The sequence below is a fragment of the Anguilla anguilla genome, chromosome 1 (assembly GCF_013347855.1).
Source record: "Anguilla anguilla isolate fAngAng1 chromosome 1, fAngAng1.pri, whole genome shotgun sequence".
Lineage (NCBI taxonomy): Eukaryota > Metazoa > Chordata > Actinopteri > Anguilliformes > Anguillidae > Anguilla > Anguilla anguilla.
In genome coordinates, this window is record NC_049201.1 from 51,255,364 (window position 1) to 51,326,759 (window position 71,396).

Below are 71,396 nucleotides of genomic sequence, written 5' to 3' on the forward strand. Positions count from 1 at the left end.
TTAGGACCAGGTCAACGACATCACAGTATTAGCGTCTGCAGGAGGCTTTGAGGGCCATCATCCCCGCTGTGGATCATAAAAGGGGAAAGTCGACCCGTGGAGCTTTTGCCGGTGTTTGGAACTAAGCGATAACGATCAAAACGATCCCTCCTGGAATTCGGCACTGGAAATAATGTAAGGCCTCAAGGAGTGGGAGAGATAACGGCACATCGGAATGATGATCTCTATCGATCGGCAACCTTGGTGCCGCTGAGCCCCGGCATTCGTCACAGCACTCCTAAAACCCAATACCTGATCTTCAGCTGGCTCTGATAAACTTCCAAGAACAAGCTCGATTCCTTAAATTGATGATGCGTTCCTTCGGAGGCCATGCTATATTGTGCACGTTCATTGATTTTCCAAAACGGCCCTTTTCTTCTGAGCCAACAGCACACAATAAAAACAAGCTTTATTCTACTTCACACACATAGGTGTTTGATTAGCACCCCCGACCATTGTACTGTAAATCCTATCCCCATATCTAATAAATGTCCACTCTCCCCTGTGTTCAGATATGAGGAAGTTTCCAATGTGGACCTAAGGGCACTCTAGATGGAGGCTTGATAGGAAATATCATGCTACACTAGATACAGCCTCATAAACACCCATCACATTTCGTACACCAGGGTTGAATTCCAGAGGAAAACACAGGGCAACATTCTGAGACTGAGCCGGTAAGATTTCAAGTCCATATGTGGAGGCAGTGTAGCTCTTACACGCTTATCCTGGACTTCATTTCCCATCAGCACACCACAGTGAGGTGATGCTCCCACCTCTTGACTACTGCTCTGATCCAGGCCTGCCACTGCCAGGAATTTCAGTTGTTCTGGAACGTTCTCTCTGGAATTCAAAAAGAAGGTCCTCAGTGGACACTGGATAGCCCTCAGCTACTGCTTCAGCGAGCACACAAATCAAGAGGGATGGGTTTCAGGCCTTCCGTACATACTGTCTGTCCCATATCTGAATGGACGTACAAATCTCAAATGCTCCACATAGGGCTGTCATTGTAATACTGAAAGATCGGTTCGGTCCCCAACCGGGTATCAGCTTGCACCCCCCCAATCCCAACAGTCCTCGCATCACAGACGACCAATTATAAGTACCTCTCCTTTGCTTCCAACACAGTCCCTGACAATTTGTCCCATTAAAGTTCAAAGGTATTTTCTTTCTGGAACAAGAGCATTTCCAATATAATGCACTGCTTTTCCTTTGTAAATAATGAGGCCTTTTAAAAGTCATTTGACAAAGAGCACAGCGTCAAACACTCACTGAATATGCACTGTGACATTTCAAATAATAAATGAATCAATGATTTTCTTCAAAACACATTGTAACCTGAGGACACAATTGCAAATGAAAACAAATATCGATCTGTTATTATGAAATTAAAAGTACTGCACAAACATTTTAATAAATATAACATAGGCCTAAATGGCCATATTGCTGCGATCAATCACCTGGTCCTTTTTATTGCTTCATAAAATTAATTTGGAACTATGAAGGTGAGAGAATTTTGTGCAGGTCATCCATGCAGATTTTTTGTGCCCTTAAGAGCCATAAATGAGAATCTAATGAGAATTATTAATATATCACATAAGCAGACTGACCTGGGTCCTGTAGCAGATATCACCCTTACAAGAAATCACATGTGGAGCAAGCGCAGATTAATTAGGCTTACTTAATTTGTCATCAACGAGGTTGGGTCGTGAAAAAAAAAAACACACTGATGCGATTTCTTCGTAATACCTGAAATACTCAGTCAGCTTGGACACAGGTAGCTAACTACTAAAGTCAGAGGTGGACAGCTGGCTAGCATGCTGCTGATCCTGGAACTACAGTGAAACTGGGACAGCACTCAAGTGCATGTGCCAATCAAGCACAGCACTGCTCAGGCAGGGTGTGGTGGGGTTCTAGCGTCAGCTTGCTTTAGGTATCGGTCCAGAAGTAAACAAATAGCAAGTGAGGTTCAGTATTAAAAAGCATGGACATCTTTTATGTTCACACTTGCACCTGGATTTAATTGACATATGGTCTTAATATTGACTGCAAATGGTCAGATTTTTCTTTCACAGACACACATTGTTAAGTTAAGCAATCATGGTTTAACTAGCCAAACCATGTTTTTAGTAAATACTTGCATTTCCTGTGTCAAAGTTGAGGGCAGAAGCTGACTGAATACAAGCATCGATCTCCTGTAAGACACCTGAGCAGCAGTAGACTATTACTAGTCTTTTTTTGTCATTTCATACGTTGCTATGTATGGTAAGATTGGTCGCTTGTTTTGGTCTAGTAGCAATTCATATTCATTCATATTTGACAATAGTTTTAAGTGTACCAGCGCAACACAAAAGACACTGAAGGCTTAAAAGGTTAATTTAAAAGTTTTACTTCATTGTGGTACTTCAAAGCACTGGTATTTTTGTGTCCTGGTTGATGCAGGCCTCATTATTGGTCAGAAATCTTAAAACACTAGGTCAAACAATCAATCTGTTCCCAAAAAAAACCTTAGTCAGGTCGCTTACTTTTATTATATACAAATGAATTTAGGGTTAATAAATGTAGCACAGTAGACGTGGTTTAATACTGTACATTATCTTTATCAGTTGGTGGAGACATTTCTAGAAGTAAGTCAGCTTATTTCAAGCACTAATAGTTAAGCCCATTGGCTAGCAGTTTGTTCTCAATGACTACATTCAGGTATATTGTGTTGGCTCTGGGCCATTTAAAATGGGGGTTTGCGTTTTTGTTCAATTTCCACAGGTACTTGATACCTAACCTCAGATCCATTCCAGCTGTGTCAGAGGTCAACTACCCCAGTTTCCACCCCACAGGCCAACTGTTAATACCCTCATAGTATTAGATGACAGTAATGATTTGTAGTAAATATATTTGTTTTTTATTCTGTGTGTGCATGCTAATTATAGTTTTCAGTTTTCTAACTGACAAAACATGAAAACCTGCATGAGACAAAATGATTATGATTATACTACCATTCATTCATATAATTTTACATATGCTTTGGTGAGATGTTTTGTGTTTGTTGAATGTTGTTCCCAAATTTGAGTTAATTCTAGTTAAGTTGGCAGCAGTGAAATGGCATGTACACCAATTAGCACTTCAGTGTGATTCTGTAATACTGAGATTATTTGTAATGTATTTGCATCTCCTTTTTTAGGTAATCAAGGGTTTAATGTTTGGTAATTAGCCACATCAACAATTTAATGGATGACATTTCCTTGACAGTGTGGGAATGCACACCGCAACAGTTTGACATTAAGTACTACTGTGCGGTGCAAATCCACAGAGTAGCTGCTAACAAAGGTCCCTCTGTCTTCCTGAGTGAAGAGAGTTCAGGATACTTGAACTCATTCTCATTCCATTATGAATATAAATACAACCATGAATATGAATATAAACATGAATAAAAAATACACTGCTAGTGATGAAACACAGTTAAGCGGTCAGAAGACAAAGAACCGGTGACTTTGTTCTGCTTGGTGGTTGAAGCTTCCCACAGCGGGTTTGAGTATTATTATTAATTGATGCGCGCAATAATGGTGAGGTACTATGGTGAGCACTGCAGTGGGGGAAACATGCCGATGGCGGCTTAGTACCTTGAGATCCATGAAAATTAGCTTGACTTGGCCCGCTTCTGACAACAAAGTGCGTCATATTGGAAAACGAGCCGAGAGAGACTGATCCCAGCCTCGGTATACTTGAAGACAGTGTAAACCAATAAAAGCATGCCCGTACTCTGGCAGGTGTAAATGTTGCAGAATATTTAAAAAGACTCTCAAATAAAAAGTCGGAAATAGATGGAAATGTTTTACTTCATAATTAAGGCTGCATTATGTTCTGCATATTTGCCACAGATTAGGGCCTGGATTCAATCCACATTTGCCAACTGAAATGTTCTTTTCTTTGCAAACACAATAGATTAATTTTGTTGATGGAACAGTAACTTGGAAAGTCATGCTTGTCAAGAAATAAAAGTAAAAACATTTTAATTGTAAGTTACAATTAACAGTAAATGGTAATTGATCAGACTTAAACACTATTATTTATCTGTGTTTGTATTCATACAGTATGCTGCCATATACACCATCTATATGCCTTAAGTTTCCTTGAAGGAGGGTGCCTACTAAATAACCTAGTAATTATATTGCACTGACACTACAATTCAGGCATTACGGGGTTAATCAGTCAGAGGGGAAATTCTGCCAGTGGTGCGGCATTCTTAGCGTTGGGGTGGGGCTTGTTTAATGAAGCGTTTAATTCCAACTTCCACAAAGCAGAAATTAGAAGGAAACAAAAGCACACAGGTATGTTTGAAACGTAATTGTGGGGGATCTTCCCCCAGCAGAAATGACAGATGGGGGAGTTAAAAGGATTAAGAGATTAGGTTCACCCTTTAACTCGCTGCCTTCTAGCTGTACACACAAGGTGTGTTACACCTCATTTAGACATCACAATAATGGCACTGTGGTTCCAGCATCCTATTCTTGTGTAAACCGGCGCTGGCAGCGGGAAGTGTTAAAAAAGCGCACGTGAAAAGCCTTTCACATGTCGCACTCAGACCCGCGCCCAGCCACAGCACAGGATAAACTCGGGTGACCAGTGCTTCCAAATGACATTGCATGCTTAATTAATTTCCCACATGTGTAAATTTTACCACTCACCCCCCCCCCCCCCCCCCCCCAAAACCACCACCCTGACCTGGTTACCAAAGATTGCTCATTGAGAGGTTTGTGTAACATCAGAATGCAACCTGGGCTGCAGTGTCTCTTCAAGTGAAACATGGGTATCTACCTGGGAGGGACACCAGACACTGAGGGAACATATGATACTGCAGCATTTTGAAGCACGCTCCTGTACTGTAGCCACAGGCGATGCGAGTGGAAAACATGCCTAGATTCCACAGGCAAAAGCTGCAAGGCCTGCAAAATAGCTATCACTCTTCTGACTGCTCATTTATGCAGACCACCTGCACAGATCAAGGATGAACAACTCTGATGATACAGTCAAATGTTCAGTTTTTTTAGAGCCCAATGACCTCTGAACTAAGTGAACATCTCAAGTGTCATGCATTGTCACAGATTTTAGGAAGTAGGCTATTTACTTTACGTTTATGTTATTACACAGTGAATCGACACTAAGCTTCATTATATCCACAGTTTCTCCACAACTGCTGTATTTACCCCCAGGATTCCTAATTTAGTTGTATGTGCACTTCAAAAGTCTCCTCAGAGGTAGCCTAAATTGTTAGGAACCTGTGATGTCATACTCCTCTGAAGACTCTACCTAGCCACACTGCTGTACAGGCTGAAAGAAAGAGAAACCAGGGGGATTAATGTGCCCCCACATCAGTACAAAGCAAAAGATTACCATCTGCCATCAAAGCATATCGTGCGATTCGTTGAGGAAGGGAACAAAGGAAACCTGGATGGCTGGGTAGGGTCTTGGATTATGCTGAGAAAGTTCTGAGGAGCACAACAAATCCAGGGGGAGGGGGGAGGGGATTTGGGGGATTCACATCCGGGTTTCCCTGTGGATTCCCCAGACCTCCCCAAACACAGTTTGGAACCATCCAACTCAGGCTGTTAAGGTAGTAAGTGTGCGACTTCGTTTTTGGAGCAAAAAAGGGAAATAGGTATTAAAACTTTGAAACAGAAGGCCTGGTAAAACAAAGAATAACTAGCAAGAGCGTGTGAGTATTCTTTGAGATTGCTTACAATTTCTTTGGAAATGTTACCGTTTCCAATATTGTTTTACTCATTCTGAGCCACAGAGGGATAAATGCACCCTCTATCTGAGAGTACCTGTGCAATCCCTGTATCAGTGGAGGAAAATATAAACTGATGCACTGCACAATCCAATCAGAACCAAACATGATACATACGTGTTGTTAAAAGCAACCATCAAAACAAGCCATATGTCCACCAGCATAGCCACCTTTTACAAAATACAGTAAGTTGACCATCAGATTTTCCTCTCCTGAAAAGAGTCTGTACTGAGATTGTGTAGCCTACTTCTTAGATGAACCATTATAATATCACTGGCAAACTAATAATTTAACTTGACTCAACAGCATATAATTAGCATGCATACAGACATGCTAAGTCTACACTCATGATATAGGCTATTATGCCGTTAATGTGTGCCTATCATAGGTCTACACAATTAACTTGGCTCTTGCTCAGTTTAGTCAATTGGGTCACAATAAGGATAATTTACAAAAAAAGGACAAATTTTAAAACTACGCAAACCATTAAACTTGAACAGAATCCCAGACATAAAAATCCTTGACGGGGGGGGGGGGGGCATTCCCTTCCTGTTCACTTCTTCCACATATTCACTGTGAAAGCAGCTTAGATGTGAAACCACCGATGATGGAGATCTGCCATCCAAAAAACAACAGGAATAAGAAAAAAAAGAAAGGGGAAGGGAAAAAAAAGTTTTCGATTTAAAGCACCTATCTTAGATCCAAGAGCCCTGAAAATAGGATTGGATTACTGTCTGGGTAGATTTACTCTTGTAGTTCTTCAACACTGCATCATCTGACGGCCCTGATTCTCGATCAATGGGGATATTTACAGTGCTGCTTCTAGAAACCCTTCAGAGCATGGAGAACATTAAATAAACACCAGACGGATGGTCCTAATGCTGCCTTTTGCCTGTCTACCTGCTCTTTTTTGTGAGTTTTTTTTTTTTTTTTTTTTTTTGGGGGGGGGGGGGGGGTGGTTGGGGTTATCATACGGCGTCCAAAAGTCACCCAACAAGCTAAAAAGGATGGATAAGTAAATATCACATTTTTGATATTCCATGACAATTTGGAATACTACCACGCTAATTTCAGAAGGTTCATGAAATTTAACAAATCTAATATTGGGAGGTGTTAATACACAGTAAAAACTGCATCCAATCAAGGCCTAAACCTTTGCAGCAAATATTTAGGACGACAAAATAACTCTTAGCTAGAGTCCCTGCTGAAGTCATATTGTCGCAAACAACCCATCGTGTCTTACTGGAAAAGCCAAAGTGCTAACCATTATTCTAAACGCTGGAAAAGTATGATGAATAGTTTATTATCCTATTCAGGTAGTACACTGAGAACATTCCTCGTCTAATACAATAACAAGCTACTAGTGAGTCAGGACATTGGATGTGAAGTTCTGATCACCCACAGCAAGGTGGCGCAGCACCAGAAGATGCACTCCCTTGACAAAACAGGCTATTTTTCAAAAGACACTGTAGCACTTCCACAGAGTACCATTCCAAAGTAGCACAAAGATAGGCATGGTATTGGTGAAATGTGTTTTGCAAAATGTAGGGGAAATTTATCCTTAATCCAATACAGTCAAATATAAAGTGATGCAGGCTAAAATCCACAATGACTCAATTTTCACAATTGCTACCACAGTTAAGAAACAACTGTATCCAGTTCTAAACAGGCTCCTCAATGTATTATGGTAATTAGGGAACTGGACTTGTAACCACCAGCTTGCAGATTTCAGAGACCACTGCAAAGCATCAGTCAAGAATCAAAGTGCATGCTTATAAACTAAATAAATAACAACACAAAATGCCTTACACATCTGTGTGAATGAATATCATCTAAAACCGGAAGTTAAGATGGCCTGCTGTAGGACGTTCTGCCTTATGGATGAAACATTAAACAAAGTTCCTGACTTAATAACTGGGAATGGTCTCAGGGCTTATCCAAACTGGGGTTGCCCTAGTGGCATGGACATCTAATCACCATTATAATCTAATAACCATTTCCAATCCATTGTAAAATGGATTCTGTGCAGCAGACTGATGAGAAGTAGAGGCACTACGCCACGCCCCATACACAGGATGCAGGGCCTTGGGTAAAAGTGCGGCATAGATTTATGTTAGTGAAAGTGAACTACAGAGCTGCATCATTGCATCCCAGACAGGACACAGATGCCAGCTAGGTACTTCAAATGGAATTGTTTCAGTAAATATAGACATGATATAAAATTATAGTAACCCCAAAGGACATAAATGTCATTATTGACAAATATGTATGCGTTTGTTATTACTGTTGTTAATAATAATCACTGGCATAATCATTGTCATAATACAAAAAGTGTTCGGCAGAATTATTAGCCAAGTACTCTTATTAATAGCATGGGTCGTTCGAACGACCTTCCACATCGCTACACCCGCGAAATCAGTGACGCTAATTGTGTACATGAGGTTTATTTTATTTGTTTTAAAGATAAAGGTGGCTTTACCACGAACGTTCAAGATAAAAGTTGAGTAGGCTACGCGAAATGAGTGTCTTTCACAGCATCAACTCACAAGTAAATTCCGAGTAATGACGTTTCGTGTCATATTAGTAACGTCACTCTTTTCTGATTTATGCGACTGAGATGTTAGTAATGATGCTCGTATTGAAATGTCATTAGGCTCCTCTGAATTTACATGTTCGTCGGTGGAGTAAAACAAGAGACGCTGATTTCGCGTACTCAATTTTTATCTTGAACGTTGGTGATGTCATCTTTAACTTAAAAAAATAAAAGAAAAAACCTCATGTACACAATTAGCGCCACTTGATGAAATTAAATATTGAGCAGATGGTTTCTCCATGTCGACTCAGCTAAATATAGCCTAATAATATGAGATTACTTTCAAAGTAAAACAATAGTGGATTTGTATTATTCAAATAAATTATAGTAAAAACAGTTAGTCTGCTACTTTAAGGCCAATGTTTGATGATTCGCTCAATTTAAACCGGTAGCCTATATGAGCCAAATCATCATAAAGGTCCAATCATAAACTGAAACAATACGCAATAACGCATTTCTTTGAGTCACGCATGTAGCCTTATAATAGATCATTGTGCGATTAATGTGCACGACACGAGATACATTCAACGTGACAGTAAATTATGCGTTTGTAATTCGACGACGATACAGATGGTCTATGGTCAGATGGCAAAACACGTTACAAACATTTTAGGACACGACTGAGCAGCGCAACGGAGCCAAGCTAAAACTATTGAGAGAAAGCAAAACGGTCATGTAGCTTTAGCTGTTGCAACTGTGGAGCCCTGAATCGGAGTGCATTTGTAGGAACACTGCACATTTTGATGACATGTTTTAACACTGCTGAAGCAAACTAAAACTTGCCTGCAGTCTCGTATAGCCTAGTCAATTTTGGATACATCACGGCCATCAAACGTTAGTTGCTTCACAAATAGGCTAAGGTTTCTTAAGAAATCAAGTGTTCCGTGTTCGATAGCAGCAACAGTGTGCTGCTTAAGAGACGGGTGGGTAAGTTATACTCAGTACCTTGCTTGTCTACTGGCGTTGAACGGCATTTGGCGTCTCTTTCTGGAGTTCATCTGTACAGGTGTTGCAGGGCAACATCAGCCATTTTGGCTGGCCAATGCAAATTAGACGTCACTGCAAGGGCCTCTGGGTGACGCGTATTGTGAGCTAAGTAGCTGAGCCGACAGACCTCGAGTTTTAAAACAGTGGGTCTTTTGGATAAAGGAATAGCGTAGGTATATCTTTTAAAAATATAAAAAATATTTTTGTGGCAAAAAATGCCTTCTGCAACATAGCTTGCGAGAATAGCACCGTATGTGCTGTCAGTGTATAAATACATTTCGAGCAGTAGCTAGCCTACTGGTGATGAATTACAATAGCCTCCTGTCATTAAAAGTACGTACAGTGAGCTCCATAATGTTTGGGTCAAAGACATGCTCCACAATTTTAGATTTGTAATCAAACAAATCACGTGGTTAAGTTCAGATTCTCAGCTTTATAGAATTTTCCATACATTGTGGATCCACTATGTAGAAGTGCTTTTTATGCATATCCCCCCTCATTTTAGGGCACCATAATGTTGGGGACAAATGACTTCACAGGTGTTTCTGCTTATAAGTTTATGTTTCTGTTGTGCAGGTATGCGGCACGGTGGTGCAGTGGGTAGCACTGTCACCTCACAACTAGATTCAGATCTGGCCTGGGCCTTTCTGTGTGGAGTCTGCATATTCTTCCTGTGTTTGCTCCAGCTGATTGGAAACTCTAAATTGCCTCTATGAGTGTGTGAGTGAATGGTGAGTGAGTGGTGTGTGTGCCCTGCGATAGATTGGTGGCCTGTCCGGGGTGTGTTCCTGCCTCTCGCCCGGTGCACGCTGGGATAGGCTCCGGCATCCCCTGCGACCCTGCCCTGGATAAGTGGGTATAGATGGATGATGCTGTGCCAGTGTAAGTCAAGCAAGCCATAATCGGGCTGAGAAATAAGAAAAAAAAACAGACACATAGAACAAACCTTAGGCTTCCCAAAATCAACCATCTGGAACTTCATTAAGAAGAAAGAGAGCACTGGTAAGCTCAGTAATCGCAAAGGGTCTGGTAGGCCAAAAAAGACCTCTGCTTTTGATGACCAAAAAATTTGAAGCAAAACCGGGTAGAACGGCAGTGCGGTGGGTCACACTGTGCCTCACAGTAAGAAGGTCCTGGGCTCGAATCACAGCCTGGGCCTTTCTGTGTGGAGTTTGTGTGTTCTCTCCGTGTCCGCATGGGTTTCCTGTGGGCACTCCGCTGTCCTCCCACTGTCCAAACTGACATGCTACTCCCCTTTTCCTCCCACAGTCCAAAGCCAGACTGGTAGCCTAATTGGAGACTCTAAATTGCTCATAGGTATGAGTGTGTGAGTGAATCGTTAGTAAATGGTGCGTATGCCCTGCGATATATTGCTGCCCTTTCCAGAGTGTATTCCTGCCTCTCGCCCACGCTGGGATAGGCTCCAGCCACCCGTCACGACCCTGACCAGGATTAGCGAGTATAGATAAAGGATGAATAAACACCCCCAAACACATATCCAACAGATGAGAAGGCAGGCATTGATGTGTCAGTGACTACTGTTTGCAGAAACTTCACAAACAGAACTACAAAGGCTATACTGCAAGATGCCAACCACTAGTTAAAGGAAAAAATGGGATTACCAGGTCACAGTTTGCTAAGATGTATCTAGAAGAGCCTGTAAAGTTCTGGTCTGGGAAAAGGTCTTGTGGACAGAGGAGATCAAGATTCACTTGTATGAGAGTGATGGCAAGAGCGAAGTGTATATGTGTGTGTGTCTGTGTCCAATTTTTATACTTTCTATATTTCAATATGTCGAGTGGAGGTGAAAGTAGAATTATAGGATTTGTGACACACACACACAAACAAATAGCTACATGGGTAAGAATTAAATATTGAAACCCTGGTAAAAATTCAATTTTAAGCCTAAACTGGTCAAGCTGGTTTAGGCTGTGTTTTCGACACTTTTAGTTGGTCAACAATTGTTCACCAGCTGACCAACCTATATAGTAAGCTAGTCCACCAGCTGACCACCAGTTTACTCTACCAGGTTAACCAGCTTTGTCCAGCCACAGACCAGCTTTGACCAGCTAGAAGTGTTGAAAACGCAGCTTAAACCGTCTGAAAGTAAGGAAGTCTTGAAGTAGCCTACATAACGTGCACATGTTCATCCAGACATTAGTAACGTAGGCCTGTCTATTCCAAATAATGATTACCCATATATGTGGTGAAATAATATGCCAAATTCATATATAGAATGTTCATATAAATTTAAAGTTGCCATAATGAAACATAAGTAGGCTAATGTTACACTTATCATCTGTATGCATCAGCAAATATGCCAGATACAATTCTGCAAATTAACCATTTTATGTGTGTGTGTGTGTGTGTGTGCGTGTGTGTGTGAGTGAGTGAGTGAATCCCCAGTTAACCTCATGTTCTGCTAGCTAGTGCATTGTAATTGAAATCACTTGAGGTAAAATTGTTTGCCTAAACAGAGTGCTTTTATGAAGGTTCAACTGCAGCCTATTGAATTATATTATAAAATGCCATAAAATTGGTCTGCTCCAGGACTGGAACAAAAGTCTTTATATTTCTATGGCAGCACAAGAGAAATTAAGATTTTCATTTGGTAATTGCTGGCAATGAGTAAAAGCATCCATGGAATGGCTTTAAAAATAAGTAAAAAATTTGTTGCTGGCAGACTGTTAAAATGTAAGCCTGCCTGTGGATTCGTATTTATTTTCCAAGAATTTATTGAATAAACAACAGTGGGATAATTGGTCTGATATCAAGGGTGACAGCAAGGAAAAAATGAACATAGAATCCTAAACATAGCATTTACCCTATACCTGTAAAATAGCACATATTTCCATTTCAGTTATTCAAGTTATATGTCCTTTGCAGCATTGAAGTGAATTAGTAGCTTGCTAACTCCAATGGAGTGGGTAGAGCACTTGAGATGGGAGCAATTCTGTTTCACTAGACAGTTAACTCATGTAGTACATTCAAATGTTAATTTTACTGGTTCCAATAATATGTATGAAAGCCTATACTGTACCTAGTTAGCCGGTCAATAACATAGCAAGATAGAAATAATTATCTGGATGTCTGGAGGTTGTAGAAATTTGTTGAACTGTAAGAAGGAAACCTTTTACAAAATAAAACATTTCAAAGCAATTGCTATGGTATTCACATGCAAAAAAAAATTCTAAATTGTATAGGTCAGCACAAGTGTGCATGTTCTGAACTAGTCACAGGCCTGGTAATATCAGTAGTTGTTGGAGCAGTAGCAGTGTGTAGTCATAACAGTAATAGTAGTAATATTTTCAGTATCTCAGTACTATTCATTGACATAGAGGGCCTGTAATGGGATCACAGTAATGGTATTTCTTGCCATAGTAACAGTATGTGCCCTGATGAGTTGATGTGAGGGTAATTTGTATAGCTGCTCAGAGTTTGAACTTCTATCCCTCAGCCAGGATAATCCTCTCCAGCTGTTTCCACGGCTCCCAGCCGTGTGAGCCGGGCTGTGTGCCGTGTGCACCATGTGTGCGGAGCTGCATCGCACTTCTAGGCCGTGGTGGCGAGAGACCACCAGGGCTACCCCTCATCATTACACAGGCCACACCCCCTCTCTCCCCAACCCTATGGGACAGTGCTTCGCTCCGGCTCATCCTGTTCATTCACAACCACGCCGCCCCCGCCCTTCCTAAAATGTGACCGAGCAAGAGGGGGAAGCGCCAGCACAGTAGCCAGGCCTCGACACGGCGTGTTTCAGCGCACTGCACCGTGTTCCCTTTGGTAAATAAAGGCATTGCAACAAAGGGCTTCTCAGAATTTGTTTTCGTCCCCACGGTGACATAATGATATTTCTGTTAGTGCTCCAGCAGGCTGCACTTCCTGTTGGCTGTGGTTTAGTCGCAGCTGTGACTTTGAGGTTTCGCTTTTTGGCTGTGTTCGAGCTGGAGACTTCTTTCGGACACTCCAGTCAGAGGAAGTCTTCAATAACAAGTCTCGCAATTTCACAGTAAGAGGCGTTTAGCCTTGTGCGGACATGCGTTCTATCCTTTTTTGCCACCCACATTCCAAATGGCCTATTCAGTGCCGCCCTCTGCCGCTGTGAAATCGTGTCTGTGTTTGCCACGCGGCCCAGATGTGTACAGAAAGTTAGGGGTGTAATATTTGACATGAAACCAGAAAAAATATTTTACTTTCTTTATAAATGAAAAGACCCTATAAAGGTCCTCAAGTATGCAGGTTCAACAGGTTAGATGGGCGAGGTGAAGAGTAGGGATTGATAAGTTGATCTGCCTGCACAACACATTTAAACCAGCATAACATTTTCTGCACTGAAAATAAATTCTGAACATGTGTGAATACTCCACTTGCATTGTGGATAGATGTAACCAACCCCTATGCAAGGAATTGCATAATTTATATTATATATGGAAAAATCCAAGAGTGTGGAGCTGGCTAGTTTCATTAGGACATGGGGATAAATCAGAACTTAACCTGTTTTATCACATGTCCAAACCAAATGTCACACGTACTGATAGGCTCCACATTAATACAAACCCTTCTGTGTTAATATAGACAACAATATAAGCTGAAAGCTATCTGTAGTATGTGGCTCTGTGACATGTTCTGATATGTAAAGATATTTTCAGCATTTGTTTCTCTACTAAAAGCCCTCAAGGATATTTGCCAACATTAATATGAAAAATAAAGTGCCTAGTGATATAAATATTATATCTTCCCTGCCACTGATATCTTCAGCTTAAAAACACATAAATGTAAACCTTTGCCATTTTATTCTCAAGACGTCACTTTCTGCCACCCTACAATAAGCACTTCAATTTACTCTGAGAATACAAAAGGCATATCCACCCAATTTGTCAGATAAGAAGTATAGCTTTCTTATGCAGAGTATTTGATCATTATATGTATCCACTATGTGTTACGTGTGTTGTCATAATTTTAGGATTTTTGAAACTACATTTAGTAACAGCTTCTAAGCCCTGAAAATGTTTTTCCTTGGAGTGTTAAGAAGGTTCTGTGCAAAAGAGTGCATGTGTCGACTTAGTAAAAAAGGAAATCTGTCAAATATGGAATAAAAGAGGAAAATGCAATTAATGTAAAAGATGTTTGCCTGTAAACTAGGAAGCTTGTTTTAAGGTCAACAGAAGAAGTTGCAGACGAAATGAGAAAGCACCGATAGTTGTGCAGATAAAAGAGAATGACTCAATAAATGACATTGGACGACCAGCAGAGATTGCCAGATTACCATCTGTAACAAGTACTTCTTCCTGCATTAAAACGAAGAAGTGATTTTTAAGAAACTAAATGTTTTTATTTTTATTTTTTTAAATACTCCACAAGATACATCTGTGACAATACCAGAGTTGCCAAAAGTACATCTATGATGTTTGATTAGGAGCATGAAAAGTACTGAGGACTGATCGCATCCCTTAGAAAAAGCGAATGCACACATGTGTCACACTGTAGGTCATGAGTGTGAGCAAAAGCTGAATATCTCAGAATTCCAGGCTTTTCTAAAGGACTTAATGCGGTTTATGCATTCTTTCTTTCCACCCATTTCTTGTAAATGTCTCCTTGTTTTTTTTCCTTTAATATTATTTGCCCAATCTCATGTTCGAAGTGCATTCCTCTGCTCATTAACTGAACGCATTAAGCGAAGATAATATCAGCATAGCAATGTAATTGTCCTGTTTTTTTTCTGTTTTTTTTTTTTTTTACAAAAGGTCCCATTAAATGTGAGTTGGAGAACAGATGCTAGCTAATTATATTCTTTCACTTTTTTGGGGGCAAAGGAACGTTTCCAAAAAATCGAACCAGCCTGGGTTCGGTTGGTCTTGTCCAGGTCCTGAAGATTTATAAATGATTTAATCAGCTGCAACGTCTGGGAATCAGGATCTCATCCACTCCTATTTATTCCCAAAAGGATACTGCCATTCATCTGATGTTCCATAAAAACATGTGTATGTGGGGGGGGGGGGGGGGGGGGGGGCTCCACAAGTCCAGGGATTCAGGATATAGCTGGTACCAAAAGTGAAGGGATGAAGCCTTGCCTGTGCACTAAAACCAATGTGAAAATTATTTTTGTCTGTGCATTAAACCAGTGTGAAAATTATTTCTTCTTTTCATCTAAAACAGTTTGTTGGCCCTCTACATTAAATGCGAAGAAATGTAGTCTGATGGAAATGCAGATAATGGCATTTTATATTTTAGAGATGCTTTTATCCTGTCAAGTACGTTAAATATGGTGACCAAGTCTGTCAGGATACTTGTTTTGTTCTGTGTCTTCTTTGTCTGTTTTTAGTGGCTTGAAGCATTCACACTCAGAGAATGTATGGTTTTCAGCCATAATGTGGCTAAATATGAATCACAATAACATGTCTTCAGTTTTTCAATTTGACTTGCATTGTATGAAATACTATTGTGTAATTTAAACAGTAGAAGCTCAATAAATGAAATGCCAAGCAAATAAGTATAAGGTTTATATTTATAAAAGGACAAATGTGTGTATGAGCAATTGACATTTTTAATGAAATCATTAATGCCTATCAGATGTTTTCACACAGATGTCTGACACCTTTGCTATCAAGAATGTGATGTCAGGTGGAGAAAACAGGGTGAAACATGTTCAGCACTATAGCTTTAAACAAATAAAGAAACAAACAATTTAATTTTAAGAACATGTCTGGGGCTAAATTTGGAAGCAATTACTGAAACAGCAACTGGGGTTCTTTTGAAATGGGGAATACAACATGCCCCTTCACCAGATAGGACTGTACATGTGCAGTCCCTTATTTCTCCCATAAGAGTCACTTCCTGAACTCAGACTGCCACATATCCAAATAAGCCTGTGATTTGTTCTCTGTCTGTGAAATTTTCCACAATAAAAGTCAAAAATGTTAATAATCGGATAGCTTGTTTCTGAATAATTAAATGGATTGTAATCATTTCAAGGGAGCTGTGAAAGATATTGATTCTGGATTTTTTTTTCTTTTTTCCCCCTGGGAGGAGGTTGAAATTGATTTGTTTGCCTCGCATTTGTGTGTTTCAAGTGCTCAGTGTTTTGCTTGTTGTTAGAAATCACAAACTGTGTCTTATTCTGTGGCCAAAGACTGCATTGTGGAATTTTGGTGGATGGGCCGTGGAATTTTTAAAAGAACAGGTTATGCTTATTAGGTTAAAACAGAACAGAGAGGATTATACTAAGATTGACTCATCCATTATTCATATTTGAGAGAGACAGTGATAGAGAGGCTTGAATTGACAAAGAGAAAGACGCATCAACAGAAACTTTAATGACTGATATAACTGCCAGGGCAGCATACTAATTCTGCCTGCTTGAAGTGCCAGCATGTTTGTCCATATCGAATCCTCATACGTGTACAACAGGACAACAGTTTTGCACATTGTGTACCAGAACCAGAAACACAAGTGGAAAATTTTGGGAACAGGATTGTACTTTGCCACATAAGCAGCTCTTAAAATGTTGCTGCCCAAACAAAGCCTATTCAAAAAGTCCAGAAACCTCTAGTGTAATATTAGCTTCCTGGATTTTATTCAATTTCACATGACAAAAATAGTAACCTAGACTACAACATCCATTTCACTCAGTAGATGTGTCAAGCCACGAAGGTTTATACCAATTAAAAATATTGTATCTGAATTTCAATTCCCAAGCAGTTCAGGGGTAGAGGAGGCCTCCTACTCCTCATGGTATCACAGTATAAAAATAGTCTCTTTTCACCATGCTGGGAGGAACATTCAGAACCCCCACCCCCGCTTCTTAAAACAAAATGGGTCCCGGTCTGAGCTGTACTTTCAACAATCAGTCATCCATCAGATTCAATACAGCATTATTTTGCCATCCGACTTTTTTGTGTCAGTCACATCCTGTGTACATTTTCTCATCCCAGTGATGGAAATAAGATTTCACATGACACACAAAGAATCATTGCTTATGTGCTGATTCCTCACTTTTTTCTGGTAAAAGTAAACATACTGCAGAAATATTCAAAAACTGTGTCATCGTTTAGTTGTTGCTGTTGTGTTTTTCTTTTTTTTTTAATTAGTAAATCACAAGACAGCAGGACATCTCCTTAAACCGGAGCAATTCTTACATGTGATTGTCCTCAAATGAGATTACTCGTCCCATCCCAGAGTCAGAAAAAAAGGTTGTTGGGGGTTTGTGTCCTGTTTTTCATTAAAGGGGGAAAAGGGGTCACCCCCCGAGCTTTGATGTTACAATATCACGGTTCACTCGTACAGTTGGTTACATGAGGAAGTTTTCCTTATTCTTCAATTCCACCATGCTGTATGCTGACCCAAAACAACAAAAAAATGAGGTAGTATACAAAATCATACACGGTTAGTTAAAGTTTTAAGTAATTCAGTCTTTTACTTGGGAGTGGAGGGAAAGCCAACAATGTGAGATTTCCGGCTATTTCTATGCTTATGCTACCCAAAAATAATATATAATTGATGAAAGCATTGCTATCGAATCAGTCAAAGTTTTAAAGTGGTCAAAATAATTTGAAGTGATATATAATGATTATACAGGGTTTTTTTATTCTTTGAACATGTATCTTTTATGATGCCCCTGTGAATTTTTCATTTTTACAAATTCCTTGTCATCTCATTAGGGAAAATGCAAGATCTGGTCTGCATTAAAAGTGCTCTGTCAAAAAGCTGGACAACCACATTTAGGCTTAAGAATCAAACGAGGGTAAAAATAATTGCAAATAATCAACATTTTCCTTTCGTTAATGATACTATATCAAAAACTGTCTTGAAGATGTAGGGGAAGAAGCTATGACTTGGCAAAAGCACAAATCGCAGAGATTAAAATGACATGTGATAGCTTGGTCACAGGTTAGAAATTACAGACAAACCTTTTGCTTAAAAAGTGCATACACAAAAACAATGAATAGGATGTCTTTCATTTTAGACATAAATGTACCACAAGGTATACACAGATGGTCATTTAAGATTTGTCTGTAATTATTAGAAAATATTCTTTCAGACAATTTTACAAATGTTGCCTAGTGATACCACAAATGTCAAAATAGCAGCTTACAATACCTCAAATTCTACTTGTACCATGGTGGTACACACGATCATGCCAGATTTCCAAATAAGACTTCACAATGTTCCCTTTTTTCAGATGAAATGACATTTTTGTCTTTATTGAAAGAGACATTTATATTTTAAGTCTGCAGTTAAGAAAAAAAAAAAAGATCAATAAAATGTTGGGGCTATTAAATATATTTTCTTATACCCGCTTTTTTCAATATTATAAATACTAAAGACACTTGACATTAATATAAGACAATGTCGGGGGACTAAATGTAAAGATTAAAATAGTTTAAACAGTTTTCAAGTTTTCTACTTCATGAGAAAAAATATTAGGCGAGCACTAAAACAATGTACTTTAACCTCATAAGTTCAAGGTCCTTATGTAAAAAGCATCCATGAACCACAAAGGAACTAGACAAAGGCCAGTCACTCTTCGCAGTGAAAACCCAGACCTCTTTCATCATTTCAGCCTAACAAATTAGAGGCTAGTTCATCAAATGCGTAAAGATATTTAGGGTAAAACAAAATCCTCAAATGCAGTCAAACATACTGATAGGAACCAAAGAAGTACCATGCAAATCTTGCAAGACAACAGATTCTCAAACAAGAAACAATGTATTCTTTGCATGAGAAAGACAGCAAGGAGCAATGAGCAGGATAGACCAATCTCTACCAAATACCGAATACTATAGTTCCAAAAACCGAAAAAACATAGTCTGTACATAATATAGTACATAGAGTTGAAACGGTTGCCTTCTGCATCTTAAAGCAGTCTTGTTTTTGTTCTTTTGTTTCCTTTCCTTTCTCCTTACCCTCCTTTGCTTTATTAATTGATCCCGATCTCTTTGTTGTCCTCGATAAATCTAGAAAATGGGCGGCCGGGTCCCACCTCCATCCCGGATTTTTCCAGGCCGATCATGGGGGGGCTGTTGCCGGTGTGCGCCCGGTCCATGCCGCCGGAGAGGCTCCCCAGCGAGGGGATGGCGCCCCCACCCAGGCTGACAGGAAGCTGGGGAATGCCACCGTTCTGGATGACAGAGATCTCGTTGTTCTTCATGGCCAGGCCGTTGGTGATGGCTGCGGCGTACTGGTTCCAGAAGCTGGGGTCCACATTCATGGCCCGTGCTGCCAAGTCCTTCTGGAACATCTCGCCGAATTTCATGGCATCGCCGCCCAGCAGAGCCATGGGGTTCTCCACTGACAGGCGGCGCCCCCTCCTGGCAGGGGCATTGTTCCACATGTGGGTACCCATATGAACCTGTGTGAAGGGATTTAGAAAGCAAAAAAGCAAAAAAAAAAAAAAAAATATCAGACCTGATATCAGAACTCAGATTTGCTTCCCTCCTTCCAAATAAAATCTCAGCTTTTGGACTCTGCTTTAACAGAGGTATCATTTTTCTTTTTGATTGCGGAAATAAAGACATTCAATTACCAACAGAATTTAAACTATTACTGAATTATTCACATTTAAAGCACTATTTATGAAGGTACTCTTGATGTTTTCATCACTTTTCAAAATAATTTCCCCCCTTTAAGTCATCTTTTTAGCGAGTCTAACAGAAGCATTGATATTTATCACTCATAATGTAATGCAATTTACTCTAATAAAATGCATCAAATGATAAAAGATATTGTGAAACACTTTTGTAAGCTTGTTTTTTTGTACAGCATTATTGCAGAACTGAGGTGAAAGAGGGATGAAATATGGTGTTGAACTGTTGAAAGACAGTTAAAGATGCCAAAACTTGCTAGTATGCCAACATATCATTACTAATAAGCAATTTTACTATTTTAATTTTGATGAAGAGACATACATCTATAACAGCAGCAGATGAAGATATGCAAAACCTTCACAAGGCATGCTAAAATGCTTTGGGCAGCAAAATGTTTTCTTATTAATAGAATAAAAACCTAAAGAAAAGGAATTTTGTTAAGTAAGTCTCATATGTTGATGTGAAACATGTATTTGTTATGTACATATTTGTTAATTTATGAAAATAAAAAATAAAAATGAATTAGAATGTAATTAGTTTTTCCGTGGATAAAACAAATTAATATTACTGATAATTATAATAACAAATTGATAGTATTATTATTGCTCATAAAGAAAACAAAGGTTACATGAATGATTTTCACAGAAGCGAACAAATTATAATTTCTATAAAATAGTAACACACGTCACACTGTTTTTTGGAAAAAATTAATTTAAAAACATGTATTTCCCTCGATTCCCTAACGATTATGGTTATGGTTTTAAAAATGAATGCTGAGCTACAAAAAATATTTATGAATATATCACTGTGTTTATATATTTCCCATCAAATTATAATTTTGAATCCATATATAATGTGTCAGCAAAAAATTACTAAATTATTTGTAAACGTATCAGTTATTTGCATAAATTCCTGAAATAGATTAACACAAAACATTTTCTAAATGTTTTCATAATTTATTATCATAATATTAAAATAATAAAACTACCAGCTCCTTTACTAGAAGGACAGTAGGACAATTAACCATATTTTCTGTATAATTAAAAAAATCTCAATTTAATGATTGTACTTAAAGGTAGTGTCTTCAATCATTTGTCATTTTATAGGGAATGAGAAATAAAACAGAAAATTTTCCATCGGTCTCTCTTCTCAAACAACAAATAAATATACCAGATTAGCATCCGTTACACTGCATGAATCTTAATTCTTAATAAATGACAATCTAATTAATGATAGGACATAGTGCTTAACACATCAGTAATTATTTACAAGAGCTTCAGACTGTACCTTCAAGTTTCCTTTTGTGGTAAACGCTCGACCGCAGATTGTGCAGCCGAAAGGCTTTTCACCAGTATGCGTGCGTTCGTGAATCTGCAGGGCACTGGCGGAGGAGAAGTTCTTCCCGCACGAGTGGCAGTTGTGTTGCTTGGGGGTCCGGCGGGGAGGTGGCGGCGCCAGCATGGGCGTGATGCTGGGGCTCATTGTTGTCTGGGGTGCCACGGAAACCTGGATGCCAACCGGCAGATGTTGGCCTTCGCTTATGGGGACCGGCTTGCTGTGCCCGTTCATCTCAATTTTGATCATGCTGGGTGCGGTGGTAACAAGACTCGGAGTGCTTTGGCTTGGGCCTAGAACAGAAACAGGTTTGAAATGTCTCAGTTAGTATTATTTTCATGTTATTCTATTTGCTTACATTCAGGCCTAGAGCAAAATCTAGTAAAAACATCGTATTACTTTTTCTGTTTATGTGTTATAAGTTCTGCATGCACACTTGATCTCAGATCATGCAAATGTATGAATACCCTTCTGCATTTTTAGTACATTTTTGGAAGCCCACAGGAATCAAGTTGTTGCAGTTAATGTCTTTACACTTACCACGATCTCTGCTCAGAAACAGCATTCCAAACGGACTCTCCTCCTTGATGAAGGGTCTGCCGGGTGGGGTAGCAGTTAGATCAAGTGCCCCTCCATTTTCAGGCACAGGGGCGGGTGAGGGAGTCTCTGATTTCTCCGACTTGACAGTGGCAGGTGTCTCCTGAGTCCCGTCAGGGATGTTGGCACCTGGCGACTTGGAGCGAAGACTCTCAGCGTGGCTAGGGGCAGGAGACAGGGCCTGCATGGAGCAAGAGGACTCAGACATTGCAGGGCTCCCAGGGCTCTGGCTCTCCAGGTCACCCACTGCTGAGGAAGAGTCATTTGTCAGGCGATCATTCTCCATGAAACCGTTCTCTGTCGCTGACTTGAGCCCACCAAAACAGTGGGTCATGTTCACGGTGGAGTCAATCATCTTCATTTGGTTTTCCAGGGCAGCAATACTGGAGATTACAGAGGGCGGGGAGTTCGGAGACATGCAGGAGTAAGGGAGGAGGGGTTTGGAGGGGTCGAAGTCTCCATCCTTGAACTCTGCCTCGTCCTCCATGGACTGCTCCATTTCATCCAGCAGATCGTCATCATAGCTGCTCATGTCATCTAAGCTCTTTTCGTCAAAAAGTTCAGTGTCCATGTCCTGGAAGCCCTCAGGCAAAGGAGTGTTGGGGATCTGACCTCCCATGTGCATGCGGATGTGCTGCTGCAGGACCACGGCATTGGTGAACTTTTTCTGACAGATGGGGCATGAGTGCTGGACCCGTAGAGGGGGCTTGGATCTGTGCACACCAAAATGTGTTTTCAGGTTGCCTTTAGTGGTGAACGCCCGGCCGCATATCTTGCATTTGAAGGGCCTCTCCCCTGTGTGGATGCGGTAGTGCATCTTCAGGGCACTCTGACAGCTGAGCACGCGATGGCAGATGACGCACTGGTTGGGGTCGGTCATTTTTTTGTCGATGTTCTCCACCAGCTGCTGCAACTTCGAAGTCTCTGAAGTTTGCATAGAGTCAAGGAGGCCCCCGAAAGGAAACTTAGCCTTGAACTGATCAGAAATCATTGGAAGTACAGGGTTGGAGACTGAGGAGGGCGGGGTGATGGGTTCGGCAACCTGTGAGGTTGTAGTCGTGGTTGTGACGGTAGCCGACAGGGTGACTTGAGTCACTGTGGCAGTGCTCTCTCCCAGCCTAGTCGTGCAGGTGGGGGGCAGGTGAATCCCCTCTGGTTTCAGGACAGGGGGCCCATCTGGAATGAGGTTAGGCTGCGGAGACTCCAAAGCTGCAGACAGACTAGTCTCAGCATTGATGAGGTTGGGAGACAAGGACGTGCATTCGCTTGAATCGGGGGAGCGTCTCTGTGGTGACCTGCTTAAGGGTGTGAGGCTTGGAGAATCACTGTAGCCCCCCATGCTGGGCAAAGTGGGGGGGAGCTGGAGGCCCACTGAGGTGGGGACGGTCGGCAATACAGGCTTGCTGTCCAGCCAGGTGGTCACAGGCTTCTCAGGTGGCAAAGACATCCCATACGGGATGCCAGAGCTTGTGGGCACATTGTCGAGGTATTCTGGTACCGGGTAAGGGTTCATCTGAATGTGGGGGTACTTCTCTTTGTGCCTCTGAAAGTGAACCTTCAGGTTTCCCTTGGTGGAGAAGCGATTACCACAGATGTTGCATTTGAAGGGTCTCTCCCCGGTGTGAGAGCGCAGATGGATCTGCAGGGCACTGTCGCTGCCGAACACCTTAGCGCAGAACCTGCACTTATGCTTGAAGAAGGGGTCCTCAGAGCTGGGCTTGGTGTCAAACACCGAGACATTGGGCGGCTTCCCCTTGCGGTGCTTCATCAGAGCGGAGAGCGGGTCCAGGGCGTTGGCGGTGGCAGCGATGCTGGCCAGTGGGTTAGGGAAGATGACGCTACTGGAGGAGCTCTGAGGTAGCAGTGGCAAGTTGGAAGATGAGCTGAGGAGGCTGCTGTGCCCCAGCGAGGGGGGGCTCGATGAGTGGCGCGGTTGGGAGGAGGAGGAGCTGCCAGTTGCACTTCCCCCACCGTTTGTGTGCGTACTTGCGAGAGAGCAGGGGGGCAGCAGAGAAGAGGAGATTGTGCCACAGCCAGAAGGAGGGAGGCTGGATCCGACCGAGGCCGAAGTGCTGTTGTTTATCCCTGGGTTGGACTGCCCGCTGCTGGCCTGCGAGACTCGGGACTGTGGGCCCTCCAGGGCAGACGTTAGTGAAACAGAGGTTTGCCCGTTAACCGAAGGGGGCATCCTAATGGGCAGCTGGTGGACAGGGGGTGTGATGAAGCCCTGCAGCTGGAGCTGGCTTGGGGTGGGGACTGAGGAGGGGCCCTGGGGGCCAGCGGAGGAGGTGGAGGAGGAGGCCAAGGCAGCCTGCAGGGGCTGCCTGTTCATCATAGCGACCTGACTGCGGATTTGCTCAATGAGCTGAAGCTGGTGTATCTGCTGCTGCTGCAGTGCCATCAGCTGATCCAGAATCATGGGGATGGCCACAGTGGGCACCCCGCCGGTCACTGCCCGGAAGCTCTGAGAGAACTGGGCCACGGCCACCCTGGTGCTGTGGAGGGTCTCGAGGGTCACGTTAGTGTTTGGCATGGCGTAGCTGGTCAGAGAGGATGGGGCGTCGATCTGAGGTAGGGGAACGTCCGGCGGGGACGAGGCCTCCGGTTCCTCCGGCTCGACCGTCTTCTCGGGGGACTCTTCCACCTCCATGGGCTCGTCCTCCTTCTCGGCCACGCCCTGGAGCGCTAGCTCCGCGCACCCATCGTCGCCCTCGGTGGCCGTTCGGCTGTCCTCGGCGTCCTCGCTCTCGGCCGGGTCGCTCGGGCAGCTGGGAGCCGGGGACAGCTCGGCAGGGTACTCCTGCGTGTCGGGCGTCGCCTCGTCCTCATTCACGATCAGAACCAGGGGGTTCTTGGTGCAGCTCTTCAGGTGCTCGCAGAAGTCAGACCACTTGAAGAACTCGGCGCAGCACTTCTCGCACACGTGGGTCTCTTCACTCCCGCTCCGGCTCTCGTTCCCACTGTCTGCATCGTCCACTCCTTCCCCCGGAGCTGCTGCAAAGGGGGGGAGGGTGTTGAAGAGTACGATTGGGAGGGGGAGAGGGGGGCAAGGACAAGAAAAGAAGAAAATAAATCAGGAGAAATTCATTAGGGATTCTACACAACAGCCCCTGCTAAGATTTAACCTTTTTTTCTTTTTTAACATAACCAAAATCAATATTTTTTTTTTACTCTGAACAAATTGCCCTACTTCACCAATTCTCAAGACCCAGTTTGTGTATTCTATCCCTCTCCTTATACCCAGCTAATAATTTTCTTTGCACAATCCATCAAATTATGAGGGCCTATCAATTGTGGATACTGCCGCTTAATGAAATTCCATAGACACTATTGATTTCCAATATTTTCATACAATTCACAGCTGCCTTGTCTGTTGGGTACAAATCAAGTCTTTGATAGACTCATTAGGATTCTCCTTTGCTATCAAGCATCCTCATTTCCACCAGAATTCGAAATGCCTTTGCCACTTCACTTAACATTACCAAACTAATATGTAACCTCTGTGTTTAAAGCAGCAGGTACACTTAACCTTAGCAACTACATAGAACAGGAATTTATAGTTTGAGAATAATAATATAGGTTTTTCGTATAGTTAATTTCCAAAAATGAATGTTCCATATTTATCCTGACATACAATGAAGTTGAGAAATAAAAGTTGCATTTTTTTTTCATTCACAAATGAGAGACATTCTCTTTTTAAGAGAGGAAACATCAAGTTCTTTGGTACCTACTTTCTTTTTTCTTTCAAAAAAAGGACACAACAAATTACATGCTAGTGCCATGGCAGAAAAGCCACTAATTAGTTGCATATGTTTAATCACTGTTATAAGAAGCCACTTCCTCTTGCTTGTGTTGTCATCATCCACCATGTAACAAGCATGTTCAATGAACACAGCTCTAATTCACACCTGATCAAATATGTCACTGCACAGGATCGAGAAACCAGCAAGAGCAACATTTATGTCTACTTGTCATATGTTTCTATAGATCTGTAGCAGATCTCTGGCAGATGGCACTTTAATTATTCTCTGTTGTGTTCCTTCTACATTCATGACAGTCTTCATCACCACTTTAGCTCTAACACTAGCTATATCATCTGAAACCATCCAACTTAATCAGACAATATGAAAATGTCTTGCTTTATTTTACCTATTGCAAACAAGACACATGCATTGTTCTGTAGCCCAGCTGTGTCACTCTCAAGATAGTAATGGATAATCTGACAGTTTGACATGTGAAAACTGACAGTAAAAGAAAATGTGCTGAATTACAGAGTGGTGAATGCCACCATGACATGAAGATCCTTTTTGTGAACATGGTTTCTGTGACATTTCACTTCATGACATTTTTGTTTGGCCACATAAATAATCACATTTTTATGACGCTTGATTATTTTTGGTAATCACAACTAAAACCGAGGTAAAAACATGGCACAATTGCTGTTTAGATTTAAATCAAACAAAAATACTAATTAAAATGACGTGTTTTGTGCAGTTTATCTATTTTAATCTTTATCTGCACACTGTTTTTAAATAATATTGTAATTCAGTCATGTGAATACATCCTACAGTTTCCTCACCACCGCAAAAATAATAATCACGATCAAATTGTCTTGTTCCGGCAATGTATTCAAAAGCAACAAGGCCTCAAAACACAAAAGGCACGCACATTCAAACAGGGAAGCTCTCTGAGTGCTTTACTTGTCAGATCAGTCCGAATGTTTCTGAATGCCATCCCCCGACGTACTCAAGCACACACTGTGGTGCCGCCTTTGTGACTCCCCTGCATTAAAGACTGGTACACACTGCTCAAAAGATGGTGCAGTGTGTTCCTACTCCACTATTGTCATTTCAAAGAGTGGGCCGGATGACCCGTTTCCTTGATTCTTTTTTTTTTTTTTTTTTGCTATGGCTTGGGTCTCTTTAAATGATTAATTAGTAAAGGAATTTATCATCCTGTTCTAATTCCTTGCCATGGGGGCATTCCCACCATTTGGGTCTGGGTTTATTTTATATAATTAATAATCAACAAAAAAAAGCCTTTGGAGGAACTATTAGCTATTATTCGGTGCCCTCGGCACAGCTGACGCCATTCTCAGAAATAATTTTATTTTAATATGCAGAGTGACTCACCGAAATGACCTAAAAAGCCATAAATATTATCTTCTATATGATAACTGGAACATGAAATAGTTTCTCAATAACTGATACTTCAATTCAATAGCCTTGCATTTTCTCGCTTTATATTTGCATGTGTTAAGAAATACTGTGATCTTCCAATCTATATCATGCATTTCTGAGTGTTTTCATAGCACATAACACGATGCATTGGAAATGGGGGAAAAAAACGTGCGCATAAGCACAAATCTCTTTAAACGATCAACTGACAGAAGGGCTCATTTACATAATTGAGGGTCGAAAGGTCAGGTTAAATTAGTAGGAATTGTTGAGGGCAGATTAGTTAGTAGCATAGGCATTATTGTCATTTTTTATATTTAGTTTTCCTAATGTATTTACAATTTTTCTTTTGAACAAAATCAACAACATTTAAATTTTGTGTTCACTTTGTTAGAGTGAAACAATCGTGTTTTGGTTTGACCATGTAATAAGCCATACAATAAATTCAGCTAAAACAATTTGATATCACAACTGACACAGAAGCAAGCTATGCACATTACTGGAAAACATTTGGAGAAAACAGATTGAATTTATAAATCAAGATGTGTCAGACAATTAAAAAATGTATTTGCACCCTTGCAAAAATTCAGATTTTATAAATGTTTTATATGGTTATTTGAAAGAGATAATTATGAACAAATAGCGGACATATACAATTTTTCTGGACATCCCATTGCAAAACCACTGTACTGCCAAGAGCACTGCGTTCAAGAACAAGCAGAATACACTCAATTAGATCATTTAACTGATGAACAAAATTCTGCAAAACGTGAGATGATGATTATTCTTTATATGTGCTTAAAATATCTAATTTTAATCTATTATTGTCCATGTTATCGCAAAGTTTTTAATTAAACGTCACCACTTTGAGAAACTGTGTTACAGATGTGAAATTACATTTTTTTAATATTGAGATTTTGTAGGGAACCAAAGAGAAAAAGCAACCCTTTGATCTTAATAAATAAAAATAATTTGTATCACAAATCCAGCAGCTGTTTAATAGTGTATAATTGGCCAAAAAAAAAACCTAAAGTATAATTTCATTTTCTATATTGCGTAAACATATTTATATTCTAACAGCAGCAAGTGGGCTTGGAATTTCAGTCTATATTGCTAGTGCGTTAGAAACAATATACAAAAAAATATACCCAGGAAATCTTTAATCTATAAATGAAACTTATGAGGTATTTTATTTTCAGGAGGTTATCAGGGTTGTGAGGTACAATGGGTGGGTTAAACAGGTCACCAAGGACAATTTCACAATGGGATTTGTAAGGCCTATTGATACATTTTAGTTTTTTTTTCTTTATTCAAAATATACCTTCGCTACATTCAGTCAGTTCTCTGTCAATAAGCTTATCAGCCACAATAAAAGCCAGTGTTCTAACGAACGCATTTAAATAAATACAGCGGACAGCAGTACACTTTTAAGTCCGTTCAAATGTATATTTGCTTATGACATATCAGCTGCGTCCAGATCTTGCTTTTAAATGTAAAAGAGTATTTTAAATTCCTGCTGGTGTGTGTGTGTGTGCATGTGTGTGTGTGTTTTGAGAGAAACAGAGAGAACTGTATTGATTCACATGTAGCACAAGGAAAGGGGCATAAAAAGCCAATTCGCTTTTCATTCCTTTAAAAGTCTTTCCCCTCTCAAATGCAAATATGAAGCTCAAGACAATCAATAGAAGAATGGTAGACTTAGAATCATTGTATCCGCTATCTTCCAGAGCAATCTTTGGCATGCTAATTGAAACCACTAATCTGACATATTATATCAGATAAAGTATTCATGCTCTCTACTGATTAACTAAAAGCCACAGAGTAATCTATTGAGCAATGTATTGAGCAATTACAAACTCACCATTCTTAACAATTTCCAGATAAATTTACAAGATGCACACACACACACACAGACATGCACACAAACACACACACACATCACAATCACTATTTTCAAATTCTAAACATGACTATTTAAAGTTTAGCTTCCTTTCAAGATGTTGAAAAAGCAATCAGCTCTATTTCTTGAGATTGTCTATCACTTGGTACCACTTTAAGGCCCGCCGGTTTGAAAACAGCAACTTTTTTTTTACAAGAGCTGTTTCTTTTTTTCTGCCCTTGTTCAAACCTTTTCTTGAAAGAAAGCAAATGGAATGCAATAAATGTCTGTTCCTCCACAGGTCCGGAGCCCCGTTAACATAAATCGCATTTAAACGCTCCTGCTTTTGTCCCACGATGGAACGCTCTTATGACATCACATGTTCACGTATTTCCAAGGTTACGCGGGTGCAGGACGGTGGGGCCCGCAGCCTCTCGTGAAGCACGATAAATTAGGGAGAGCTGATTGCGCTGCACCCCTCCTTTAAAATGCATTCCTTTAAAGTATTTAAGAAAGCTTGGAATCTTTAAAAGAAAGATGAATCACTGCAGGTCTGACCCAAGCTGTGAGACAGAAGGCAGAAAATAAGGAAGCCTGCTGAGCAGAACAATGTTGAGAAATTCCTGCATGAATGACACTTTTTTTCCACTGCCCCTAACCACCCCCCCCCCCCCCCCCCCCCCCCCCCCCCCCCCCCCCCCCCCCCCCTCCACAAACACACACACACACACACACTCACACAGCCACACACACTCTCACTGCTTGGCTCCGTGTGTCCTGTGCAGACAGCCCGGTTACGAGGGTAGATGGGAGAGGGTGCTTGCGAACGTGCCGACAATGTCCCTCGTCTCTCAGCTAGCCTCTTGCGATGTGCGTGACGGGCTAACCCCTCCTCCTCCTACTCCTCCTCCTCTTTCTCGGCGTCCCGCGGCTTTACACCTGTGACGGAGTCACCGGGAGCTCTCTCTGTTTCACAGACGGGACCCTCTTACTAACGGGTACAGTATGACTCTATTTGCTTCCTAACACTGAGGCCTTTGTCACTGTGTGCAGATGTGGAACAGCCCAAACATTAGCGATTTGTTTGTGTACGCTTGTGATACAGTACTCAATAATGGCACTTTTGTACCCAGATGCTGGATTGCATCATGTTGACTGGCCCTCTTAATTGGGCATCATATTTATGTACATTTCCAGTGCTTGACTATAATTAAAAGACAGCCATCTATGTGCACTCTTTCTCTCTCACACACACATACACACACACACAAACACACGTACATACACACACACACGCACACATACATACATACACACACACGCTCACATACATACCTACATATATACACACACACATACACACTGCTTTTCTGAAACATCTTTGGCACATCTTGGTGGGTGGTCCCAATGCCTGCACCAAATGGTGAGGCTGGATTTAAAACAAAAGCCAAACAAAGCTGCAAAAAGGGAAATGAGGGACTACCATGTTGTTATTGCTCTCCCTGGAAGTTTCTTGAGTTTTCCAAATGCACAGTAAGACACACACACACACACACACACACACACAATCCTACTATTATATCAGACTTTGCAATAATGGTAAGATACAAGGGTTACACTAAACCTGTTAAAACATATGAGCGCTACCAACACATTTCCAAAATATTTATACCAACATCATAAACACATAATCCTGAAGCTGGTGCACTGGTGACATTCATCTCATGTCACTGCTTGACTTTATCAACATAAACTGAAACAAATAAATTGAATTAACTAAAGGCAACATCAAAACCATACAGGTGTGTTTTTGTGTGAGCGTGGTGTGTGCAATATAAGTGTTACGGGTTTAAATAAATATATATGTGTGTGTGTGCTTTATTATATATATATATATATATATATATATACCGGTGCGTGTGTGTTTTCATTACAAAAAAAGCAAATAGCGCAGGAAAAGGAAAAAAGAATCCTGAACAGAGATTGTTCTCAGAGGTGTAGGCCCCTGGGGACAGCTCTGAATGACTGGGTACTGAGGAAGTGCTCGGATGAAAGTCTGTCTCTCAGCGTTAACACTTTCTACAACATGGGCAAGCCGTCGGTGCCAAGGTCAATGGTGCAGATGTGGTAATTGCATTATGAGCTTGACATCTAGCGGCCGCCCCTGGCAGGGCAAGGCAGGCAAAGGTTAAGTCAGCAGGCCCTATCAAAGCGCTCCTAACGACCCCCCGATACCCCCCATCTGCTCAGGGAGGCCTACAGAAGCGTGTTGGCGTTCCATACAATCTGTACCTTCACTAGAAGGCCTCACAAAAAGGGCTCCTAATGTGCTACATTTGACAACAACGCAAAACCAATACAAAGGGGACGCGCAAAAAAGGTCAAGTCGACTCCAGGGCTTAAGTAATGTATAAATACCAATTAAACACCAACTGGGAAGTGGAGATGACAGCCGCGCGATCATGGCAGAGATCTTATCAAAGAGAAAGAAATTAGGGAACAGGCTCCACGTTAAAGATATTTTAATACACCTGCGTTCTGTAGAATTTAGTTTCCCTATAGGTTGTTCTGCCTGGGTGCTGTTGGGTAATAGGAAGTGGGTTTTAGCTGAGCGAGAGTGAGTTGAGGCAGGTATTTTGGCCTGGTTGTGTCCCAGACGTATTTGAACAAAATTGATATCGGCGGAACAGGTTGTCCAAGATGCATTAGTGCGCCATAAAGAACTGTTAGCTTTGATGTTCTGAGCTGAACCACCGGGCAGAAATTGATCACAACTGAATGAATCACGTTTATCGGCGGACCTAAGCTAACATAACCAATATTTAATCATCTATTCGACTGCTGACACCTGTCTTTTCTTTCTTGACAGATGTACTAACTGAAGGATTTTTTTTTCATTCCATCTTAAATTTCAGACAATCAGTGTTACATGCGGCCAACTCAAAGGCAGATTCACACAGCATTTATTTTTGTTACGGGAGTTAACGCATCAGTGTTTTGTCAGGATAGTCAAAGGATAGGAAATATTGTTAAATTTTACTGTTTACAAACCATGGCGAAAAACAGTCTGAAAACTAGAAATGCTTCACTGCCATCCAGAATGCTGCTTAACCTACCAATTTGATGAGCAAGTTAAAATACACTTAAAAAAATATAAATTATCCATTTCTTTCACTTGATGTCCTGATGTTATCTAGTCCAACAGTTAACCTTTAATTTGCATATTAAATATTCCAGTTGATTTCTTATGAAATCAAACCTTTCGTGCTGAATGAAATCACAAATAACAACCATTCAGGTGACAGATTATCTTTCGAGCACCTAACATGAGGTGGTGTGCATTGGTAGAGGGTGAGGGGTTATCATTCTTAGTTCGCTTCTAATTGTAATCATTTCTGAACTTAAGTAAAAACAGTTAATGTGCAGATACAATAATCCCTCACCAGATAACCACTGTTTTAGTTGATCCACAAATTGATCAACTAAAACCAATTATTTAAAAAAAATATCATGCTCTCTAAATGCAAGTAACCATTACATTAGTATCAGCTCAGTTATTTCACCCGTTTGTGTACTGAGTGTTCGCTAATTTGGGTACTATTTAAATGAATAACATGCATGCCCAACAAGGCAATATGATTTGCCTATTGGTAAAGCAGAATCATATGTATGGATGAGATGTATGCCAGTATGCATTTTCTTCTTTTTTATTTCAATTGTGCCTTCAGAAGTACCACATGGCTAGCATAGAATAGTAGCAAAATAATACCACAAGCCATATATTTTTTTCAAACATCTAAAAATAAAATAGCCTGTCTTTATAACCAAGAGATATACATATACTAAATTCTGTTTAAATAGCCTATATAATCATGTCATAGGTGTAGAACTGTCAAAGACTCCAGAAAGATGGGAACAGCAATGATTTGTCCAGGGTACCCAAGTAGCTTTTAAGATCATCACTAAAAATGCTGACTTCAAAGATATCATCTTGCCCATACATATGTGAAGGAACAGTGGATTTCAGCTTGTCACTACAGCATTATGGGAGAATTCTGAGTTCTGAAGAGGATCTGCCTTTACACTATGGTATCTATGTGAAAGACTACATTTTTGTAAGCAAAAATAATTACTACCTCACAGAAAATATTTGTCTTAAAGTCATCTTATTTGACTGCTGTATTTGACAGACCAAACTCACACGAGTGTGAATGAAAAAAACATACTGTATGGAGTTGACCATTTATAACCATATTATATTACAATGTATTATGTGACCAGAAATGTCAAAGCAATATTGAAAAAGCAAACAATGCCAGCAGAAATGTGTTATGAGATAATTACTCTAAATTATGATATGATATGTACACCAACTCTATCCAATTCAAAGTAAAATAAATTCTAATTTTGAAAGAATGTGTCAATTCAACTTGCCAACATTTTTTAAAGCACCCGCCTTCATCCATAGTTCTTCATCCACTACATCTGTGAAACACAATTGGTAGAAATTACTTCATAGGATTATGGTATTAAAGATTATGGTCTTAAGGTCTGCATATAATAATCCATATGCAATAAGGATGAACATGCATTTACCAGTATAAGCAGATTTTCAAAAATATTTTCTAAATGACATAGGATAAGGAACATAATTTGAAAAAAATTCAAAGTAATAAATGATGAGTATCAATGTACTTCTGAACTACCACTAGACAAAACGTGTTTTTTTCAACTCCTTTTTATTGGTAGCAATTTTGCGTTTTGAGAGTGTTCGTATTCAGTCGGTTGTAGTTATTTCTATTGCTATAACTTTTTATTCTGAATTCCTCATAGAGATGAGAGTATAGAAATCACATAGAGAGACTCTTTCACGCCGCTAGAATAAACCCTTTCAACTGGTCATGTTGTCATTGAGACTGATAGGAAACAAGCCAAGTGCGAGATTGTATGTGATAAGGTAAACAAAAAACATTACCATGACAAAAAGATACTTTGCCCTTAATCTGCCCCAGCATATGCAAGGCTTTCTCTTTAACCTCGACAACAACTGAAATCAAATGTGGAAAAAGATTCGAAAGATCAGATAATACTTGATCTCGTCTTCCATTTCCTTCCCACTATGAGTTCCCTTCCACTTCACAGAGTAGACAAAATACAAATCGTATAATTTGCAGCAAAAAGAAAACATGCTTTTTTTTACACTTCGTTTTAAGAAAAATAAGACATACACGTTTAGCGCGAAAAAGGCAACCAGCTAATGCACAGCAAAAAAAAAACTGAAAGGCATTCCGAAAAATTCGATAACATAGAAGACACATAAAATGTACGTGAAATCTGCAATCAAAGTAAAATTCTTAGAGCCTACTGTACTGACCTTGCCACAAACTACTTAAACATTTACTCATAATCTAGCCAAACTCTAAAGTCATGACATCGTATCGGAGAGATTCTCGCTAATAATACAGCGGACTTTAAAATTAAACATAATCTCGGTGAGGTGTAATGATTGCATTCCTCTTTTTAAAAATCTAATTTTTACATTTGCTTATTTTAAAAATAAGAATACTGGCAACGTTAAAATTTCTGTGACACGAATAATGTAGCCACATTTAATTTCTCAGTGTTTAAATTTGAGGAAATTCGGACTTTCTCATGGCTGGGTTTAAACGTGTGCATACAGCTGTATTATATCATGCATTGTGAGATTAATGAATCCTAATACTGACAATTAATTTAACCTGTTTATATTATTATATGGCAACTGTCGAATGCATCTAGAAGTAAACAGCAATTCACCACATTATGGTATATAAATAAGACACACCGCAAACCATGGAGTGTTAATCATGTTCCACAGCAGAAAAAGGAAATAGTGGTGCTAAAAGTTAAGCTTTATTTTTAACTCCGTTCGTCGGTCTCTTGGTTGAAACCGGTTGAAGCCTTACCCTGACTGGCTAACTAAGGCTTCAAAAACTTTAACGAGCTAGCCCATGGGCACAGCCTCTCTCTTCTGGACTTAAATTCTGTCTGCTTCTAGAATTTAAACTGAAAGTGGTAATTAGCGTCAATAATTAAATGTATCACTAGCAATTTTATGATAGGCCTATTTGATTTTGAAAAGACTACACATCTTGTTGATTTCTCAGAATACAAGGCAGCAATTGAGAGGCACGATACTGAACTATACTATGGAAATAGTGTAGGTACTTCCTTTGAACCAACTGATTCAATAAAACGAGTATTTAAATATGAGTATTTTATACATTTTATACCGGTGTCAATAAAAGTACCAAAATATAACGCCCTCAACTGAAGCCCGTATCTTATCAGTAGAATCACAACGGATGTCAAAGGCTACATTTGTAGCGCGAGTTTCATCTAGCCTTCAAAAAAGTTGGCTGCACATTTTGTGAAATTGTGCAACTTGCGTGGACCTGTTAATTCTTTTAAAATAGTCGCATATTACCCTATATTTCGTCCAATAAGAGTATCCAGAATGACTTACCATTTTCTGAAACTACCCCTGCTAGTGTCGGTTCCTCGTCCGATTTGAGATGCTGTGGCTTTGCTTGCTTGCGGCGGGACATGCTGCTGGTACGCTGAGACTTGTTTCTGCTTTTTGCAGATACATCAGCAGCGAGCGAATAAAAAAATGTTCACAAATAGTCGAGTTGCAAAATTACGGAAATTAGCTGGTGTTGCTGTTGTGTGGATTGCGCATGTCGGTATATAATTATGATAGTGAATAATGCATTGCGATTAATGGTGCTGTGTGAGGGGGATTGGCTGAAATCCAGCGGACACGCACTAGATATGGAAATGAGGGACGGACTCAGCAATTAGCTGTTTCGCTCTCAAAACTATCTGTCTCCCTGCTCGCTGTCCACCTCCTCCGACAACGAATACACCGTGTATTACGCCCTACACTTAGGGGGTCTTCACTTGTGGAAGGTCAGACTGTTTTCCTTTTTTGTGGAGTTTTGCCTCTTAAGTTCGAGATTCATCGCGAGCTTGTTTGGTCTTTTCTGTCCCACACTTCAGTCATCGTTGTTGTATGTTCCACTGGCTTTAAATGCTACGTTGATAATGACGGACTAATACAGACTTTATCAAATGAGTTCATATTTTTCCATTCATTGTCTCGCGTTCTCTGGTTTCTATTGACGACTGTCCCATGAATGTTCTCTCATTCTCTGGTTCGGGGACTATGAGGGTCCTCCTAGTTTTATTTCTACAAAATTGTTTACTAAGTCGTCCTTTTAGGTTATTTCCTACATTTCACGTGCATTTACGTCGTCCTTTATTAGGCTACAAGAGTTCCTGGCGGGTGGATTTCATTCCCGGTGAAACGGTGGGTAAAGTCAGCGTTTTTGAAGGCAAGTGTTTTTTTGTTTTTTTCTGAATACGTAAACGGCAAAGAAAAAAAAAACTGTTCAGCAGTTCAGTTATTGTATTGCCGGCCCCGCTTAATGTTCGTATAGGCTCCTGAAGTCCGTTAGAATAACAATAAACTCCTTCGAATTGTTGGAAAAGTTTTACAGGAACGGAGCACCGGGTTGCCTTCGGGCAGTCCGTACGTTGTGTCAAATGACGGCAAACGTCTTCGAGTCTTCCCTTTCACCGGAAAAGAAAGAAAAGAGAGAAAAAGCACACACTGGACGGTATGGGTCAGGTCCTCTCTCTTTCCTCTCGACACCACATACACTGTCGGCTGTGCGGTCACCCCGAGTCGCTGTCCAAATTCCCTTCTCCGGATTAAAGCGTCATTTAGGTTAGAATGTATGATCTTTCCTTTTTCTGCTCCAACTCTTCGGATTCCATGTACAGATGAGACGGGCATAAAAGTTTGACGAGTGCGTGTAATGGATCTTTACGAGATGACCGCTCGGTAAAGGAGAGGTTTGATGTTACTGTTGTTGCCTGTGTCTTTATCTCCGCGTGTGCAGACTGTTGTTATGTGTGCGAGAGAGTTAAGCTGCAGTCTTTAGTGTGGCCCATTGCGCTGTGCGACCGCTAGGATGTACCACACAGTTACTGTTTAAAACGTTCCACCGACTCCACGACACCACTTCCTTACTAGATTTTGTATCATAGACTACCACTTGCTATATATATATATATATATATATATATATATATATATATATATAGGCTAATATATACGTATATATATTCAAACATACATCCATGCATAAATAGCCTCCTTAAGACTTTCAAAAAAGAATTATGATCGTGAACCACTACAGGTAATGAGATAATTGCCAAATATATATTCAACCTACTTGCTTTAACAATAACATAGTCTAGATGTGAACAGTGATACTATTTTGAATTTTTTACGAGTTCGTTTAAGTCTTTTAAAATGGTTTTAGTTGTAATGGAAAAAAATGCCTAAAACTAACATACTTTGCTTGTATGGTCCATATGCGCTCCGTATATTGATTTGTATGAACAGAACTGAAGCCAAAAATCATTCAGGCTCCCTCAAACGGTAAGAAATAGGTAATACTGAATATTTCAAATTATATAACAATATTGTTTTAATATCACGTAACTTAATTCGGCTTTGGGAACTATTATGTTTTAGTTTGTGTTCTGGGGGAAAGGGGAAGGCGAAGGTAAATGCATGTTATCTTTGTTCTTAAACTAATCAGATTTAAAACAGAATTAAACGTAGGCTAACTGCTTTGTACGCTCTTTGTGTCTGCTTTATAAAGAAAGCTGTGCTACATACTCTAGTATTCTTTCCATGGGGTAAGTAAATTACTAAAATCTGTCACTGTATCATATTTATATACAGATCTATACAGATGTGAGTTAAAAGGGGTTTTGTGAACGGGGGCCAAGTGAATTTGTGGGTGTGGGTGGGGTGTGTCACTTGGGTGCATATTTATTGTTTCATCTTTTCTCCGTATTTTATTTCTTTTTGATAAGTGACGTGCTCTCCCAATTTCAAAACTGTCTACTCAGTTATGAAGGAAAGCGATCCTATAAAACAAAACCTTTCGCAAAATGTGCCGTCGTGTTTCTTTTTCTCTAGAGTGTTTCTCTTTGATTTTCCCTTTTAACAGAATGATTTTGACCCAAAGAATTATACCTTGGTCAATAATGATAAGGGTAGATAAATTATATACGCCACTTTTTAAGTGATATATAGGGGAAAATAATCAATTAAAAAAAGGCACTGCGTTGGAATTGGCTCATCAGCAAAACACAACGTCTGCCATGTAAACTTCGTCGTGAATAATGTAGACCTGCATTTCCCCCTGCAACCTTTACCCAGAAAACGCTCAATGCTTTATATGAGCTATGAGCAAACATATATATATATATATATATATATATATATATATAATATATAAATACAGCAAAATATGTAGCCTATATATTGGTGTGTGTGTGTGCGCGCGCGCGCGCGTGTGTGGGTGACTGTATGTGTGTGTTTTCCCTGTCAAAGGCTCTCTTTGATCCGTTTGTCTTATTTTATGTAGGCCTATGTTACGTTTTCTGTTAGCCACACATTATATTTGCTTGCTTTAAGACCTGTTTCATAAAACTACCATTCTACATTACATTAGCTAGATATGGCAATTATACATTCTTAATTATATTTATATGTAGGCTGAATGCACAGATCTGTGTTTATTTTCTTAATTGGGCTATTTATTCCAAGAGTTTGCCAGTTTCATGTTTGATCTTTTGTTAAAGTCACTTTTACCCGCCTGCGTGTCACATAAAATACTGTGGATATATTTGCTGGCGTGTCTTGTATCCATATTCCTCTAGCTGTACTTGTACCACGAGGAACAGATTCTCTGACACGAAGGTCGTCCTTTGGGCAAACTTTTTTCACTCATCCTTACAGCTAGAAGTTATGTCCAAAAGGGTGTTATTATCTGGTATTAATAGATTCAGCCCAGCGAAGACAAAATCAGCTATTGATAATTGCAAGAAGTATACAGCAGCTACTGTATCGATCGGCTTGTCCTCTACTCCCCTGGTATATAGAGATAAGAAGACAGACTCTTTAGTGCAATATAATTTCTTTTGACCTATCTGCTTGCTACAGACTTATGATGAATAGCCAGACCGGCTAAAGTCCTTTATCACGAAACGTACCCCTTGATATAATATTGATTCTTTATAACTAGCTCGGCACACAAAAATCAAACTGTCCACTTGGCCATCATCATCATCAATATCATCACAAAAGCGCTGAAATAAGGATCTGCTCCGGATTCCAAAGGGCCTCCTCACCATCTCCTCGCTGATCTTTGCTTTACGGATGATCATGAAAAGAAACCAGAGAGGAAAATACGTGTTATAGAAACTAATAAATAAGCCACAATTTGTTTTCTTAAAAACACACCGTTTTGGGTGTCAGCGCCAAGAAAAACTCTTATCTGCATACTGCGGATTTGCAAAGGACAGATTATTAATTGGTTCTCTCTGGCAAGCATTAATTGCACACAAACGCCTCCTTATCCAAAACTATTGTTGGAGTATAGCCTTCCATCCGTTTGAAGCAGGTAGGTAGGCTACAGTAGCCTATAGGCTTCGCAGTTTTGGTCAGCCGAAATGACAAGTTAAACCCTCGCCTTGTCGACACGACATGAAATCATAATCGTTATCATCATCATTGTACGTTACAGGCTACGCAAATAACCAGAATTGGAACGTAATTAACTTTTAAATCGCATCTCTTCTCATACAATGACTAATTAAAAGCATTCATTCCAAATGAAATATTTTAACAATGTAAAATAGGCATCCTGAGGAAAGTTCGAAAAATATAAGCTCATAGACGTATACAGGGACCGGAAAATAGTATCCCCAATGTGGTGATATTTAATGGCCTATTTACTTCGCTATAGTATCCTAGGTTATTTTAAAGAACGCGTTTACTGCAGTCCATATTAACCGGGTTCTCCTGAGAAAGGGGAGGGTGTGTGCGGAGTGGAGGGAGGGAGCGCGACAAGAAACACACAAACAACCTCGTAGGCTTTTAGCACAATTTGGATATGGGTATCTGAGTGAGGTTTACACTGTGTCTTTCTGCCGTATTAATAAGTACAACTGCGATAGGCAGGTTACTTTTCCGAACTTATTTCCCCCCGAGAAGCGTGCAGTTACTTATTCTAGAAAGGATTCTTTGGAGGCCAGCACCGTGACGACAGGACTCCCAAGGTAGAGTGATGCGTATAGTCGCGTGGCACTGAGAAAACAGCTTTAAACAAAGTGTTGGTTAGATACGGATACCGACAAATTAATTCTGCTTTAGATAAAAGGACATTAGCAATCCGGAGTAGTTGTTGAATTGAACTGTTAGGCTATTTAAGAACGCCTTGCAATATCCATGTATTAATGTAAATCGGCCTGGATGATGTGGTAGAGTTTACATCTAATGCTTGTTTACATTATCCCCCAGTTCCGTTTCAAAGCTAGGTCAGCGCAGATAAAGCGCGATGATGCATTTTCCTAGTAGTGGGCGGAGGGTTAACAGAAGGGAGGTTACTTGGTGTCATTTCGGTTAAGATTTCTTAGGTTTATTATTTATCGAGATTGGCCTGTTAATATTTGTGATAAATCTATCATGTATATTCCGGGTAACATTCGTACCATTTTTTGATTTATAATCAAATTAGGCTTTATTTATATTGTTGCTCGTGTGTTAAAATGACCGCAGACAGACTACCGCAACGGCTATGGAAACGCAGTCGTATAGGGAATAGTTGTACATTTTGCACTGCTGTTGATGTTGTCCCGCTGCCGCCGCTGGTGTTTGAATAGTGCATAACTACACCGTGACATCATGCGTTACTTCTGCCGTATCCCGGAAACCTGTTCTTTCTTTACCCCTGAACCTGCAAGATATGACAGTACATACACTGGTAGCACTGTTATAATACGCTAATCCATGCAAACAAATCTCTGGTCAGCTTTAAACATTAGGAATCGAATGTCTCAATGACAGCCTACACAGTGTTTCTAGCTCGAATGGCATGCTGAACCGGAAACGTGATATGTTTTCCTGAGTCTAATGCAGTGTAAAGTAGTATTTTTAATCCTCCCTGAATAGTGGTACATTATTTTACATTGTTTAATCCTGAAAGTGGCAACAGATTGTAATGCTTGTACATGTAAGTACTGTATTTTCAATTAGGCAGGCCTGCATTCCGAGTATAGGGTAGGCCTACACATTTTAATTTGGCATAGAACAACCAATGTTAATTTTTCAGTGAATTGCTGTTAAGCTAGTCTATCAATTGCCATATTTTAAATGAAACAGACAAAACCTGACCTCAGCATCTATTTTGTGTCCTAGTGTAAGCAGTTTAATTTAAACTGGTACGCAGGTATTGCTTGTACCAATAGTAGAAAAGTAACAATTAGCCCTCACCACAAATTAACCACACAGTGAATGGCCCTGGGATCATTTGCATAACATGGCTCATTTTTGTTGAAATATGGAATAAACAGATTATGATAAATTATCGGATTTATGCATTGTTTTGAATAGATCATATTCAGTAGGTGTTAGCTGATCCAAATGTGAAAGCACCCTTCATCCAAGGATTCTAGGCATACACTTGGCAAACACATTCACGTGCACACACACACACACACACACCTGTGGGATGAGTTATTAATGAAACAAAAAAATTCCCATGCATAGTAAACTTAGCTTGCAATATCAAGCAGTCCCTGGTCATGTAAGACAACAATCCCCTCTGACCTGTTCGCTTAAAGGGGCCACCTGAGCTGATACTTTGATACTGACAGTAAAAAAATGAAAGCTTTGCTGTCTTTGTGGGCTTGGGGCTACACATGCTGTGACTGTATACGTTTAATGTTCCTGGATCTCAGTACCCAACTTCGCTGGCTGCTAACAATGATGGGAGCTCACACCTGTTGCCAAGCAGGGTAATATACCTTTGCATGTATAAGTAATGAGTATTGTATGACTCAAGTAAGTGGCAACTGCCTGTGAAGAGCAGTATCTGCTCTAAATCTAAAAAGGGAAAATGAAACAGTGGACAACTTTTTTTTACCACTTTAAAGAAGATGCAAATGGTCACAGTAAAGCCAATAACTCATTGAATTTTGGAATTTGGAGTGGATTTTCTCTGAAGTTAAATTGTTAGTAAAATGGCTTGCACAGCCACAGCTTCACAATGGATTGCATTATATGGATTAAACATAGCTTGACAAATTGATCAGACAAATGTAACCCTACAATTTAACCGAAGTAGAAGGAAAATAATTTGAAAATATAACGCAAGTCTGTTTTACCATTTTGTGAGACAATTTGTGGCCAGGTTTACTAAAAATAAACAGATCTGATTTAGAGACAGCATGGTGACTAGATGGTTGGCAATAAAAAGCATAGTGTGGGTACTTCAGGCTAAGGCACATAAGCCATTGTTTATGTAACTGTCGCGCGCTAGCAAATTTAAGCATATGTTCCCATGTTTTCTTTACTTTGACAAAATACACAAGTTTGTTGATCGCAGAAATTAAATAAATGTGTTTAGTCAGAAATGGTTGTATTCATTACTTCATTACTTAGCTGGTCGGCCTCAACCTACAGTCACTGCAATGTATTTCACATTAGGGGCCTCATGTTTAAGTTGGACATATAAGCAAGAGTCAATAATAATTTCAATGACAAATTATACACTGAGTGATACTTGCTGCCATTTTTTCAAAGTTAATGGGAAAGTGCAATAGGATTAGCTTGAATGTGGGCCAGAGTTAAGGACAAAGGACACTGCAGTTAGACTGAACGGAGGCCTGTTTGTGAAACAGGCCCTGATATGAGAGTGTAGATGAGTTGGGAGAGTGCAGTGGAGGTTTATTGCACCTATGCTCAGGCTTGGTGGCAGGTCCATCATAGCGTAAGCCTTGCTCTGTCTCTTCGGGGACAGGAAACATTCTCTTGATTGAAGGAAACTTAACTACAGCCAAGTACAGAGGCAAGGAACTGATGGAAATGCCGAGCAATTTCGGGCCTTTTCACAACTACTGTAGTTTCCCATTTTAGAACAGTAACAGCATTAGACACACTGGCACTTTGGTATAAGTTTTGAAAGGGATGTAAGCAGTGGACAGAGCACTGCAATCACTGTGGGAATTTTCCCACTCAAGTTTTTCAGATGGGCGCAAGTTTTTTAATTGATCTGTTTTAACAATAAGAAGACCGAGGTGCCTAGGTGTAGACTGGTGAATCAGTGCTGATTGTATACACTTTTGTGAATTTCAGAGAGAAACCATAAAAATGTCCCTGAATTTGGAAATAAAAACCAAAGTAACCCCTTGGAACAGAAAACCAAATCTAAGGCTACTAATTTTCCATTGGAATATGCGTGCAGATATTTTTACCCTTTGTGTTTTCATAGGAAAAAAATGTATATATATATATATATATATATATATATATATATAAATTCTTAATTGTCTTGATTCGTATATGATGCTGTAATGTTCACATTCCTTATCAGGGGGAACTCACACTAATTAGATATACTGAACTCCACTTTGTAGTAAAGAGGAGGGTTTTGTCATGTGTCTCAGCTTAAGTCATGCTTTTTAAAAAGGCAGTGGCACAGCGATTCTTGAAGCTGTTATCATGAATAATTTCCAGTAACATCAGAAGATTGTCAAGGACAGAATGCAAACAACATAAATCATGGGAAAGACCCCTGGCTTGGGCATGTTTGAAAGAGCTTTATGGTCGCTTTCATTTTTGACAGTTATACAGGTTTCATTTTTGACAGGTTAACAGTTATACAGAGAAAGAGAAAGAGAGAGAGAGCGAGAGAGCGAGAGCAAAAGAAACACTGAATGAGAAAAGTGAGAGATGAAGACTGTACGTGTGCTCTTATATTCACTTTTGCTCACAAGTGTGTGTGTGTGCGCGTGTGTGTATACAGTATATGCATGTACAGGCATGAGCAATTGTGCGTGAGTGTGTGTTGCGTGTGTGTGTGTGCATGCATGTACATGTGCACACACATCTCTGTTGAGAGCAATTTAGATGACACAGACAGACAACGATCTTCACACTTCTCTCCCTGTGTACAGTGGGAGTAGTCGCTGAGACTGATGCCGGGCAAAGGGCCGCTGAATATGAAATAATGCCGCAAGGCTTGCCGGCAGGAAATTAGGAGTGACACATGGGAGATAAAGGGGGCGCAGCCAGCACTACAATCTGTGCTGGAGATTTAGAGTGATAGCCATGCCACGTGGGTTCTTCATCCACTCTGCCACACAAGTACCGCCGGCCAGGACCGGCCAAATAATTTATCTGAAAAAAGCGACTTTTGTACAGTGAGGAAGAGCGGCGTCCCAAGGCCTTGACAGCCATGCTAGATAGGTATGAATAAAAGAAGTAGATGGGGGTTTGTGATGCAGTCAAAGGCCCATAGAGGAACGGGCACTCAGCACGAGTAGCAGAGGCAGAGTGGAGATGGCTAAGGTTAGAGGTGACTATGCAAAGTCATGGATATGTTAAAGGATCACAAAGTGGAAAATATGCAGGGCCGTCTCTAGCCTTTGTTCTGCCCTAGGTGAGGTAGGGGTGGAGGGGATGGGGGGAGGCCGAATATAAGTCACAATTACTGACCGGGGGTCAGAGAGTGTGAGGCAGGGAGGATAACAAGCGATGGTGGATCAGTGTTTCCAGAGTCCCACCCAAATATATACCGTGAGCTCTATAACATTTGGGATGAAGACATATATTTTTTCTTGATTTTGGTCTGTACTACCATTTTTGATTTGTAATCAATTAATTCACAGGTGGTTAAGTGGGTGTTCTCAGCTTTTAGTAAAGGGTAATTTCATACAGTTCATACATGTTTCACCATGTAGAAATTACATAACTTTTTATACATAGTCTCCCCATTTCAGCACACCATAATGTTTGAAGCAAATATTCACAAGTGTTTCTGATTAGTCAGGTGCGGTCAATTGCTTTCTTAGTGCAGGTATAAGAGAGCTCTCCATATCTAATCTTGATTCTAGGTTTTTGATTGTGTTTGGAGTCTGTTATTGGTGTTTGTCAACCATGAGACCAGTTGGGCCAATGAAAGTCAAGGAAGATAGCAAACTTTATAACTGTTTGGCTAACGTTGTTTAGCCGCAGCCAATTAGCTGCGGTTATTTGTGAGCTAATTTATGTTGCTCAATGTTTTGTAGATGAAACTGAAGCTACAATTGAGCTAGGCCTCGTCACATGATGAAGCTGTGATGCTATTATGGTCGTCATTTGACCTTGTTATAATTGTCATCGGTTTGTTCTTAACCAATCAGAGATCAGTGCACCTAGTTAACGCAATCACATTAGTAATTTTTGATAATGTTTTTTCTCTACAGTTCAGTCTTCAGAAATTTTTGATCCCCGAAAAATGTAAACTGTTATTGCCTGCTTCTGTTGATAATCATAGTGTGAGCCTTTGGTGGAGTGAGTTTGATAAATTTGTACAACACTCAAATGACATACATGGCAGAGCTCTTCACTAATACTATTTCCAGGCCATGGCAGCCATCTTGCAGTTGTGTCATTTGCAGAAGTTCCTGATTGAATAGGGTTGAATGGAACCATGTGACCATGTTTCCTTTCTAGTTCTTATACAGTTCTGTAGATTTCTAAGGCAATAATGTGAATATTTTCACATCCTGATTCTGAACTGTAATGACCCAAAGTACCTGGATTACTGCGCCGATGCACACTTTACCGTACCTATACACAAATGTAATGTATGGCTGTCAACCAATCAGAATTGTCAGTCATTACACAACGGTTTGGCTGAATACTCCAGTTGGTCCAAGGGTGTGAATTAATTTTCAATAACGGGACACCTCGGCCTTTTAACCGTTCTAAAATGAATGCACAACAAAATTCAACAATGTACAGCAATGTCATTTTTTCGATTTTCAATTAATAATGTTACATCCACTCCCCTTTTCAATGTCCAATTTCACAATGAAAGGCAAAGTTGAATCACAATTGTTGGTACAGTAGCTTATAGCTTGATTTAGGGTTGCCAACCATCTTTAAATCATGAGTACAGGACGCATTTTCACAATTTTAACAATTACATTTTTAAAGTTTAACCGCTGTTTTGAATATAATTCAATAGCTAGCTAGCTGGGATAACAAGCATGCCGTGAGACCATTTTGTCCTAAAACCTGGCTGAATTTTAATATTGGTTTGGTAACGAACGATGGCTAAACTATCATAAAGCTAACTTGCGTGCTAACCCGGTTTCAGAGGATCTAGAAAGACGCTATGTTTACGCTGTGTGACCACACCATTTTAAAAACAAGACAGAGCCAGAGAGATATATTTGATTGAGGTGTGTTCCCATGCAATTTTTTAAAATACTGTAATGACAAAAATAACCAAAATTGTTGCTAATTTTATGGTATACATATGAAAAGAAACTATTTTTTCTTGATAAATTCATTGTTTTCATAGAATTTATGACCAGAGGTTTTTACTTAACAGCAGTTTAGCAAACTGTTAACTGGCCACCAACTAGTGGTTTGCATCTTGCAGTGTAGCTTCTGTAGTTTTGTTCTTGAAGTCTCCTGTGGATGTTAGTCACTGACATATCCACGCCTGCCGCCTGAAGAGTGTTTCTGATCTCTCAGACTGGTGTTTTCTCATTATGACGACAATTCTTCTGTCATCAACCTTAGAGGTCTTTCTTGGCCTACCAGGCCCTATACAATTACTGAGCTCACCAGTGCTCTCTTTCTTCTTAATGATTTTCCCAACAGTTGATTTTGGTTAGCCAAAGGTTTGGCCTATGTCTCTGACTATTTTTTTCCCTTATTTCTTTCAGTGGCACAACTCTGGTCCTCATGTTGACTAACGCCAATAACAGATTCCGAAGGCAATCAAAAGCCTAGAATCATGACTAGATACTGAAAACTCTCTTATACCTGCAATAAGGATGCAGTTGAACACACCTGGCTAATCATAAACACTTGTGAAGCTATTTGTCCCCAACAATACCGTGCTCTGATATGGGGGGGCTATGTATAGAAAGTTTTGTAATTTCTACATGAAACCAGGTTGTATAAAATCCTTTAATAAAGTCTGAGAATCTGCACTTTAACCACGTTTGTTTGATTACAAATCTAAAATTGTGGAGTACAGAGCCAAATCAAGAAAAAATATGTCTTTGCTCCGAATGTTATGGAGCTCACTGTATTGATCTTATAGTAGCAATCCAACGCATTGTATGTATGATCAAAAAAAAAAAAAAAAAAAACCGTGCCTACTTTTTTTCAAAATTGGGCAGGTCAGAGGTGCTGATTTGGCAGGCTGACTGTGTTCAAATGTGGCAACACTTCATGTGAGGCAGGGTGGATAACCAGCAATCGTGGAGACTGGGGGATTTTACCAACTATCATTAATGCAACACATTTCATTTTCTCATTTTCTTCTTTTTGTTTGAAAGATTCTTAGCACCCCCTCATACAAGTGACACGCTCTATTGCCTATGCCGTGATCTGGCCCTGAAAATATGTTTATAATATCATAATGAAAATGTTGTCAAAATAAAAATTGTCAGAAAAAAATATGTCATCTTTCCTTTAACAGTGCTTATTTAAAATTATTATTATTATTATTATTATTATTATTATTATTATTGTTGTTGTTGTTGTTGTTGTTGTATAAAAATAACGAGAATAATAATGATTTAAAAAACTCAGTTTCTTAATAAATAAATACCAGCATATATAGTGATTTTGCCAGACATTTGAGAATGAAAGGTAGTGATTTGTTTTGACTCATAGTAATGTATGTACGCACATGCATTAACACAGAGAAGAAGAAATGCACATGTACAAACCCATACACCCAGAAAATAGAAAGAGGGAAACACAAAAACACACACAAGAACCTGGGAGGCAAAATATTCACCTGGAAGTCTCTAGAATTTAAGGCCAACCCAATGAACACACTGTGATACTTAAACAGACTGTAGTACATAAATAGAGCAGCAGGGTTTGGCAGCTTGCTGTAATAGTTGGGGTGCTGCAACATCATTTCTCCCTCTACTGGCATGGATAGAAAAGTCTAAACCAGGGTGACGAATCTACACGCCAGATTCAATCTAACAGCAGTGCCCTTTGTCCTAATTTTTATCACTTGCTTGCCAACTTAACTTTTTGGTTAACTTCAGCAACTGCCAATCTGAGCACCTTGTGTAAGGGCTGAAAAATATTAACACACCTAATTTCATTGTTCAAATCCACAGACTCAGTATTTTGCAGTTAGATTGAATATGCCCTTTTGAATCAATGGGATTTCTTGTGTGTGTTGGCATTGAGAAGGCAAACACTCTATGTGCAGGGCCTGCTCTGTGTGTGTGATATTACCTCAGAACACAAACACTTCACATCAGCTATGACAGCTAGGGCAGTGAATTAAACCAGTGACCATAAAAAGATTGGAATGACATTTTGTGGCTATTCACTCCTAAACAATATTTTCCGCTGACAGTTTGCCTTTGGATTTCATCTTCTGTATTTGGTGAGATATATATATATATATATATATATATATATATATATATTATTGAAAGCAGCTAACATGAGTACATTTTCATTTATTTGCAGGTGTATCGCTCAGGGAATGTTGTTTTACCGTTCACCAGAAATATGTTGATTGTCAGTGAGGTGCTTGTTTTCAGACACATTTACAAACATAGCACTTCAAAACGAAAGCACAGCAATATCATACAAAGCCAGTCTTTTCACCTTCATGAGCATGTACTAACAAAACAGTGGCGCATAATTAGGTAATTAGAGTTGCTCAGTCTGAGATAGCAGCCTTAAGTGACCGCCACTGCTTGTAAGAAGTCAAAGTGTTTGGGGGGAGGGCCAGTACTTTCAGGGCCAGTGATATGTGTGCCACATTGTGCTGTTCAATAGAGCCCTCTGAATTTTTAAACAGCATCGGTTACCTCCGACAGTCTTTGTTGTGGCACCATTTGCCTTGCCTAATCCCGGTAAGTGCATTTCACATCACAGCCATGTCCAATAGACATTCAGATACTTTTACCGAGCATTTCCTGTTGGTGCAGAGCATATAACTTTAACAGTTATTGTTAAGGATTTGACCAAAAAGCATATTAGAAAGGGGGTGGGAAACAGTCTATTTAGGCAGAGCTGCTTTAGACGAACAGAATATTACAATAAATTCCTTGTAATATCTTGTGTGTCTGTTTTAGTGGAGTAACCTTGGCATGTTACATAATGAATAAGCCTTTGTCAATTTCATTTATTAAGGGAGGAAATGCATGATATTGACACTCCTTGTAATTGCATCCCTTTCATTTAATCTTATCAAGCTTCAGTCATATCATATTACTCTTAAACCAGGCAGTTTTAATGCAAACAAATTCACAGTTGCTGACCAAAGGCTATTGAAAATAGCATATGCTTTCAGAATTGAAAGGTTACACTCTGAAAGTATGCAAAGGGTGTATAATATATATTTAAAGCGATTAAAATCATTTTACGTAGAAACATGGCTGTTGCATTGTTCATTTGGATTTTATAAGGCAAATATATAAATCAATAGTTATTCAATCTGCTCAGACTGAGAACAAAATAATTAAGATTTAGAATGCTTTTGTGATGTAAATTTGTGCAAATAAATTTTAAATGTGACCAAATCCATGCCTACACCATGAAATCTTTCCCTGCACCCCTCCAAAAAAAAAAGCATGGCTATTTACATGAGAAAGAAACACTGAAATTAATGAAATCAGAGGCACATGAATCAACAAACTTTAAAATTCTTAAATATTTCCCGATCTCCTCTGGATGAAAGATGACTGGGTTTTTTTTGTTTTTTTTTGCATGAGGAGTTTTTTCTTCTCATTCCTCAACTTGAAGTGATGGCTGGCTGTGGTCCTCCTGATCATGCCTGTGGAGCACACTCCCAGTACATTATTAGTGGGGCCTTGTTCTGACAGCACTTCACTTTGCCTGGATTTAATCCTTAGCGACATCCTTAAATTGGACCCAGGGTGCTCATATTTGAAAATAAAATCTGGGGAAAAACATTTGTTTGGACATGCGGGGCATTTCAAAACCAGCCTCATGAGGATCGTAGGCTTGTTGTGTGTCCCCGACTAAATACCTTCCCCGGTGGCAGGGAGGTTCATTGTTGAATGTTTTTGTGACTTTTTCATGACCTTTTTTAATCAGAATACACCCCTATGTGCCCTTAAGGCAGAATGGAAAGGGCCCTAGTTATGCCCCCTAAAGAGCACCAAAGAGGCACTTGTTCTGTGCAGTGCAGGCATCCAGCAGTGGATAATCCTGTGTCCCTGAAGTGGCTGTGGTGGTCACACAGTGTGTGTGCCTGAAAATTTTTAAGACAGAATGTGAAGTCGGCACTATGCTGTCCTGCGTGTGGATAACAATTTATGGGCTTCCTCTTGCCAAGAGTCTGATGTAATAACTTATAGTAATTATTACTGCCACGGTCATTTAATTTCAGTGGTTGTCCATAGTTTCTCTGCATGTGTACTACATATAAGGACATGGACTCTCTCACTCCATTCCCTAAAGCAAATCATCTTAGATTTTAATTATAAACGCACTGTTTAACATATGTATGTGCTGCATATTTATTTAATGCATGTGTATTTTATCAACATGAACATACCAGCAACTGTATTTGGTGAAAAAAAAAAAAAAAAAAAAACATGCAACACAGTATTTTTGTTTGTGTGGAGCCTTGTATGTTATATGTATTTTTACAGGGTTCCTGTTTGTTTGTTTCATTTGTATTTGGACTGATGCCATTCGCTGGAGGATGAACACCCATTTTGTGGAAAAGGTAATTGTTACACAGTACTGTCTGATTGCCGGGATCTTTCAATGAGAACTGCCCTAGCCCCTGCGCAGCCGACAGCCTGATTACAAATCATGTTATTGATTTGATGAATGTAAGATGTTTGCTAATAACTGCTCTCTCATACCATCTGTTAATCTCTGTTGTGATTAAGGAGGTAATCCTAATACCTATTATTCCTAATGACAAGGACGGGATCTTTTGCTTATACGAGCTTAGCGCATTAGGCTTCGGCGGCTGCCGGGAAGTGCAGCGGGAGAAGATATCGGCCATCGCGGCCACAATTGAGAAATCGTCCCACCTCTGCGGCACAACAAACGTGATACAAAAAGAATTACACCCTCACTAAAGTCCATTACCTCGTATAATCACACAAAATGATTTTTCTTAAATATGATAATAAATCACAGCGCGGATCGATGCCGCGCAGACCAACTGCTATGGCCTGATAACGCATTAATCAATATTTAGTATTTAGATTTTAATTAATACTTGCTGGAGCGGGAGCCCTTTAAGAGAGAAATATTATCGCATACGAAAAAGAAGAAGAAGAAGAAGAAGAAGAAAAAGGAAAAGGATGGTTAGCATGCAAAAATTGTTCCTCATATCTGTCATTGATCAGTCAGCTAGGATGCTGATTAAGAACCTGGGAGTTTTCAGAGGAGGGTAGGGCTAGACAGACTCTGTGTGTGTGTGTGTGTGTGTGTGTGTCCACAAGCGCATATCCTGTAGTCCTATCTATCCCAGTCTCTGCAAAGCATGCTGGGTAAAGGGAGAAACTGGTGAGGTGCACAGTAGTCTGCACACCACAGTCCAGGGCTACTGGCTCCTGGTCTCACAAGAACTTGAAGACATAGTTCTACTAGCCTGCTTTATTATTTAATCCCTCTGCCTTGAGGAGAGCAAATTAACACCCAGCTGTAGGTTTTAAATGACATTTTTAGACGCCTATCCATGCATTTCAAAATCCCAGACACACACACACACTCACATATGCACACACACACACACACACACACAGTTTAAAAATTCCACTTGCACAATAGAATATAGCAAAATAGCATGATATTATAGTGAAAATATTTTTTATAGAAATTACCATTTTAGCACCACATATTGCTTCCTATCTGTGTCCTGCAGAATAATTCATAGTCGATAAAAAGTTTTAATTAGCTTTGCCACATTAAATCACCTGTCATTTTTAAAAAAACATTTTTTAAAAACTAATCTTCAGTGTACAGTGTGTGTCAGTAAGTTAATTTCTCCCTTCCCTTTCTATAACACATCAGATAAACAGTTTCTTAGTGATGCCTTCAGTTATTGGAACTGAAGTGTGCTACTTGCATACTTAAAAGTAGGTGCATAATCATTTATTGAGGGTTTAACTGCTTAAACATATGGCAACCAATTGAGTGACATTTGGAGTCACAATCCTTTTGCTTGATTAAGAGATTTAAAAAAAATAGGAATCAAATTATGGGAAAATGAACATGTAATTATAAGGATTTTTCCACAAATAAACTGGAGGAGATCATGAGAGAAATGGTTGTGTCAATGTTTATTTCATATGATTGTGTTTTATTCTTAAGGGTGTGAGCCATTTACCAATCAAGTTTTTTATTTTAAAAATTGCTTTCATTCTGCACAGTATCAAATTTTTAGATAAACACTGACATTTATACATTTCTTTGGGTGGTGTAGACCAACACTTTTTTTTTTCTAAAATAGCTTGGCTCATGTTTTGCAGTCACACTGCATTTACACTGGAATTGTACTGTTTTACCTGACTAGTAGCATGCATGTAGTTGTAAACTGCACTCTATATTTCTTATGCTATTTAACAGATTATTATGCCTTGCATGAGAGAACGGAAGGCACATACTCATGTTCATGCACTTCTCATTTTGAACATATCATGAACATTCAAAAAATATTTGTGCATTACTTGCTCATTCATTTTAATATGTATTTGACTCATAATAATGTATAATAATAATCAAATTTTGGTTGAAAACTAGCAGTAAAAAAAAACAAAAGAAAAAACAGATACATATCCATTCATGCCATACCACATGGAAAACAAATTAACCAGCTGACTCATAGCACACTCCGCATTTAACCAAGCTGTCACCATCATAGAGAAAACTATTGATTTGCAGTTAGAATTTTTATGGATCGTATATAGAATGTCATCCCCGGGTGTACTGTGGTGATCAATTAGAACCATTTAAACCATAAAAATATGAAGTGTTTCCCTCCCCTCGCTGCCGTCACACGTGCGGTGGGTGTTCATCTGAGAGCGTGGGTGGAGGGGAAGCGAGAGGGAAAATCAATGGTCAGTTCCGCGGATGAGTTACAGAGCGCGGGCGGGGGCTGCCGCCTCCCCGGCAGGAAGGCACGCGGGCGCTGATCTGCGCTGAGCGCCGCGGCTCCGGGACGCGCCGGGCCGGGCCGCGTCCCCGCCGGGCCTGTCCAAGCGCCTTGGGATCGTCTGCCCGTCTGACCTCTAGCGGGTCGGCCGCACTGTGAGGTCACGGCGGGCCTCGGGTCCGGCGGCGCTCTCTTCCCACCCGCTCCCGTCCCTCAGGCCGAGCCTCGCCGCGCTGCGGACAACTTTCCCGTGATGGGGTGCTGGGGTTCACTCATTTAACCCTCCACACTTATAAAGTGATAAAGCCTTTACTACCAAAAACAACTCTGCAATGTATTACTGGGGGGTCCTTAAAGCAGTGGACAGAGGTTTACATAGGGTCTTATTTTGTCATTGGTACATAAGTACTGCTGTGCGTACAAGACTTGTTTCTCCGTATTTGACTGTAGCTGTTGATAATAGCTTGCATAATGTCCATTTATGCTACTGGAGATTTACTGAAACAATTAATGTTACGTGTCTTGTTCAAAGGAAGAATAGCCAGATCTCTAATCACAACATTAACACCATTCTTGGCTACATTACATGTGCATACTATCATACTTCCCAGCTGTAGATCTGTCCTCTGTTATCATGTTATTAAACTTGAAGATGAATTAAGTGATTGGGACATAGTACAGACAGTGTCATAGAATTCCCCATTGTTTTAGGTGTCACCTGCTTGGAACATGATCCTCATGTACACACATAAATGCAGACATAATGCAAAAGTAACTTCACAATGCACCATTTTTGCAATATAAAAACATCCATCCATCCATTATCTATACCCGCTTATGTTAGCCGGGCTCGCGGGGGGTACTGGAGCCTATCCCAGCGTGCATTTGGCAAGAGGCAGGAATACACCCTGGACAGGTCGCCAATCTCTTGCAGGGCACACACACCATTCACCTACAGACTCATGCCTATGGATAATTTAGATTCTCCAGTTAGCCTACCTGTATCTCTTTGGACTGTGGGAGGAAACCAGAGTATTCGAAGGAAACCCATGTGGACATGGGGAGAACAAACTCCACACAGAAAGGCTCAGGCCGGATTTGAACCCAAGACCTCGCTGTGAGGCTACAGTGCTACTCACTGCACCACTGTGCGCCCCCACATATAAAAACAAGAGACACAGAGAGAGCAATAACAGTACAGTAAAAGTGACAAACTCAAATTGCTAATGGGTCAGGCCACTTGAATGAAAGCCGAGGTTCAGTAACTCATAATTTTAAATAGCAAGTTTGGAAACATTATCATTATTTAATTGCTCTCTTCTCTAGGTTATTGATTGCTGGGAAAGGTTACAACAGCCATGTGACAATAAAGTTGATATAATTGCACAAAGCTATAGAACTTATACTTTTTCCTTCTGTCTTATTTTATTCATTCATTCATACTGCTTATTTGTGTTTTGGTATCAGTCTCTGTGCCAAGGAAGAAATCAAAGAGCTGGGGTCATTAAAAGTCATCAGGAAATGGCTGCTTTTGATAAACAACAGCAATCCTCATGAGCCATCCTCATGGTTTGCCCTGATAAGCTTTAAATAAGTGGCCATAGGTATTTTGTTGACCAGAGACATAGTAAGTAAGAATAGGGACTCTTGTTGAAAAACAGAGCAGGGAATAAAATCTATCCATTATCACACTTAATCCATAACATACATTTTTATTTATTTATTTAGTGGCTACTGACCATGTGATAAAAAGTAAGAACCTGAAATTCTCACCAAACCGAAGTATCTGCTTACATTTGTTATTCAAAGTCAATGGCAAAGCACCATATTAAAGGTTAAAGGGAATGGTCCATCAAGTCACATAATTTCCCACCTTGCCTCACCATGGCAAGAAGACAGTTAAGAGCATGCTGTTCTTATGGTATGTCTGCATGTGTTTGTGAATGTATGCATGTGACATGTACATGTGTAAGTGCATTTGTGTGTGTGCATAGATGTTTATAAATAACCATTTCAAGCTTCTGAATTCCAGAAAAATACAGGACTTCAGACACTTGAACATATAAATAAAGAATTAATGTGGGTTGGATGAGGTGGGGTGGGGGCAGGGACGAAAGGGGGAAAGAAAGAGAAAGAGAGAAAGAATGAAAAAGATAGCAAGTGCATGGAATGACAGGCAGTCCGGAGACAGGGTTGTTAGTTTACGTAGGCTGTGGGCTGAGTCGACTGGAAAATTTTGATCACTTTAATTTACTATATCCAGCGTGCCTGCTCTCTTCGCCCAGTGCCTTTATCAAGCCTGGTGAGCCGGTATTGATTTTTTTATTTTCTGCGCAGGATAAGAAGACAGAGAGTTAGGGGCGAGAGTGAATGGAGAACTTTCCTCAGATTACTGCTATTCTCTAGCTTATTGCATCCTGTCGTTTGTGGTTTCAGATGATGTCCAGTCGACCAGGTCTGCTCCAGGCAATAAACAAGGTGAATAACAATGGAACCAAGATAGGGTGCAAGTCTGAAAGGGTAAAAAAGTGAAGAAAAAAAAAGATTAAAAAGAGATAAACTGTGTAAAATGCAGGTGGAGAAAAAAATAAAAAAGTGTTTTTTTTGTTTTATGTGTAGGATATTTTGTGCATAATAGAAAAACAAACCCGTTTGGATCACATTTGTTAAATGTGGTGTAGTCTCTCTGTCATTGGAGCTGCCATCCTAAAATGTTGCCTACATTTTGTTTTTTTCACTTCTTTTTTCAAGCTTTAATGCAGACCATCGTATTTCTACATTTTCCTGAGGCAGTCAGGCCTTTTAAAGAGATAAACAGAATAGAGCAGGTCACCTATACACAGTGTGCTCGTTGATGCTTTCTGTGTATGTTTCAAGTATCATAGCACATCCTTTCAAAGCCTCATCCACATGCATTTCAAAACAAGGCGAACAGATCATTTAAAACGATGGCTTTGCAAAGCCACCTTGCACGATTATTACAGTTAAATCTCCTTCTATCTCATGTCAGCCATGAAAGGTGATCGAACATGAAAAGACCTGCTTGAAATCAATGCACTGATCAGATATGAAATGCTACTAATGCCCTTCAAACTAAATTTCATATACTGAGACACAAAAAAGAAAAAGAAATCGATAGCAGCGTGCTAAAGTGGAACAAGAAATTAATTGATTAATGATCATTCTTTTTTTTCATTCCCAGCAAAGCTGTTGACTATTGGTAGCTGTACACATCAAGATGATGAGAATATAATAGTGCCTTAAAAAATAACAGACCACAAACAATTAGACAGCTCTATGCTTTTGCATTCATTTCTGTTCCCTTTACAGTACCTGGGCACCATAATTCTTTTTAGTGGTCAAGAAAATGAAAATCCAGAGGTCTGTTTGCGTTTATAAAAGTAATCCATTACAAGTACGAGCCATTTGTACGAGCTTCCTCTTTTATCATGTCAATTTACAGCTTTAATAACCAGGGCCCCTGTTATAAATTTGTCTTACAAATGGAAGAAAAAGGGAAACGCTAATAATGTCCCATCAATGCAAATATCATTTAAACAATGTAGTAAAATAGGCCGCATGTCGGAATGAAATTATTTTAACACCAAGGGCACAAAACACTATTGAACTGCCTTTTTTTCTGCATTTCCTGGAGCTAATGAATTATCACCCCAAACAAAACAGTGCAATTAATTGAGGAAGTAATGAATTTTGCCAGACTGCAAAAGGACTTTGTTTACTAGAATTTGTTTGCTGGTTATCAAGTCCACTTCCTAAATAATTGCCCTGTGTACTTTTCTCGAAAACGTTCATGTATGGACGTGCGTAGCGCATGCACATGCTATTGATAATTGTACAGTTGTGCGACAGTGTGGGAATGTAGTTTGTACACTGACATGTTTGTGCCTATGTTCTGGGATTGTTTTATTAAAATATAAGAGTAATACAGACAAAGCTTATATTTGATTGGGCGCTTATATCTACTGTATATTGAATTTTGGTGTGTGGCACTGAACGTGGACCTTTAGCGCACATAGTGAAATAATAGAATATGTTGCAGGTCCAAGGTGAAGAGCTTTCTGTCAGGCGGAATGTGAGATGAGAAGAGAGTGGATCTTGGCTGGGAGGGGAGGCTAGTGACAGGCTGGTAAAAGGTGTCTTGAAAACGCTAATTAAAATTGAATACCTCTACAAATGCAGTGCAACACACAATTTTCAAGCAATTCATTCGAGTATCTGTATTGGTGTGAATCATGCATTCTAACCGGTTTAATTTTGTTTGTTGTTTTTTTATTTTTCATTATTATCATTTTAAATGTTTTCCCCCTTTCACCTATGTTTTAATGTTTGGTGTCAGCTTTCATTATCAAATGTTTTAGGACTTTGTGTGTGTTTTTTAAACATCTGAAATCCCTATTGAGATGCCCTTGATGTCATCTGCAAAAACTAACCAAACAAATCCTAATAATCTATAATGTGTCTGATTTCTAAAGCATTGCCAAGGCTTCTTTTTATTATAAGATGAAAACATCAGATCCTTATGTTCCTGTAATTCAAATCAGACGCCATTAACATTTCATCCATAATGGATGTCTAAAAAGAGAAATAAGTGAATTTAGTTTCTTATACAACCTGTCTTTATATTGGTTAACTTTTAATGGGTATATTTTTCTTTTCTTTAATAGGAAGGTCGCATCACAGTAGACATATTTACTGTGTAGCACTGTACCTTCGTAAACACTTCTACTGCATTTGCACATTGAATACGATCTTTGTGTAATTTGACATACTTGAACTAAGAAATATTAGTAGTGCTGAGAATGGCAATATACAGTAAGTTGCGCTAACTGTTCTGACAGAGCGTTAAGTTGAGGTGCCCAAATCTTAAGACACAACTCATTTTCTGCAATGACAGTTTGTTTAGACTGCCAAATGAGATCAAATGCTTACTTCTTTGCTTTAAAAATACTGATTTGAATTGTATGATTCTTAATTAAACCAAACATCACTGACTACCAACATAGGCATCCGTTTTTACATTGTATGACATTTATGTATAAGACATGTAATGCTTTGATTGTGGGCCTTAAAGGGTGCCTCAACTGACATATCCTGGGACTTGGAGATTTCTATCAGAGCAGATACTGCTCTCTGGGGATGTTTCTGGAATGTTCTGACCCCTACCTGATTCACACAAAAACTCAATCTCCCAGTGGGCTCCTATTTAAGTCCAAATGCCACACTATCTCAAAGAGTATGCACTTCCGGAAACCAGCATTGCAGTTATCATTTCCACATTTGGACATAAATGTGAAAATGTATGATATGGGGAAAAAGGATATAGCTTCGTTTTTGGTAATGAGCAGTTATGAGTAGCAACATTGGTAAAAGTTTTATTTTTCAGTTTGCACTTCATGGAAAAACTATCTGATGGGCCTAGATCAGTCAATATTAATGGAGCAATTGACCTTTCAAAGAGGCTTTGTCCCCTGTGGTTACTTCTGCTGTCCCTGTCAAGCCTTCTCTTGCAAGCATTTTGAAAGGAAAGTCTCTCTTTGCCGGATTTCCTCTTCTGACACTGTAATGATCCATTTTTTCTTCAGTAAAAGGAAGTGTGCATTGTCTGATGACACAGAACACAAAAACTACATCACTAAAATAGATGTACTGGCTGTCATGCACTAAGCCCTTATATATGATATGTAAGTATGTTTTACTGACGCATATTTATATCAACTGCAATTGCAATTTAACACGATGGAAGGAGTCAGATATCCTGATATCTAGGTCAATGAACATGACAGAACATATCTTAAGAATTAAGTTAAGGAATTTGGAAGATTCAGTGCAACATAAGATGGAATTAATTTGCGGAACTGGCCAGTTGTCTTATCTTCCAAGTGAAATATGATGTCACTCATCAATAGCCACTTTCCTTGCTACAGTACTGCAATATTGTGTCTGGTTACTAAAATTTGTTAATAGTCTTTAACCTTACTCAAATAGCTAGACTAAAGTTAGCCTGTTGGATAACCTAAACACACAATACAGAGACCTTTGTGTATCTCAAAATAGCAAATATAGGATATTTAGCATGTAGAACATGACAGACAAATTATGAAAGTTTAGAACTACCAACCCATCCACGTGCAGTCTGTATGAGTAGGCCGAAATATGGATAACACTTTACTTGAACCCTTCAGCATAAGGCTGACATAACACTGTCATACACATAACATGAAAGCTGTCACAAGGTGACATAATAGATTAGATCAGCTTATGTCAAATGACATAAAACTGTTATACAGTAACATCTATCATAACATTTACTTATAAAAGTGACAGGCAAATTTTATGCGCTACGCCTTCAGCACCTGGTGGTCCTGTTCTGTGAGATTGTGTGGCTTACCGCTTCACTGTTGAAATGTTGTTGGTCCTATATATTTCCATTTTTCAATCGCAGCACTTACAGTTGACTGGGGAATCTCTAGCAGGGCAGACATTTGAGAAACTGACTTGTTGGAAAGGTAGCATCGTACCAAGTTGACTGCTAATATTTGTCAATGGAGATTGCATGGCTGTATGCTTGATTTTATGCATCTATTAACAATGGGCGTGACTGAAGTAGCCAAACCCACCAATTAGAAGAGGTATCCACATATGTCCTTTGTCAAAAGTATGAATGTCAAGAAAGCAGAATACCACCGAGCTAGTGGGATCCTAAAGAAGCCATACTTACCCAGTGAACAAAAGCCCGAATCTAGACATCTAGAGGGGTGGAAATTACTGGCGTTTCACTGACTTTTTGTCTTCAGACAAAAAAAGGCCTGTGCCATCCTGATTAGTTTCAATCAAACATGCAGCATAGTCAATGCTTTTTGAACTGTGTCAGTTGGTAAAATGCAGGTGACATAACAAGTTAAAAAAACTATTAGGGGAAAACAAAACCCTTACACAGAGATAATATTATGAGTTTCAAAACATCTAAAAATCTATAATGGTGTTCACTTTGCCAAGCATGTTAGAGAAGGAAGGAAAGCTTACAACAGATGTGAAGCTAACTATAGTTCACATCCTCTTTTAATAGAGGTCAGAGGTCACCCAAGTGTGTTTCATCAGCAGACACTTTCCTTTCCTGTTGTCTGGCCACAGTTCTGCCAGTCACGCGCTCATGCAATCGCAATTCAAATGTATTTGAAGTTCACATGTGTTTATACTCACTAATAAGTCACCAGGGTTTTCCTGTGTGGAGCTTTCATGTACCTATAATGTTTTCCATTACACCATTCACTAAGTTATCTTTCCTTCCTATTCCAACATTTTATGTGTGTTTAAACTTGTTTCCCATCATTACTGAAGTGCACAAAAAACAGTAACAAAAATAAATGATCCAGCAAACGTGAATGGTAGCTTGTTTTTTTTTTTTTTTACTCACTTCTTTCAAGCACTTTAGTATCAATGTTTCCACCTTGAACATATTAGTTTCCATTACTAATTTCACCAAAGGCCTTTCACCTCATAATCATAATCTTTACCATTGTGATGGATTCCTTTTCCTAGTTTGGGGTAAATCTGTTTCTGACTCATTTTATACATGTGACATGGACTATTTTTTTTCCAGAATGGCTTAAATACAATGACTTATCAGAAAACAATCTCAAAGACCTCCTTTTAAAACTATGCAATATGAAGTAAAGAAAGGCCTTTCATGTTTGGAATGTAATTTAATGACTCAGCACTGGTACCGTCTCTATGCAAAATCCTCCAATCGCGCAGTTATGCTACAGTATATGAATAATCATGCCTATTTCCACAATTCTTTTTTTCCTTGAGGTCATAGTGCAATCCATTACCTGCTTCAATGAACCGTTGTGTTGCTAATGTGCCGAGCTCTCAGCCCCTAGGAGATGGAAATACCTGCTCTCTTTCCAGCACACCCCCCCATTAATTATGGTTATCATTAATATGTGTACACTTAATGAGAAGATTTGTTTGTCAAGCATTCCAGAGCAGTTTCTTTCTAAGCCGAGATCGATTGATAACATTCAAACCAGTGTGGTCTGGAATACATAAGCTACACTTATACATACTATTTTCTGAAACCCCTTTTGAAATTGAACATTATTGTGGGGGTAGAGATAGCTAACATTAATCTCATATGCAACAGCTCTCAAGTGGGGGGGGGGGGGGGGGGAAGCCTCTATGTAACAGGTGCAGCTCTTACAAATCAATATCACAATTACAACTTCCCCATTCTTCTATTGCTTGTTACTAATTTTAATACAGGGTAAATATTTGGAAAAACCCCTAGTCAACATTACTTTAGTGCTCTAAGTCTCATTTTCTGTAAAACAGAAGTTCTTTGCATGAGCTCTTCAGGTGTCAGTGCAAAGCCAGCACATTACAAAAATGCTTCAAATTACATCTGAGTCTCACTGTATGTGTTTAAATGCATGAGAAATTGTACAGTATTAGAATCAACAGGTCAAGTTAATGTTTACACCAAGCCAACAGCAACTGCAGTCCACCGAGCCACACATTTCCATATCCTCCAAACTTCCATAGAATGCACCACAGTGAAACAGCTACTGCCTCATGTTTTCCTTCCAATAAAAATGTACTGTTTTTCATAGAATAGTTATCAGACTTGATAAAAGTTTTTTTCTCAACTGACAAATTAATTGAAATATTTTGGACACTATATGGTTTATACTCAGATAGATAAGCAATTTACTATTTTTTAATTCATAATTAAAGTTAAGGACAAATATTGATTGAATCCAGGCCATTGTCAGCTGTACCCAAAAATAATGCCTCTGATTATTACCATTGTCACCCTTTGTCAATGATTACCAATAATCTTAACTCCTCAAACAACCCATAAAGGGCTTTCAGAAATGTAATTTTATACTCCTATTTTCCTACTCTAAATTCACTGTAATCAGGAACATTCAAACTATGACAAGGTTGGGAGAGAGAGAGAGCCTGATTTTTTTTTAAGTGTTGTAGCTTTGTCCTCAGCCCAGAATATTTCCATGCCCAGACCACATGGAGCAGGATTTGCTCCTTGCATATATTGAGTCAGATTTGTCTAATGTATGAACATTCAACAGCTGATATTGAAAAGGTTCTTTTCACTACATCATTAACTGTCCTCCTGTTTTAGCAGCACCGTGCAGCAACTCCTCTTGAGATGATGTTTGTTAACACTTTGACAGTGGTCATTATAAGATGGAAATTACAGTGTCACTGCCATGGCATAATACGTGTCGCAAAGTGTCATGTCCATTCATAGCTATGATATATCATTGTTATGACACAATTGGCAGTTGTGTTGTGACACAACTGACATAGCAACCTGCATAGAAGGCTTATTATGACAGGGGTGTCATAACACTGATTCGCCACCACATCTGAAAATGACTACAAAGTTGATGACTTGAAAATGACTTGAAAGCGATGCTGCTATGTGCCAGCTTGCCAAATAGCGATACTTCATGTAAAAACACTTCATGTCAATGTTCATTTTCGAATGTCATGTTGAATCAGTGTTATGATGCCCCTGCTGTAGTGAGTTTTCTATGCAAGTTGTGATGTCAGTTGTGTCATAACACAAACTGCAGATTGCATCATAGCAACAGTATGTCATAGTTATGAATTGGCATGACACTTTATGTAAGGTATAATGTCATGGTAATGACACTGACAGAATGACCACCATCAAATTAATGTTACCTCACATTCCACATAGGGTTTTAAACACATTATGGACTTACAAAGCATCAGTTACAAATATGTCGCAATGGCCAAGACTCAGTGTTCAAAAAACAGCAAATAATGTTCTGATTCTACATAGCATGTGAACTCCGTGAACCCTTGAAATGGCACATTCATGGAGATCAAAACAGGGAGATAAATGTGATTTGCTTACAAACTGCATCTGATCAGGGTAAAGTGGAAGATTTTTTAGAAGCCCTTGTCACTAATACAATTGCAGCTCCCGGTGGAAGTCAACAATTGATTACATTTTACACCTATTCTTGTAAGCCTGTACAAATATTACTCCGGGATGACTCTTTCCATTATATTGGGTGTACATCACGATAAGCAGCATGAGCAGATTACTGCTCATGCTGTTATGTCAGCAGATTATGTGAGTAATGTGTTCTATCCTGAGACTTTCATGGCACGGGCCCCGTATCTGAGAGCGGATGATGAACTGAAACCAGGAAATTTCGCTTGGGGAAGTGAACCTGTGGAGAAAGACACTGGATCTGCATCAGTGAGAAGGATCAGCCCATTTTGCATATGGCAGGTTAGCTCTGAGCTGGCCCTTATGACTGGAAAGTGGTACTGACCAGGTCCTGAGCTGTAGCCCCTACTCTAATCCTTGTTCTGGTTTCCTTTGCTTTCTCACATGCAGTATTAATTTTGGTAAGACATGTTTTTGTTAAGCCCTGTTTATAAACAAAGGATTCCTCAAAGATACTGAGTGATACTACTGAAATGCAACTCTGTAGTAAAGGGGTAAACATGTCTGGCAGGTTCCATCAGGTTGTGTTGCTCAATCATGAAAGCCTGAGGTGGATGGCTGGCAAAGCCGTATGTTAATCGGAAATGGTGGTGGGGGGAAGGGGAGTTATCCATGAGAGACACAATTGCATTCTTCTAATGTACACATCAATGTGAAAATAAATAAACAAATGAACAACAGGCTGTCACAACATCCAATATTTGACAGCCAAGTCATTCCCACTATCATGAAACAGCATGTAAAACATATTGAACAAAATCAAACCAATTAAACTGTTCCCAGCAAACTTTTTCACAATGGCCTGAGACCCATTTTACACTCTGAATTTATCAGTAAAAACATGCTTAAGTTCAGTCAAAGCTGCTCTTCTTGTCAATCTAACCAATTAAGTGGTTGGTAGGACTTCACAACTGAACCCCTTCTTTTAAACATGTTCAGTAAAGGATTACTGTATTGCAAAATAGGCGGGTCTAGTTTTCCATATACGCCTGGCTATGAAGTAGTGCCGGCAAAAATGTAATCACCATTCTAGATTAATGTTCATCAACAGTCTGTGTCCAGCTACTGCCAACTCATAGTCAGCTTGATGTCCATGAATGAGAGAGTAGCGAGTTAGTTATAGCTTGACAGTTTATAGTTTTGCCTTTGTTCTGAGTATAAATCAATATTTGGCTAGCTAGCTATCTTTGTCAACGAACATGCCGTGAGACCATTTTTACCTAAAACCAAACAGAATTTTCATATTAAGTAATGTGAGTGATGGCAAACCTAACGTAAAGCTAGTTTGCCATCTAATCCAGTTGAGAGAGGGGCTAGAAAAAGTATTCATTTCTGGTATTGGGTTTGGTATATTTGCTGGAATGTTTAAGTAAGGTTGCCATTATAAGAATCACATATTCTGAAATGCATGTTTTTATTGGAATTATGTTTTTCTTTGGTAAGCCATAGTATAAGCAGGATAATGACCTTGGGGCTGGGCATTAAGCAGTTATAACTGAATTTAGTATCTCCTTTTCAAGCATTAAAACTGCGTAATGCCTAGTCCCGACGGTTGCCATCCCTTACATATACACTCAGTGGCCACTTTTAGGCATACCTGCCCATTAACACCAACAGCCTGCTTCTTGTTATTGTTGTTCGAAACAAACATCAGAATGGGCAAGACGCATTATCTTAGCAACTTTGTCAACGGTATGATTATTGGTGCCAGCCGTGGTGGTTCAAGCATCTCAGAAACAGCTGCCTGCCTGGGATTTTCACACATTAGTCTCTTGAGTTTACAGAGAATGGTGTGATAAACAAAAAACATTGAGTGAGCGGCATTTCTGTGGCCAAAAACACCTGGTTAATGAGAGAGGTCTGAGGAGAATAGGAGAATGGGCAGACTTGTTCAAGCTAACAGAAAGGCCACAAATGCTCGACTAACGTTTTTTTTTACAACAGTGGAGTGCAGAAGGGCGTCTCTGATGCATCGGACCTTAAAGAAGATGGGCTACAGTAGCAGAAGGCCATGCAGGGTTCCAACTCTTGTCAGCTTAGAACAGGAAGATCACCAAAACTGTACGTGATCACCAAAATCGGACGATTGAATATTGTAAAAATGTTTCCTGGTCTGATGAATCTCTATTTCTGCTGCGATAGGTAGATGGTAGGGTCTCAATCCAAAAGCACCTTTGGGATGAGTTGGACTGGGAGGTTCACATCATGAATGTATAGCCGAAAAATCTGCAGAAAAGGCATAATGCTATGCTGTGGACCAGTATGGACTAACATCCCTAAGGAATGTGTCCAGCATCTTGTTAAATCCATTCCGTGAAGAGGCTGTTCTGGCAGCAAAAGGGCCCTACTCGGTACTAGATATGTGTACCTAATGAAGTGGCACTGAGTGTACAGTATATGTATGTACGTGCACACAAACAGACAGACACGTGCACACACACACACACACACACACAGCTTTCAATAAGATAAGTGAACCATTTCTCATACAGTTGGCTTTTGAGGTTCAAAAAGAACTTAACAAAACTTGGTCTGAGGTCAAAGATGTTAATTTGTTCCTGTGATCTTTCCCATCCCATAGATGCTGACCACAAACTGGTCATACTAGTCTGCCTTTAATGTGGAGAAGTGCTCATGACATGGGGGTTGCATCATTAACTGATTAACTGTTTATTTTTGTCACACTACACTATAGTAGGCTGTTTAAAGGCATATTTAAAATGGATTCCCTTGTATAGGTCTAGGCACAAGCCAGATTACACAGTTGCATCATATATTTGCCTTAAAATGCAGTTTTACGTGATCAATCAATCATTTGTGCCGTCTTCTATCTGAAGGTTGGCTTTGTTTTTGTTTTACATGAAACAAATTCTAATAAACAAAAATCTTATTTTTAAATCTACATGTTGTTCCGATTACGTTCCTGTCAATTTGTTAATCTACACTTTACAATAAGGTGAAATAGATTAACTATTGTAGCATTATTGAAGATGCTCTTGAGAGAATCTGGGCAATAAACATAGTGTACAACTTGATTTTGATCATAGTCATAATGAAACATCAGTGCTCATTGCTGCAACTGCAGACAAGCACATGCTGTCCTCCAGATCGCGCAATGCCGAGCACCTATTCTTGTCGCACTCGTTTGCAAGGGAGGCTGGCATAGACATGAGTCTGAGGAGGACATTTCTGCGTGGTGAGATGCTGTTTCCCCAGCTGGCTGAAATCTTCTCATCCCTGGGAAGTGCTAGAGCCAGCTGTGCATTGCCCTGTGGGATTTCCGGCTACAGTTGGCACTAGAATAGGATGCCTTTGCGGGATGAGCCACCCAGAAGTTTTTTTTTTTTTTTTTTTTGCATTTATGTTGAATATTTTCCCCGTATTTATTTAATTACTAGCTTTGTTTGTCATATTTAAGCTCAGAGGTAGTATTTTTGCCTTGCGTTCTAAGCACCGATCAGGCGCAAACACTTTCGAATCTGGAAGGACAGCTGCATTAGAAAAGCCCTGTAAAGCAGTGTATAGCTCGCCCTGCCGAGCGCGTGAAATCACTTCCTCTGAAGCAAATGACAAGAAAGGAGGCGTCCCTGACTGCGGGGAACAGATGACTTGATTTTTTAAATGCTTCAAGCGAAGGAAAGTCATACTAGTGAGGGAAAAAAAAGAAAACACTTGCTTCATGACAGACCTCTTGTTTTTCTCCCTGGTAAAGAGTGCCCCGGCCATCATTTGTTTGAGAGGGAAATCAATGCAAACGGGGATAAGCTGAGGACAAACATCTTGATGTTTTGCTGACAATCAATGCATCATCCTTTGGCAGACCATGAACAATGTGTTGACCTAGGTGGGGTAAAATATGGGAGTTTAGTGGGAACATAAAATAAAGGATTTTGTGTCTCGCATTTGATAAAATCCACACTCTGCAAAGATGCGCTTGCATATTGGCTTGAGAGGCTGGTAACTTGGTAATTAACTGAAAGACCTTATATGCACCTTACATTTGTGATTCAAGGCAAATGGTCATTTTGAACTGGAACTGTTTTTGAAGATGTAGCATTTTATACTTCACATGTGTCTGGGTGCTCTGTCAGGCCCAATTCACTGTTTTCCCTGCTCTACATCTCAGTGATATTCTATAACCCCCCCCACACCCACCCCCTTCAAAAAAAAAAAAAAAATGTTCCGATAAGCCGGTTTCCTCCACAGCAGAATCTATTTGAAGTAGTTCTGGAGCTCCTGATAACATACATAAATCTAATCACCATGAGTCATTGCCAGTGGGAACTATTATCAAATGCTGTATGCACAGATTTCTGCATGCATAGGTCACCGGCAGCCAAATCGCCATGCCGACGATGCAGCGACGGAACATTGGCGTTTGCATGAAGAAGTTTTTTCGCACGTCTTCCCCCGTGTTCTCATGACGTCTCCGGGCCGATGTGGAGCCCGGCTAACAGCGGCAGCGGCGGTCTGCGAATCGTCATGCAGGGCCGGGGGCGCCGTTGACTCCGTGCCACCGCACATGTCTGGTGCTCATGGTTCCCACGGGAGCCCCAACGAATCACATCAATTACAGTGTGCACACTGCGGCTGGCTATGGGACTGGCCGGCTGCATGTGGCAGGCCACACCACTGAGAGCAAGCTCGTTACATCAAAACCTTACATTACACAAACTCACTTATTACTGTGAAATATTTAATACATATGTTTTGATAAATAAAATTATTGAACGTTAATTGACAAAATATGCCCCCTACATTGTAATTACTTTTAATTACATTGTAATTTACATACTATATAACATTATACATGCCATAATTACCATATAGGTACAATTGAGTGATGCACTGTTCATTTAAATAGATTTTTTAAATTGACTTATTTAATAGACAGTGTAACCTGCTTGTAAACAAACCATAGGATGGAATGGTTTGTATTGAATGTAACAATGTGAAACACTCCAATCAGAATAAAAATATGAAATATTTATAAGTGTAGTCATTTAACGGTAAATAATGATTTAAGTGATGCTCAGTTGAAATATCTTGCAGCGTCTGTATCCTCCTCACGTAATATCTCGCAGCCTCATGCAAAATGTGAAGAGTGACCATCTTTCAACTTGGCAGCTAAAAGAAAGTAGAATATTATCATCGACATAAAATTAATCAAAATAACGATTTGCTTCCTCCTAACATCCCTCAATATGTACTTTCAAAACTTCTCAGAGACAAAATAATGCAGGTCAACAGAGACTGAAAATGAATGCAAACTGGCAAGACAATAAAAAATGTAGCAAAGAGTAACATCGCTATGAAATGGTTTCCATGGCATACATGAATCAACTTATCATGTTTCATAAATGTAATAATAATAATTAAAAATTAATATCATGTTTCACTTTAATTCATGAAAAGCTGATAACACAGCTTTGTTCGCTTGGTATGATGTGAATTATTATTATTATTATTGTTATTGTTATTATTATTATTATTATTATTATTACATAGTCTATTGCTCAGGAAGTTATCTCTGGTTTGGTCATATTCAGAAATGTCTTGAAAGCTTCTGCACTCTGCTCTTTAAATATTGGCCACATTAATACTGTTTCTCACAAATTATTAACATTCCTTTAGAGCAGAAAACATTTTATTACATTCTCTTTAGTCTTCTCCTTTGTGTCTGTGGTCTCCATCAACCAGCTGACAACATAAGTGCTACTATTTTGTGTTTATTCCAAGTTCTTATTTATAAAGACGATATAGGTGTTTAAAAAACAATGACTTGTATTTAGTGGATTCATTAAAGCTGGCATAGCAACAGACACTCTGAAACAGTGGCCAAACACAAGGAAGAGGAAATCATTCCTTATTGTTATTACCTTTAGGGTATACACGGCAAGTACTACAGAGAAAGCAATGAAACAGCTGCTAATTGTAGCCTTTGTGTACATGTTGCCTAAAGTGGACAAAGACAGACTAAGCACAATTTGGTAACCTTTAAAATTTGACAGAGGGCAGATCCTAAGATGTACTGCGTGTCAGAATAGAATGGGAGGTTTTAACCATTTATGAGTACCTTTGCACTGATCTCAAATTAACACAGGAGTTTAATCCGAAAAGAGCATATCACGATGAATCATGTTCATTTGATATGGCTGCCAAGATGCCCTCCAAATGAAAACTGTTACATGAGAAAATGCTGGGGAAATGGATGTAAGCATTGCTTTTCAGTGTTAAGCATTTCATGAGGTTGGTCGGCATGCATCTCTTGAATTTGTCAAGACTCTCTATAGCCAATTTAGAGCGCTGGTGCGTTTATGTTCCTTTAGCATTTAGGACAAAGCTTCTATTCAAACGCACTGCAATGCTTTTACTGCTTTAATGGAAATAATTAATCTTTGCAAACTTGTTTTCCCCTCTGATCCCAATCCACTATTTTTTGGTGCATTTCAGCAGTCACTAATCTCGCTGCACAATATTATTTTTTCCCACCTTTCGGATATTTTACTCTAGCAGCTTTAACACTAAAAAGCAGAAGCCGACTGAGTTAAAGAAAACACAACAAATAGTTACCTAACACTTTTAATTAGCACCCACAGGCTGTTTCTCATTAACACCATGCGCATTAAAATCTTTCTAATTAAGAAAAGTGGTAACAGATTAGACCTATGCTTTGAACAAAGGTCAGGTATCGCTTCCCTGCTCTTTCTTTTGTTTATTTGTTTGTCTGACATCAAGAGCGTCTGAAACTTCCTCTGTGAATGTCACGTAAGAATTTCCGTTTCAGAAGAAAAAACGTTTTCTTTTTTCTTTTTCAGAAAGGGAGATAAAGACTTTATCTCACTGTGGAAGTGATTGTGATTGCCAGTTCATCTTTGCACGATATGTGATTTGTTCTTCGCCTGCATTATAAAAATATATCTCCAATATGAAACCTATGTGTGTTTTGTTTTTTTTTGGTGTCTGCATGACAACAAATATAGTAAACCAGAAATGACCACACAATGGCTTGTACGACTAGCAAAGATAAAATAAAATGTATGAGAAGAAAGTGATGGAAAATATAATGTTTTTCTATTGCAATGAATTGCATTAGCAAACACAATTATTTTTTACCTTGCAGTCAAATTAAAACTGAGAGTTCAGTGATGCACATGAAACTCATTTGAATGAACTTGGAATTAATAAATACATGATCCTATATAAAGTGTATGGGTACACATGCTTAACAGGAAAAATTCACTTTAATATAGCCTCAAAAACAAAGCAGAACTGGCAAATACAAAACTGTTTACACATTTCCATGCCTAGGTACAATATATGTCTGGAGAGGTAAGACACTTTGATATGCTTTCAAACAAGAGTTCAGATAAACTTTGTTGAAATTTTGCAATAATAACAGAGAAATTTCATTTTATATAATTTTATATAATTACACAATAATATATAATTTCACCCCTAAAAGCATTGAGAAATGATAAAGTCAAAATTAATATTTTGTTCAAAGATCAAAATAAGTTGTGTCTATCTGAAATAATGCTTTTTGTATTTATTGATTAAATTGCTGTGTACAATGCACAATTCACACTATAAAAGCTTTCAAATATTCTTGGACAGTTAGCTCCACAAATAGGTTAAAAAGAGGCCAGGGTATAAAACAAAAGTACTAAAGTAATAAAAATGGACAAAATAACTAAACAGGTAGGTAGAAAGGTGAATATGTGTTTCAGTGTGTGAGCGTGTGTGTGTGTGTGTGTGTATGAAACAATGCACTTGCATGCATTTGTATGAGTTTGGGAGGGAGTGTGTGTGTGAAGAGAATTTGTTGTGGGGGGGTGGGGGTTCAGATAGAGGATCAAACAACCCAGATGTTATTAGTGCTTAGAACACTGATTAGCCTTTGGCCAGGATTTGAGCTTACTTGCAAACATATGAAAATTGAAACAGTTTCAGATCTCAAAAGGCAGGGTGTTATCCATTTTTGTTTCCATCTTTCCATTCATCTTTATATAGCCTAGAGAAGAGCTACATTTCAGTACGGAGCGCAGAGAGACATTGAGGTGTCTGTTCTTGTAAAAGCCAATGATTTTCCTGAGGAGACTCTGTTCTCTGAAATGCTTGTCCTCTCTGAAAT

At 39.5% G+C, this 71,396-nt stretch overlaps 1 protein-coding gene and 1 long non-coding RNA gene across 3 annotated transcripts; one reads left to right on the forward strand and one right to left on the reverse strand.

Annotated features, from left to right (window-relative positions):
* Positions 1–16,952: 16,952 nt before the first annotated feature.
* Positions 16,953–36,977, reverse strand: LOC118209560 (sal-like protein 3). Of its 2 annotated transcripts, XM_035384982.1 has the most exons (5): positions 35,478–36,977; positions 33,407–33,457; positions 21,860–24,910; positions 21,272–21,612; positions 16,953–19,749 (listed from the first exon to the last, which is right to left on the reverse strand). In XM_035384982.1, exons 1-5 carry the CDS (start codon positions 35,557–35,559, stop codon positions 19,318–19,320), a joined length of 3,957 nt encoding a protein of 1,318 aa, XP_035240873.1. In that variant the 5' UTR covers positions 35,560–36,977; the 3' UTR covers positions 16,953–19,317. The 2 variants fall into 2 exon arrangements, with proteins under 2 accessions (XP_035240873.1, XP_035240883.1); XM_035384992.1 differs by lacking the exon at positions 33,407–33,457 and having other exon boundaries at positions 35,478–36,976.
* A 1,472-nt stretch (positions 36,978–38,449) lies between these two features.
* On the forward strand, positions 38,450–58,600 carry LOC118209566. Its single transcript, XR_004761732.1, has 3 exons — positions 38,450–40,159; positions 50,768–50,844; positions 55,666–58,600. It is a non-coding gene; the product is annotated as an uncharacterized LOC118209566 (long non-coding RNA).
* Positions 58,601–71,396: the final 12,796 nt, after the last annotated feature.

Coding starts and splice junctions, on each gene's coding strand:
- LOC118209560 (XM_035384982.1), bottom strand. CDS start 35,559: ATGTCCCGCCGCAAGCAAGCAAAGCCACAGCATCTCAAATCGGACGAG. Junction 21,613..21,859: donor GTTTCTGAGCAGAGATCGTG/GTAAGTGTAAAG, acceptor TTTCTGTTCTAG/GCCCAAGCCAAAGCACTCCG. Junction 19,750..21,271: donor CCACAAAAGGAAACTTGAAG/GTACAGTCTGAA, acceptor CCCTTCACACAG/GTTCATATGGGTACCCACAT.